The 72,089-nt window shown below is 32.0% G+C and overlaps 7 protein-coding genes and 1 pseudogene across 8 annotated transcripts; 7 read left to right on the top strand and 1 right to left on the bottom strand.

The window, feature by feature from the left end:
• The first annotated feature begins 11,730 nt into the window (after positions 1-11,730).
• Positions 11,731-13,679, top strand: LOC130814192 (CBL-interacting serine/threonine-protein kinase 14-like). Its single transcript, XM_057680261.1, has one exon. The coding sequence runs from the start codon at positions 11,966-11,968 to the stop codon at positions 13,343-13,345; it is 1,380 nt and encodes a 459-aa protein (XP_057536244.1). The 5' UTR covers positions 11,731-11,965; the 3' UTR covers positions 13,346-13,679.
• Positions 13,680-17,653: 3,974 nt separating this feature from the next.
• On the top strand, positions 17,654-21,087 carry LOC130813676 (uncharacterized). Its single transcript, XM_057679516.1, has 4 exons — positions 17,654-18,652; positions 18,712-18,948; positions 19,114-19,554; positions 20,977-21,087. Exons 1-4 carry the CDS (start codon positions 17,654-17,656, stop codon positions 21,085-21,087), a joined length of 1,788 nt encoding a protein of 595 aa, XP_057535499.1.
• A 15,239-nt stretch (positions 21,088-36,326) lies between these two features.
• Positions 36,327-45,989, top strand: LOC130814191 (uncharacterized). Its single transcript, XM_057680260.1, has 4 exons — positions 36,327-36,570; positions 36,701-38,456; positions 38,596-39,644; positions 44,953-45,989. The coding sequence occupies exons 2-4, from the start codon at positions 36,960-36,962 to the stop codon at positions 45,098-45,100; spliced, it is 2,694 nt and encodes an 897-aa protein (XP_057536243.1). The 5' UTR covers positions 36,327-36,570; positions 36,701-36,959; the 3' UTR covers positions 45,101-45,989.
• A 1,235-nt stretch (positions 45,990-47,224) lies between these two features.
• Positions 47,225-52,783, top strand: LOC130814190 (probable glycosyltransferase At3g07620). The gene is made up of 4 exons (XM_057680259.1): positions 47,225-47,609; positions 48,138-48,361; positions 50,318-50,669; positions 51,742-52,783. The coding sequence occupies exons 1-4, from the start codon at positions 47,406-47,408 to the stop codon at positions 52,402-52,404; spliced, it is 1,443 nt and encodes a 480-aa protein (XP_057536242.1). The 5' UTR covers positions 47,225-47,405; the 3' UTR covers positions 52,405-52,783.
• A 713-nt stretch (positions 52,784-53,496) lies between these two features.
• On the top strand, positions 53,497-55,745 carry LOC130813675 (probable glycosyltransferase At3g07620; annotated as a pseudogene).
• A 119-nt stretch (positions 55,746-55,864) lies between these two features.
• On the bottom strand, positions 55,865-58,499 carry LOC130814189 (uncharacterized). 2 transcript variants are annotated; one of them, XM_057680255.1, is made up of 5 exons: positions 58,346-58,499; positions 57,471-57,734; positions 56,703-56,894; positions 56,379-56,438; positions 55,865-56,205 (listed from the first exon to the last, which is right to left on the bottom strand). In XM_057680255.1, exons 2-5 carry the CDS (start codon positions 57,720-57,722, stop codon positions 56,035-56,037), a joined length of 675 nt encoding a protein of 224 aa, XP_057536238.1. In that variant the 5' UTR covers positions 57,723-57,734; positions 58,346-58,499; the 3' UTR covers positions 55,865-56,034. The 2 variants fall into 2 exon arrangements, with proteins under 2 accessions (XP_057536238.1, XP_057536239.1); XM_057680256.1 differs by having other exon boundaries at positions 57,471-57,727; positions 58,346-58,495.
• A 594-nt stretch (positions 58,500-59,093) lies between these two features.
• On the top strand, positions 59,094-60,942 carry LOC130813673 (peroxidase 5-like). Its single transcript, XM_057679515.1, has 2 exons — positions 59,094-59,669; positions 60,136-60,942. The coding sequence occupies exons 1-2, from the start codon at positions 59,433-59,435 to the stop codon at positions 60,940-60,942; spliced, it is 1,044 nt and encodes a 347-aa protein (XP_057535498.1). The 5' UTR covers positions 59,094-59,432.
• Positions 60,943-66,940: 5,998 nt separating this feature from the next.
• Positions 66,941-67,674, top strand: LOC130814188 (uncharacterized). Its single transcript, XM_057680254.1, has one exon. The coding sequence runs from the start codon at positions 67,002-67,004 to the stop codon at positions 67,584-67,586; it is 585 nt and encodes a 194-aa protein (XP_057536237.1). The 5' UTR covers positions 66,941-67,001; the 3' UTR covers positions 67,587-67,674.
• The last annotated feature ends 4,415 nt before the right edge of the window (positions 67,675-72,089 follow it).

Below are 72,089 nucleotides of genomic sequence, written 5' to 3'. Positions count from 1 at the left end.
CAATTGCTACATATTTTGGCAAATTAACTGCTTTATGGGAGGAATTAAACAACTATGAACCATTAATTACCTGTTCTTGTTGTTCTTCTTGCACTGCTGGCCAACAACATGAAAAACGTCAAGAGAATACAAGGCTTCATCAATTTCTCATGAGACTTTATCCAGAATACTTTTCTCAAACCAGGACCAATATTCTATCTACAGATCCTTTGCCCTCTCTTGATAGGGCTTATCAATTGCTCATTCAAGACGAACGAGTTCGTCAAGCAAAATCAACCACCGAAGACAAGCTTCCTGAAGCTGTGGGGTTTGCCGTTCGCGCCTCTACCGGCCGTGGAAGATCTGAAAATTCCGGCATCCACCGTGAAAAGCAGGATAGATCTACTCAATTTTGTACCCATTGCAACAAAAAGGGGCATCTTGAATCGGGATGCTTCGAATTAATTGGCTACCCAGAATGGTGGCCATCTCAATCTAAGAACCAAGCCGGTGGCGCTGGTTGGGGGAAGCCATCTCCAAGCAGCGGCAGAGGACGCGGAGGTTTTGCTAGAGCAAACGCTACCACCAGTAGCCTACCCCATGGTCAGATCTCACCCTCTAGTTTGCCGGCAGCGGGTTCAAGCACTCACCCAGCAGCTGGTCGACTTTTTTTCTCCAGAGCAATGGCGATTTCTTGCTGAATTTATGGGTAACATGAAAATTTCTGATGAAAGGATGACTGGTGAGTTTGATTTCAATTCATGGATTATAGACACTGGCGCCTCACGTCACGTGACTTGTTCCTCTTCCTGGCTTTTCAATGTCCACAACACCAGTGGGTCTTCCAAACGGGAAATCCGTCATTGCCACAAAAGAAGGCTCGGTTCATTTAGCTAATAATTTAATTCTTAAACACGTATTATTTGTTCCGGAATTATGTTGTAATTTAATTTCGGTGTCGCAATTAATCGATGATTTACATTGTACTGTGCAATTTACATCTCACTCTTGTGTTATACAGGACCCGTCGAAGGAGCTGATTGGAACGAGTGTTAGGAGGGATGGACTTTTTTACTTTGTTGGAGACAAATCAGCTTCACAAATTTCTCTCAATGTCGTTTCTTCAACATTGGATTTGTGGCACAAAAGAATGGGTCATCCTTCCGAAAGAGTAGTAAAGCTTCTTCCTCATGTTTCTGATTCTAAGGGTACTTTAAATAAAGCATGTGAAGTCTGTTTTCATGCTAAACATCCTAGGGATAGATTCTATTTAAGTGAAAATAAAGCTTCTCGAATTTTTGAGAAAGTACATTGTGATTTATGGGGACCATATAGACATTCATCATCTTGTGATGCACGATATTTTTTGACTATTGTGGATGATTATTCTCGTGCAATTTGGTTATATTTGATGATTGATAAAACAGAGGTGTTCCGTATGTTTATGTCATTTGTGGCTATGATTAATAGACAATTTTCCCAGACCATTAAAATAGTTCAAAGTGATAACGGTACAGAATTTCAATGCTTACTTGGCTATTTTAATGATAATGGTATAATATTCCAGACATCCTGTGTTGGCACTCCCCAACAAAATGGGCGAGCAGAGAGGAAGCATAAACATATTTTGAACGTAGCCAGAGCGTTACGGTTTCAAGCAAACTTACCAATTTATTTCTGGGGAGAAAGTGTTCTTGCTGCAGCTCATCTAATTAATCGTACACCCACTCCTTTGCTCAAAAATAAATCACCATATGAAATTCTTTTTCATAATCCACCTTCATATCAGCACATCTGGACCTTTGGTTGCCTCTGTTTTGCTCATAATCAAAATACAAAGGGGGATAAATTTGCTAGCAAAAGTCGAAAATGCATTTTTGTGGGATACCCATTTAATCAAAAAGGATGGAGGTTATTTGATTTGGATACAAAACATTTTTTTGTTTCTCGGGATGTAAAATTTTTTGAAGAGGTTTTTCCTTTTTTGGATCCCATTGCTTCAAATATTAATCCTGCAACAATAGTTCCCCAACATAATCCCATACATTGTGATTTTAGATGCATTGAGGATTTTCATACAACTCCTGAAACACCACAATACAATCCACAGCAACTAAGCCCACCAAATCAACCCATTGCTCCAAACCAGACCCATCCAAATACAAATGAACCTCCACCAACTCTAGATAACATAGCCCAACCCACTGCTGTCCACTCAGGGCCTTGTGATCAGCCTAACACACCTAATCCTTCTAGTACGGCACCACAGCCTGTTTTGCAACCTCAAACCAATTCCTCTTCCATAGATTTTGCTACCACCACTCTTAATGACACAAATTTGGGACGTGGGTTTCGTACTAAATTTCCAAACGTGAAGCATAAGGATTTTGTCATACATAATATTTTCACAAATAGTCCATCTCCTCCAAAGACTTCGTCTCCTCGGCATCCTTCAGGTACTCCTTATCCTATAGCACATTACGTAAATTGTAACAGCTATTCTTTGCGTTATCGAAATTTTATTACAGCTATTATTTCGAGAAAAGAACCACGTTCGTTTAAGGAGGCAATGCAAGATGAGGGTTGGAGAAAATCAATGCAAAATGAAATTCGGGATCTTGAAAACAATAGAACTTGGACAATGGAACATCTTCCTCCAGGAAAGAAGCCTCTTGGTAGTCAACGGGTATATCGGATTAAGTACAAATCAGATGGCAGCATAGAAAGGCTCAAATCCAGACTTGTTGTCTTTGGTAATCATCAAAAGGAAGGTATTGACTACAATGAGACATTTGCTCCCGTGGCCAAAATGGTCACTGTTCGCGCATTTCTTGCCATTGCATCTGCTAAAAATTGGGAGCTTCATCAAATGGATGTCCATAATGCCTTCCTGCATGGTGATCTTGATGAGGAAGTTTACATGAAGCTTCCACCCGGGTTTGAGTCATCTCATCCTAATAAGGTATGTCGCCTAAGAAAGTCCTTATACGGTTTAAAACAGGCACCTAGATGTTGGTTTGCAAAACTCGTTTCCGCCTTGAAAGAATATGGATTTCTTCAGTCTTATTCCAATTATTCTCTATTCACCTATACCCGTGGCTTGATTCAAATAAATGTTCTTGTCTATGTGGATGATTTAATTATATCCGGAAATGACTCTGTTGCCTTACGGACCTTTAAAGCATATCTTTCTGATTGTTTTCACATGAAGGATCTTGGTGTTCTGAAATATTTTTTGGGTATAGAAGTTGCTCGCAGTACTACAGGTTTTTTTATTTGCCAAAGGAAATATACTCTTGATATTGTGTCCGAAATAGGATTACTTGGATCTAAACCAGTAGGCTCTCCTATTGAACAAAACCATAAACTTGGTCTCGCAACTGGACCAATATTGTCGGATCCAGAGTCTTATCGTAGGCTGGTCGGTAGATTGATTTACTTGGCAGTAACTAGACCTGATTTGGCTTACTCCGTTCATATTCTATCTCAATTTATGCATGAGCCTAGGACTGAACATTGGGAAGCAGCCTTAAGGGTTGTTCGATATTTGAAAGGTACTCTCGGGCAAGGAATTTTGCTACGATCCGATAGTACTTTAACTTTGCAGGGGTGGTGTGACTCTGACTGGGCAGCTTGTCCTATTTCACGACGATCTTTAACAGGTTGGTTGGTATTTCTGGGCTAGTCTCCTCTTTCTTGGAAAACCAAAAAACAAAACACTGTCTCCCGTAGTTCTGCAGAAGCTGAATATCGGTCAATGGCTGCTATCACTTGTGAATTAAAATGGTTGAAAGGTTTACTTTTAAGTCTGGGGGTACATCATCCCAAAGCTGTGAAGCTGTATTGTGACAGTCAGTCCGCCTTGCATATAGCCAAAAATCCCGTATTCCATGAAAGGACAAAACATATCGAGATCGATTGTCACTTTGTTCGTGATGCAATAACTGCAGGTCTCATTGATCCAGTTTATGTTCCTACTCATACTCAATTGGCCGACATTTTCACAAAAGCTCTTGGAAAGCCTCAATTCGATACTTTGTTATCCAAGTTGGGCATTTATTCTCCTGATGCCCCAACTTGAGGGGGGGTGTTACGATATTTTAGGGCAATATTTGGGAAATATTTTGATTAGCTAATTTTAGTATATTTCTTGATTGATTCTCCTTGATTTAAGGTAATTGATCGATCACAATCTTTGATGTAATCTTCACATATTTTGTAACATAAATTACAGAGATCAATGAATCAAGGGCAACACCGAGACAGCCCTTTCTTCGGTTTCTACAATATTTCATCAAAATTAACACCAAAACCTATACTTTCCAACTTTTAAGGCTAACAACCAAATGGAAACGGCATATTTTGTCAGCAACGACTTGAAAGCTAACCCAATCTCTTTTTCTGGAGGAATTTAATGAAATCACATTATTTTATGCAGGAACATCAAATGTTCTGAGTACCAAATAAGCCTAGTCAGTGAAACTTTTATTTAATTTGATTTAATTTATTGTTTTGATAATACGTATATAATGAATGGATACAAAGTGTGCCACCGTATTGTTCAGTCAATAATAGGGAAATGACGTGTATTTTGTACAGTGGCATTGCCATTTGCCATATGCGTACATAAAAGTAGTTAATCTCGTTATTCACTTTTTTAAGATCACATGAACAAATACTCCTCACTCCACCCATGAAATCGTAACAGATGCAAATAATTTTTATATAAAAATCTTCTCCAAGCCAAAAAAATGTCAATTTTCGCCGATATAAATTATGATAATCCAAAAACTATGTGCAAATCTATAACCTATGGACTATACTTACTTGTTTATTTTAAGATAACGTTTTATAGATGTAATTTCTCTTATTTTAATGTATATGTTGATCAAAAATTTGTAATTAATTGATTTTTGAATTATTTTAAAATGACTCAATTAATATAGCGAATTTCAAGTTTGTATAAAGGTAAGAATAATATATATTTTCATTGTTAATCGAAAATAACTTTTTGTTAATCGAAAATAATTTTTTATTATATTTCACAAGGGTAAAATTGCATAAATATAACTCCCCATAGCACTCCTAAGTGAAAATCATTTAGTGACAATAGATACTATATAAAATATTAAAAATTGTTTACTTAATTAATGGATATGCTTTCATACAAATATTTTTTATAACCTTAAATCATGATATAATCAACAGGATATATTGCAAACAATAAACCAAAATTAAACCTACATCATAAGTTTAACATATATGACATGATATAATCAAGTTTGAGATTATTAATGGTTATTAATTAATATTTATTATTTTATGTTAGAATAAAATTTTCTAATTAACAGCTATTTAGATTGCTATTTTTAATAATTTTATATATGTTGCTTAAGTCTTTTTTGATTGAATACAAAAATCAATGGCCTAAGATTTATAATACAACAATCAACGATCATGAAACAACACCATAATAGTTTGCTTTAAAAGAAATATTATAAAACAACTCCAATATATATATATATATATATATATATATATATATGTATGTATGTATGTATGTATGTATGTATGTATGTATGTATGTATATGTATATGTGTATATATATATATATATATATGTATATATATATATATATGTGTGTATTTATATATATACATATATATATATATATATATATATATATATATATATATATATATATATATGTATATATATATATATATGTATATATATATATATGTATATATATATGTATATATATACATATATATATATATATATATATATATATATATATATATATATATATATATATATATATATATATATGTGTATATATATATATGTGTGTATATATATATATATGTGTATATATATATATATATGTGTGTATATATATATATATATGTGTATATATATATATATATATATGTGTATATATATATATGTGTGTGTGTGTATATATATATATATATATATATATATATATATATATCAGCTAGTATCTTGAGAGATCGTCTCTTTGAGACACATATCTCAAGCCTATTAAAGATTAATGTCTACTTACCTTTAGTTACTGTATTTTTAATGCCTATTTTTAATATCTTAAATGTCTACTTACACATTCTTAATGTCTACTTATAAATTTTTAAAAAATATATAATAGGCTGGCTCAATCAATAATAGTCTCTTAAAATAACTGTCTCTTACAAATATTTGTGTACATATAAATTAAACTAACTGCAATATATATAATTTAAACTATAAAACCTATATAACACCCAAGAAAATCTTAGATAACATGCTAAAAACCCACAAAACGAATTTATAATACTCTTACATCTGCATCTTCCTAACACTCAGCAATAAACTAGACTCTTCATACCATGCTATAAAAGCAAAACCTAACTTTAAACTCCAAAACAAGCTAAAATAAGATGGTGGCAGCTTACGTAATCCTTTAATTTATGAATCATACCATACATAAATGACCACAATAATAGTTCCATTGAGTTTGACATCAAATTAATACTTTAGGGACAAATTTCTTTCATAAAAAAATACAAAAAATTAGAATTATCAATTTAAAGTGTCAACTCAATTAAAAGTTTTATATCTGATGTTTGAATTATCAAAATATGTTACAAGTAACAACTCAATGATTAATTTCTCAAATTCGATGCTAAATATATTCAACTTGAAAATGAGGGCTATATGATTATATTAGATTCGAACATGTGATCTTCTATCAAGTTGGCCTCTGATACGCCTAAAACAACACTAATATTTTTTTGGAAATTAAAAGATTTTATAAAGATCCAAAAACAAGGAAAGCACGAGAGATCATCCCTTACAAAGCCCCAGAAACACCCAAAGAGGCCACAAAAAGGACAAAGCAAAAGCCAAGCAAAAATTACAACAATTGGCCATAGCGAATGGCCCAAACCAATCATTTAAGTAAAAAACGCAACCATAGGACTTGAGGCTCTACTAGCAACTCTAAATAAAATGTATTTCACAAGTTGAGCGCTCGTAGACCTTCTCTTCGTGAATGTGCGAAGGTTACGTTGGGACCAAATCATCAACAATATCTCCACCCAACATAAGCTTCGAAGCCGATCCTTCCAATTCTTCCGCCTGCTATGTTGGCCAAACAGACAATGACCTCTTGGATAGAGTAACCAAAAGGACGAAACAACATATTCCTCACGTCCTGTATAAAAACACAAGTATGGAGAATATGATTCAGGTACTCATTAACCAACCTACAAAAGGAGCATAATTGGTTATCACCTAACTCCAATCTGACCAATCTATCACAAGTAGGAAGCCTCCCAAGGACAATCATCCAAAAACAGAACTTAGCACGAGAAGAAGGCAACGGATCACAAACCAAGGACTTCCAAACAACTGGATCATATTGAGGAGAAGACAATGCTATATTTTGTTATGTAAAAATGTAAATACTCCATAAAATAAAAAATAATAATAAATGCAAAATATCATAAATAGATATTAAAAACAAGGTTTTCAGAAAAATCAAAGGAAAAATAAAAATCTAGACATAGCTTAGTTATCAAGCAGTTTGCAGTGTAAATCTTGTTGACTATCTAATGGTTGTATGGCCATCAATTAACTGAATTGCTTCCATTAATAGTGTAAAACCAATTTCTTATACTGAATTATGAATGCCAAGAGAGAGAAGTTAATGTAGACTGTACTGTACATTATCCATGTGGTACACCACATTAAAGTTGTGGTTCTTAAGGTTTTTGTGATTGTTCATACGTCCCACAGACCACAGTCTTTTAATTTTTACACACTTTTGGAGGTCTTTCATTTAAAATAACAAAATGCTTTTTTTAAAAATATTTTTTTATGTTTTCTAATGATTAAAGATTTTTAAACGGAAATTTGTAAGATTTTGGTTCGTGGAAAAGTATTTTTTTGTTTTTCTCTAAAATTAAAAAGAATTTAAGTTAATTCTACGAATATATTTGAGTGTTCTCTTTTTAGTTTAATAGTCTTAATTCCACCAAACTAAATGAAAAAAAGTTATCTTTTGAAATTTCATTTAGAAATTAATTATCAAAATAACTTGGTTTTATGTTGTTTGAATTGATCAATAAGGAATTCTTGAAAATTAGTTGAAAAATTGATATAAACATATTTATTTGAATCAGATAAAAATAAATTTATTCTATTTTTTTATAATTAAAGTTAAATTACTGTTCATCAATTTAAATTGAAATATTTTTCATTAGAGAATATTTTCATCAAAAGTTATTCAAATCATCCTCTACAATTCTTTTTGGATAACTTTGAACTATACTGAAAGAATACCGCATAGTATATTAGTATTGCTGCATTGGTATATATAGTCCGCGCATACAGGTGTTAATTAAACGACATTCATTCTATACCATGGATTTATGGAACACGTATAGAATGAATACAAACAAAATACCCCCACAAGGATTACTTTGCAAAGAAATTCGGAAGTAATAATCCTACAAATCAAACAAAATATGACCGTTTTCTAGGAAGTTTGTTAAGGAAGCAACTTTCTATGAAATGAAATGAAAATTGGCATCACATAAGACATTCCCTAATGAACTAAAAAAAGTATTTGAGAGTTATTAGTGAATAAAAATAAAGTACATGATATGTACATATTAGTACATATTATTTATATTTTTTTTTGAAAATTAAAAATTTTATAAAGATCCAAAAACAATAAAAGTATTTGACATTAGTCTTTATAAACCCCAGAAACACTTAAAGGGACCACAAAGAGGACAAAAGCAAAAGTCAAGCAAAAATAAATACAACAATTGATCATAAGGATAAGCGAATGGACCAAAACAAACATTTAAGTAAAAAAGCAACTATAAGGTTTGAAGCTCTACTGGCAAATGTAAATATTTAGTATAACCTCTTTCATAGTAGCTATATACTTTTATATATACACTTCTTGTTTGAATATAAATATCTCATTTACTTTTACATATTTTTTTTAAAAAATTAAGTTAGTGAATAAAAATCAGAATCAAAATTGAGTAAACACAAGAAGCTAGTGTGAAGTAGTAAGTTTGAGTTGTATTCAACATTTTGCATATTTCAAAATGTCCTAAAAATAGTAAGTTAGTATCGTTCTTGTAAACGATTGTTATGTCATAGTAACATTGTATCACGAATATGTTAAATATGGAGTTATTATGTATTAATGAAAATATATAAAGAAAAAAAGTATTTGAGAATTAAAACTCATGACGACAAATTATTATTCCTAGTATCTTGCAACTTTTCTAACAACATTATCATTGTATAATTTCATCCTTACCACCGCCACAAAATATTGAAGAACAGTACAAAAGTAATGGTGCTTCCTTGATGTTTCTAATTCAAAGGATAGGAATATCAGATTATGAATTAGCAATAAGCTACATAAAAAGTATCATTTTTTATTTTTATTTTATAGGTCGCTTTAAATTTGCACCCTATAACTTAAAAAGATTTCATATATATGAGTTTTATAATGGAAATTCTATGGTCCGCCATAAAAAAAATAGCTTATCTTATATGAGACCGTCTCACCATAAAACTGGCCTATATAATTTGCCAATTTTTTAATTGATTACTTTAACATCGTAGGTGATTGTTTTAAGATTATAAATAATCACTCTAAGACTTCAAAAAGTAATTATTTTAAGAATGTAAGTGATCACTTTAACATTATAAGTGATTATTTTAAGACATAAAATGTATATTAGACCACCCCAAATAAATAAAGATGGTCTCACCGTGAGACCGTCTCATTTAAGAATTAGTGTAAAAAAACTTCAAATTATTTGTATCATATTCCGGCCCATTGATGTCAATATATATTCTTATCAGCTAGTCTCTTAAGAGACCGTCTCTTTGAGAGACATATCTCAAGTCCAGCCCATTAAAAATTAATGCCTACTTATCGTTTTTTTAATGCCTACTTACATTATCCTTAATGTTTACTTACCGTATCCTTAATGCCTACTTTTAATATCTTAAATGTCTACTTATATCATTCTTAATGCCTACTTACAATATTTTAAAATATATATAATAAGTCGGTCCAATTAGAGATGGTCTCTCAAAAAGAGCGTCTCTCACAAGAATTTGTGTATATATTCTTATTCCATAAACATTTAAATTAAGATGATTAAAACTACTTAACAGGAGTCCATACAGTTTAATATAGAATCCAAATCATGAAAAGAATATAATGCTTTTGACTGTAGGCCAATAATTATTATCTTTTTCTAATTTACTTTTTATATAAATAAACATTGAATTTCTTATTGTCTATTAATTTTTACTCATTCATTATAACAACTAATAATCTTTAAGAAACATACTATAATTTTTCTAAACTAAATTCATCTCTATTGAAATAAACTTATATTTATTAGATTAATCTTAGTTTAACTTAAGTTAATTTTTTTCACCGTTATAATAATTTTAATATTAGTCTCTTCATATCACCAAATACCAATATATAATAATTTACGTTTAGCCAATATGTCAATTTATACTATTCTACTCATTAAATTCTGCTTTGTGAAGGTAAATTCAAGTAAAAAAAAAACGAGGATAGTATATGAGCCGTATTTATTATGGTTTTTTCTTAACTAACAGTAAGTCAAACTGAAAATTTGGTGAACATAAAACTTGAAATGCTTTGATAACCTGAATTGTTTAGGATTGAGTACTATACATTTGTTGAAGAAAAATGAGATTTAAACAAATGTTTTATCCAACTATAGTTAATATGAATATATGATTGCCAAAACACAAATCTTTGTATGAGATGGTCTCATCGTAAGATATGTCTGATACTTGGTCAAATAGCCTAATAATAGAAATTTTTAACTTATGGACATCTTATTTTAAAGTCGTCTCACCGTGAGACGATCTCATATAAGACGGACTTTTGCCAAAATGCTATTAAAGGCTTAAGAAACGGGTAGTTATAACAAATATTTTGTACAACGTTATATGTATAATTATTTAACCTGAATTTATGGATATCTAGTTTAATAGTTAGTACAAAGTTAAATAACTAAATTTATGAATTAAAATGTTTTATTATTTGTGAAATTTACCTTGATACTTGTTTGATTTTGGTTGTAAATGAACTGGATCAGAATAGATTATTGAATTCATATTATGTGAATATGAATTTGTAGCCAAAACATTTTATAGGATATCAAAATAGGATTTCCAATTTACATCCTAAATCTACATAAATTTAAATTTCTTAATTGAAAATTTTATAATGTATTGTTTAGGAATAAATATTTCATTTTAGATTATGGATTTAAATTACGAACTCATAAATGAAGAATTTGAAAATGATAAGATTGGGAACAATAAATTTAAGTCAGTTCTAAGTTTTAAAATAAGATTATCGTTCCCAAACATAGCATATTAGATTTTTCAATTCATTTGATCATAAAATCTTTGTTTAGAGCAATCATAAGTATAAAAATTTTACTTCCAAATAAGTGTTGAAAATGCATGTAATATAACATATCCAAATTAAAAATTTAATTAATTAGAAGTATCTAATTTCAATCATTTCTTCATTTCAATATTTTGTGTGTGTGGTGTGCCACACAAGATCCCACTATTCAAAAATGTTACTCCTATAAATTAACTCTATAAAAATATTTTAAAAAGAAAAATTAATAAGTCACCCATCTTATGGAATATGTCATCCTCCATACTCCTCTTTTCTTAAACTTTTTGTATAAATAGCTTATACTCGTCCTTTAATTTGCTTATCACTTTTCAAACCTCCTAAATATTTCCTCCGTTTTCAATCAAATCAATTTCTCTCAATACACAAAATCCCAGTAAATCTTTCTCCCTCTCAAATTCAAAATTTCCTTCAAAAATCAACTCTGGAATTCCACCCCAAATTTACCTTAATCTCTGGAAATCATGCCAGAGATTCACAATGACACTCTTTCTTCCATTGCCACTTCCCCAACTACCCAACAAAAAACAATCCTATTCGACAAATACGAGCTCGGAAGACTTCTCGGTCGTGGCGGATTTGCGAAAGTCTACCATGGCCGTGATCTCCGCACTGGAAAAAGCGTTGCGGTTAAATCCGTCAGTAAACAAAAAATCTTCATAGGAAATCTCACAACACAAATCAAACAAGAAGTTTCAATCATGAGAAGACTTCGACACCCTCATATAATACGCCTATATGAAGTTCTTGCTACTAAATCTAAGGTTTATTTCATCATGGAATTCGCTAAAGGAGGAGAGCTTTTCGCTAAAGTGTCGAAAGGACGATTTAGTGAAGATCTTAGTCGCCGGTATTTTCATCAATTGATTTCTGCAATTGGGTATTGTCATTCTCGTGGTGTTTATCATCGCGATCTGAAACCTGAAAATCTCTTGTTGGATGAAAATTGGGATTTGAAAATTACTGATTTCGGGCTTAGTGCTGTGAAAGATCAATCAAATTCTGATGAGTTGTTGCATACTTTATGCGGAACCCCTGCTTATGTTGCGCCGGAAATTCTTGCGAAAAAAGGGTATGATGGTGCGAAAGTTGATATTTGGTCTTGTGGGATTATCTTATTCGTTCTTACCGCTGGATATTTGCCGTTTAATGATACGAATTTGATGAATTTGTATAGGAAGATTTACAGGGGAGATTTTCGGTGTCCGAAATTCATGTCACCTGAATTGAAAAAATTGTTATCTCGTCTTCTCGATACAAACCCAGATACTAGAATCTCAATCGATGAAATAATTGATGATCCTTGGTTTAAAATGGGTGATGAAAAGATTGAATTTCAATCGTTTCATTCAGATAATTATGATTACTATCATCATGATGAAAAAGATTCCGAGTTCGATGATGAGGAAGATCAAGGGGATGAAAATTCAGATTCAAATTCGAATTCGGGTTCGGGTTCGGGTTCGAGATTTTTGAATGCATTTGATTTGATATCATTTTCTCCTGGGTTTAATTTATCTGGGTTGTTTATGAAAGGGGAGGAAGAGAAAAAGGAGAATTGTTGGGAGACTTTTGTATCAAAAATGGCGGCGGAGACGGTGGTGGAAAGATTAGAGACGGAGGCGCGTGAGATTGAGGATGTTGTGGTTGAGAGATTGGCGCGTGGGAATGGTGTGAAAATCGAAGGGCAAAATGGGGATTTCGGTGTGGTGGTGGAAGTTCATAGATTAACGGAGGAGTTTGTGGTGGTTCAAGTTAGGAAGAGAGAGAAAGATGTGGGCCCTAGTCATGAGTTTTGGAAACAGAAGTTACGGCCCAAGATTTCTAGTCTTATTTATTTTTGAATCATTCTCATTACCTATCTGATAGACCGGTTTAATATTGAACCCGCGGACCGGATGTGCAGTTTATTTTAATTAAAGAAAACGAACCAATGAGGTCTTTGTTAAGATAAATATTAAGACTGAGGTTCATAATTATTTATTACTATTTAGTTTTTTTCTCTTAATTTGTATATATTGGTTAATTTGTTCACTTTAATTATTGAAAGGGCAGAAATTAAAAAATTAAAATTCAAGAACTAAGTTTAATTCTTGGGTTATAGTGTGACTATCTTTAGCTATATTTTTGTGTTAAAATATGATTATATAAAAAAGAAAATTGCAAAAATTTTGTCATGTTAATTAATGTTCATAATATTTATTACTACTTAAAAAGTTTCGTTACAATTAACTATATTTTTAAACTTTTTTTATATATTACCTCTGCCCTTTAATTAGTTTCTAATAGATGTTCAATTACCATAATAATTAATGTTCATAATTAATCTTATTAGGTATATTTTTTACTATGTTCAGTGTAAAATATAGTTAAATGAGATCTTGTTTAATTCGACTTAATACATATTTTCATAATATTAATTTTTTTAGATTTTTTATTATATTAAATTTAAAATATTAAAAATTATATTTCTACATTAAATAGCGTAAAATACGTACCCAACTATTAAACCATATAGAAAATTTGGAAAAAAAAATTTATGGTAGCAATAGTTAATTGTGCTTATTGTGGCATCATTTACATGTCTTGCTGAAGATCTTAAGTGAAAAATAAGCCTTAATTTAATAATGAAAAAAAAAGTATTGTATATTTAAATCAGTATTCATGATTAGATATGAATAATTAGGTAAATGTAATGGACCATGATTTGGTATCATGAGACTTAAGAGTGCTTCATGCTTTCGTTTCATCATTTCATGCATATCTTGTTTTTCTATTCCTTACTTTTTCTCCAACGTTTAAATTAACTCTGAGCTTGATTACTTTATTTGCGTTACATTTCAAGTCTTTAACTTAATTAATGAACGCCCCAAATAATCAGCATCATGTAAAACTGTTTTCGTCCCTTCACAAATGATGTTGTTAAGTATAACTTTTTTTTAATGACATGATAAATTAAGGAAAGGAGATGAGTTAAGAAGAATTAAATTTAATTTTTCTTGAAAATATATATTATTAATTTGTGGGTTTTCGGTTATTTCGTCCCATTTGAAGTAAAAGCTCAATTAGTATTTTAAGATGGACTTATTTTTTATTAGTAATGAGCTAATATAATAATTGTTATGGGGTCAATAATAACACATTTAGTCAAACCCTAACTACCCCTTTGTCCACTACTATCACTACTCTTAGTCACTTCCTAAAATAACTCCCTATTATTCCCACATCTACAAACATTATGTTCATGATCATCCCATGATCAAGTAACCACATTTAGTGTCCTTATAAGAAATTGCTATAAATATGTCATGAAACTACATAAAATGGCAGAGAATTCTACTCTTCTACATTCAATTTATTTTACCAAAAATACTTCCTTCAATCATTTAATTAGAAAGAAATTTTATATATTCCTACCATTACTCCACAAAAATGACACTACCCTCCTACTTACCATCTATATTCTTGATCAAATATTCCTTCAATTGATCTGAACTCATCCTACAATCCGTTAATCTTGTATTCATTCATTATCATATATTCATTACTTTCTGTCTCCCGATCTGACTTGAGCGTCGGAGGGGTTTTCCGGGAAATCACCCCCCGGACAAGGCTAACGTTGTATTGCAGGATTTGAGGTCTCATCAGCGGAAGGATCATAAACACTTTCAGCATACTGACAGTTATATATCCCCGACCACATCTTTTATCCAGGTATTTAAATGTCTTTTGCAATTTCTCGTTTCATCACCGAAACAATAATTATAATAAGTAATTAAAAATTAAAAAAATTAAAAAATTGGAGAACTATAAAATAAAGCAAAGAAAAAGTCGGTGACTATGTGATACACAAATACAGGCACAAAACAGGAATTAAGAAAAAGAGAGGCTGAGGCGCACAATGGGGTTTTGCGTGACATTGAACCGATCCGATCGAAGCCATTTATATTTCGTTTTGTGTCAAATTTTAACACGGTGTTTCTGTCTATCCAATCTATATATTTAATGGTTGGATTGTCGTTTTATGTATTGTAAGTGGGTAATTTGTATTTTGCCCTAATTTACCCTAATTGTTATTTTACCATTTTTGAGTGATGTTTTAGGGTTGTTTGGTGCTTGTATTGCCTCTAGTATTGTCTAGAGAGGATTTTGATTGTACCCATTAATTTTATTGGTGATTAGTGGAATAGTTTGGTACCACCTACGGTCTTGTGGTTTTTTCCTGCATTGGGTTTTCACATAAAATATCGTGCGTGTTTTACTTTCTGCATTTTTACATTATTGTGCTTAATTGTGGAATTATTATTGTTTGTTTGATTGGATTGATTATTTTTGCTCATCTAACAACACAAAGGGAGAAAGTGTGTGTTATATTGCCACTTTTCTTAACAGTGGGTTCATTATAAATTCGTTGTCTCGTGATAGATTTTCGTTTTTTTGTTGTTATATTCTACTATTTATAAGTTGCTATATGGATTCGAATTGGTTTTATTTAAAAAAGAGCATTGTAGGAAGATAGAAGCAACAAAATGCAAACGTTTTGATTAAATTGAGTGTGGATACTGTGAGGGAAAAAAAATTAAAACAAAATATATAAGAAATGTAGCAAAATTCAATTTAATTTTTTACTATCTCAACTTATTAATTTAAATATTTCATTTTCTTTTCTACTCCTGCCATCTGGTCATCGTCTTTGGTTGTACTCATCCTCATTTTGAACTCCCTTGTGTTTAAATTTTTGATCTTCTTTACTTGGTCCTTAATACCCCATCATAAACTATCTTAAATGATTATCTTTAACCTTCTCCTTAGTATGCGCAACTTCTAATTAATATCTTTCAGATTTCGATCTTTATTTCGAATTTTATCCTTTAGATATATTCTCTCACCTTTTTAAGCTTTTGTATTTCAATTACCGTTAATTTTTTTCAATGAATATTTTTAAAATTTTAATATTCTAATCAATATATATATACAGTGGCGGACCCAGCTAGGGGCAAGGGGGGGCAGTGGCCCCCCCAATCTGAAAAAAAATAAATGAGATTTAAAAAAAAAATTTTAATTTGCGACCAATTAGCGACCACCTAGCAACCAAAATCCCGTCGCTAATCACCTTTAAAAAAAAAATTAAAAAATAAAATGATGTTGCTTCCATTTAAAAAACAACGCAAACCCTAATCGCAGTGTTCGACATTCCACAAAACCTTCTCCAAATCTCCACGACTCCAGTCTCCATCGACCACCGCCAGTCCGCCACAGCCCACAAACGGCCGGCCAAGTTCCGGTGTTCCTCTTCTTCGCTGCAAGTCTACAACTGTCATTCGACATTCGACATTTTTCTTCGCTTCTTCCTCTTCTTCGCTAATCGCTTCGCCAGTCGCCTGTACGCCTACTCGCTTCCTCTTCCAGTCTTCCTCTTCTCTTCAATTGTTTAATTGTGAGTTCCATGCTTCCATTACTTATTTAATTGTTAATTTGTAATTGTAATTGTTAATTTGTTTAATTATTTCATAGCTTCATTAGTTCATTGTTAATTTGTTTAATTGTTGATCTTTGATTCTTGATTCTTGATTCTTTGATTCTTGATTATTGATAGACATGATAGTTTAATTGTTTGTTTAATTGGATAATTTGTTTGGTACTTTGGTGATTGAGATGAGATTCAACAAGATTATGAAACTAGCTTAGACTTGGTAATCAAGTTGCAAAACAGTGAAAAAGGCATCAATTTCAGTAAGCCCTAACTTAATTTGGGGGTTTGAATAATTTGGAGAAATAAGTGAGAGGAGTGAGCAAGGCTGGGTAGCAGGGGTTGGTTGATGCCTTGATGGTGTTTGGTGAGTGATTGTATTGCTGTTAGCAGGTGGCGACAAGGGCGGAGCGGGACGGGGCTGTTGGTGGTGGAAACTGGTGAAAGGCACGGTGTGGGGGTCAACGGGTTCAAATAGCTGGGTTGTCAAGCCAAGGGGTGGGGTTTTGGGTTAGCACAGGATAGCATAAATTAGGGCATTACTATATTTAGTTTAATTGTTTGTTTAATTGAATAATTTGTTTGGTACTTTGGTTCATTGGTTGCAAGTTGACAAGTTGTTACTTGATAGTTTGAATAATTAGATTGAATAATTGAGTCATATTTCTAATTTAATTAGGAAATGTCAAGTAATTCAAGTTCATCTTGTTTGAAAAAGTCAAAAGCAAAGGAAAGACAACCCGATCTTCGTGAATTATTGTTTAAAAGAATGAAATCCCAACAAACATCTAACGAAGGCAATGAATCTTCTCCTTTAAGTTCCCCTCTAAGTCCTCCTTTAAGTTCCCCTCCAAGTGAAGATGTTAATATGGAAGTAGGTGGTTCAAGTAGTTGTGATGAACCATTGGATGATGAATGGGTGTATGATGTTGAACTTCTTCCTCATGACCCGGGATTGAGGAAAAACATAATGGATTATCCCCCTAATGAAAGAAATCCGGTTAGGAGAGCATATATTCTTAAAAAACCTTGCCAACCAAAAACTCATATTCGTTTGAATGCATCCTTAACTTGTTTGAGATTTCTTTTGGGCCAAGGTTTGGCATTCCGAGGACATGATGAAAGTGAGGAGTCATATAGTAGAGGTAACTTTCTTGAGCTTTTGAAGTGGTTGGGGGGGAAGGTTGAGGAAATAGGAAAATATACTTTCCAAAATGCACCCAAAAATTGTCAATTAACATCTCCCAAAATTCAAAAAGACATTATCACTTGTTGTGCAAAAGAGACTACTAAGCGCATAATAGAAGAGGTTGGTGATGGTTACTTTTCTATTTTGGCCGATGAATCAAGTGATGTGTCTCAAAAAGAACAACTAGCTCTTGTTTTGCGGTTTGTTAATAGAGAAAATGGATCGGTAGTGGAACGCTTTTTAGGCATTCTACATGTGGGTGATACTACCGCTTTGTCTCTTAAAAATGCCATTATGTCCTTGCTTATGGAACATTCATTGAGTCCTTCCATGATAAGAGGTCAAGGGTATGATGGGGCAAGTAACATGAGGGGTGAAATCAATGGCCTCAAGACTTTGATTATGAATGATACTCCAAGAGCCTATTACATTCATTGTTTTGCTCATCAACTTCAACTAACTCTAGTTGCGGTTGCTAAAAAGAATTTAATTGTAATTGGCTTTTTGACGTACTTGCAAACTTGTTAAATGTGGTGGGAGCTTCTTGTAAGAGAAGAGACCTTATTCGAAAAAACCAAGCTCAAGTAGTGGCTCAAGCTTTGGAAGTGGGGGAAATTGAAAGTGGATCGGGTTTGAATCAAGAACGTGGTTTGAGTAGGCCGGGAGATACACGTTGGGGATCTCATTACAAGTGTCTAATAAGTATCATCAACTTGTTTCCTTCAATTGTTAAAGTGCTTGAGGAGATTGGAGAAAATGGCTCTCCGGATGATAAGCTCAAAGCTCAAGTTGTTTTAGGATCTTTGGAGTCCTTTGATTTTATTTTTATGGCTCATTTCATGTTGACTATTTTTGGCTACACTAATGATTTATGTGTTGCTTTACAAAGAAAGGAACAAGATATTGTGAATGCCATTAGCCTTGTTAAAAGTACAACGAATGTGTTGCAAAAGATGAGGGATCAAGGATGGGATAGTCTCTTAGACAAAGTCATTTTATTTTGTACTAAACACGAGATTGATGTTCCATCTATGGATGCTCAATATGTACCTCAAGGAAGATCAAGACGTTTTGCTAAACAAGCAACAAATCTACATCATTTTCGCGTTGACATTTTTTTGGAAGTAATTGATTTGCATCTTCAAGAGATTGATAACCGTTTTAATGAGAAGAACATGGAGTTACTTACATGCATGGCTTCCCTGAGTCCTAGAGGTAACTTTTCATCTTTTGATAAAGAGAGGATACTTAAACTTGCTTCTTTATATCCCGAAGAGTTTTCATGTTTTGATTTAACGGCTCTTGATCTTCAACTTGATGTCTTCTTGGATTCTATGCAAAATGATGAAAGATTTCATGATTTGCAAGATATCAATTCTCTTTCCATGATGCTTGTTAAAACAAGGAGACATGAGACTTTTCCTCTTATACATTTGCTAATCAAGTTGATGTTGATTCTTCCTGTTGCTACGGCAAGTGTAGAAAGAGTGTTTTCCGCAATGACGTTTGTCAAAAATAAGTTGAGAAATAGCATGGGTGATCAACTAGTGAATGATTGTTTGGTTACTTACATTGAGAAGGAAGTGTTTCTACAAGTTTCTGATGAAAAGATTATTGATCGCTTTAAAAATATGAAAACTCGAAGGATGAATTTGTAATTTTTATTTGAACGCTTGTATTTTTTTTTTTAATATTTTGGATTGTAAAACTTTTAACATCGGATTTGATATTGTAAATTGTAATTTTCTATTTTTCTTGTATTTTTCTATTTTTCTTTAAAAAAAAATTATTCGGACGACGATCAAATTATTCGAACGACGTGACGTTCGGATTTTGCCCCCCCAAATTGAAATTCCTGGGTCCGCCACTGTATATATATATATATATATATATATATATATATATATATATATATATATATATATATATATATATATATATATATATATATATATATATATATATATATATATATATATATATATATATATATATATATATATATATATATATATAGTATTATTGGTTTAGTGGTTGTCCCATCTTCGTTCCATATAATTTTCCTCTCATTTAACGAAAAACGTTAAGAAATAATTGGTGAATATAATAAGAAAAATGACACGTAGATAGAAGAAACAATATGGATATTGATTAAGAGAAGGTGAATTTTCAATAAGATTAAAAGATAGTTATGAGAACTATTGCCAAAAGAGAAAGTAGTGCAAATCAAAAATTAGATAGTTAAGTGCAAATTATATAAGAAGTTGGGAGTAAATGGTAGTTAAAGTAGTTTGCTAAATTAGTTAGATGAGAATACCCTTCTAAATGTTGATGATCATGTATTAGGATTCTAGGTTTACCTACTTCTAATTTCTTATATGCCTTTAATTTTGTTTAAATAAAGCGAGCTTTGATCAACCATAATCTTTCATTCAATTAATTTGAGTTTACTAACATGAGCTTGTAAAATTTTGATAAAGTCTTATGAAAGTAGTACTCACAAATTAAATCCCCTCTTAAGTTCTTGATGTGCTAATAATTTTCTAATTAGTAATCGAAAGGCTTCTCAACAAAGTAAAAGGCAATAATATATGACAATTCACATCTTAGTACACGTGTTATATCTTGTTATCTTAATACTGTGAAGAAACTAACTCAATCAAAAACATATTATATTAAGAAATAAATTTAACTTAAAATTTAAACTGATAATACGTAATGTTGTAGTTCAATATATTTTATGTATTTTATCATCGAAAATAAATTTAGAAATGGAAAAATGTATGGAATTCGTATAACCTTATATTACCAATTAGTTCTCTATAGCTACCAATCTATATGATATGAAGGCAAAGGTGAAAAAGATTCACGCGATTAGTTGCATTGGCAATCTATACATCACTCATTATGACCTAAATTCTTACTGAATTCACAGCCCCAACCAATGTTTTATTTTTCTTTAGAAACAATAGAGAAATATGGAGAAGCTTTGTGTCATATGCATCATGTGAAATTTGCCATCAAACCATATACATGCCAAGTATTTATAATCTTAAGTAACCTAAACACCTACTGGAGTTAGAGTATATGCGTACATTAGAAAATTTAAATTTTTATATAATTAGAACTTTATCTTTTATAAGTAATGATGTTTGGAGATCGAGTTATATCGGGATATTTTTGGGTAAATAATATTTTGGAAATTCTCTTGTATATATTTAATTGTGATAATTTAGGAAGTTGGTATCCTAATTTATCTTATTACCTAGATTAGCATATTCTAGGATCTTCCATGTACAATACATATACTGTGCAATTGCCAATCAATGCAGGGGTGAGTTTTGCATGCTTAATTGAACTCTTCATGGTATCGGAGCCTCTAACCTAAAAAAAAAAAAAAAAAAAAAAAAAAAATTTTTAAACAATTCGTGTAGTGCTGTACAATTATTCCCACTCTTCTTCATCCAAAACAATTATTCTAACCTAAAAACAATTATGGTGGGCGACTCTTCTTCATCCAAAATTCAATCTTCTTCTCCGTTCTACCTCGGACCACAGGATCGGCCGGGGGATTTTATCACAAATATTCGCCTAAAGCTTCATAATTTCAATGAATGGTCTCATGCCATTCGTATTGCTTTGCGTTCTCGCAGAAAATTTGGTTTTTTGGACGGGTCTATTACCACCTTCGAACCACCATGTACGAAAGATGATTGGATGACGGTCCACTGTATGCTGGTTTCGTGGCTCATGAACACCATTGATTCTGAGGTAAAATCAATGCTCTCTAATTATGAAGATGCTAAAAAGTTGTGGGATGATTTAAATGAGCGTTTTTGTATTGTTAATGGACCTCGCATTCACCAACTTAAATCTGCAATAAATCGTTGTGAACAATCTAAAACTATGCCTGTTGCGGTTTATTTTGGAAAATTGTCTGTTTTGTGGGATGAATTAGATAAACATGAGCCATTGATTAGTTGTGCTTGTAATAATTGTACTTGTGATGTTGGGAAACAACATGCTGCTAGGCGAGATGCAGATCGTTTCCAACAATTTTTGCTTGGTTTATATTCGGAGTATTATGCTTCTCTTCGATCTAATTTGTTATCCCAAGATCCCCTACCTACCCTCAATCGGGCGTTTCAAGCTACTGTCCAAGAGGAGAGGGTCCGTGGGATTGCTCAAGGGAACGAAGAAGAAGCATCGCCATACCCTTCTACTGCTGTTGGTTTTGCTGTTCATGCTATATCTTCTGGTAAAGGTCGTGGCACAAGCGTATATGATAAAGGTCGTGCTGCATCTTCTACTGCTGTTCCAGTGTGTGATAAGTGTCATAAGCGTGGTCATATTACCTCTCACTGTTGGAGTGATAAAACTTGTGAACATTGCAAGAAGAGGGGTCATATTCAGAGTGCGTGTTATGAGTTAAAAGGCTTCCCGGAGGGGTATACTCCACGAGAAAGAGCTGGGGTCTCGCCTTCTACTAGAAGCAACAAGGGTTCAACTGCTCCTCGTGCAAATGCTACTACATCAACTGCTTCTGTCCAGGGTCCAACTGTTTCCAATAATTCAAGTGCTCAATTGTTTACAGCCGAACAGTGGAAGGCGATCACAGGATTATTTGGTAATTCTACATTTCCCGACAATCGTTTGAATGGTAAGTTTGATACTACCTCTTGGATTATTGACACTGGAGCTACTCATCATGTCACCGGTGAAAAATCTTGGTTATTTAATACAAAATTGATAAGCTGTCCAGTTGGCTTGCCCAATGGTGAAACCGTACATGCCACATTACAGGGTTCAGTGCGCTTGTCTGGTTTCATCACTCTTTCTAATGTTCTATATGTGCCTACTTTAAGTTGCAATTTACTTTCTGTTTCTCAACTTAATGATAATTTACAAACTATTGTCCAATTTAATTCTTATATGTGTGCAATACAGGACCCCATGAAGAAGCTGATTGGAATGGGAATTAGGAGAGATGGACTTTTCTATTTTAGCAACACGGCAGGGGTACCTTCAGTCTCTGCAATTGAAGCCTCTTCAAATCTGGAATTATGGCATAAGCGTATGGGGCATCCCTCCGAGAGAGTAGTTAAGTTGCTTCCTCATGTTAGTAGTCATAAAAGTCGTTTGAATAAAGGATGTGAAGTGTGTTATCGTGCTAAGCATCATAGAGACAAGTTTCCTTTAAGTGCAAACAATAGTTCTAGAATTTTTGAGAAAATTCATTGTGATTTGTGGGGTCCTTACAGACATGTTTCGTCTTGCAAGGCTCGTTATTTTTTGACCATTGTTGATGATTATTCCAGGGCTGTTTGGATTTATTTATTATTTGATAAAACGGAAGTGTTTCGTACCTTTATGACTTTTGTGGCTATGGTTGATAGACAGTTTTCCCAAACAATTAAAATTGTTCAAAGTGATAACGGCACTGAATTTAATTGTTTGTTTGATTATTTTCATGCCACGGGTATATTATTTCGATCTTCATGTGTGGGAACTCCACAACAAAATGGGAGGGTTGAGCGAAAACATAAACATATTCTGAGTGTTGCAAGAGCTTTGAGGTTTCAAGCAAATTTGCCTATTTATTTTTGGGGAGAATGTGTTTTAACTGCAGCTCATCTTATTAACCGCACTCCTACACCTCTCTTGCAAAATAAAACCCCGTTTGAAATACTTTTCAATAAACCTCCCATGTTTGATGCAATTCGTATTTTTGGTTGTCTATGCTTTGCTCACAATCAAAAAACCCTTGGTGACAAATTTGCAAGCAAAAGTCGTAAGTGTGTGTTTGTAGGGTATCCTTTTGGTCAAAAAGGGTGGCGCTTGTTCGACCTTGATGCTCAAGTCTTCTTTGTGTCTAGAGATGTAAAGTTTTTAGAGGATATTTTTCCTTTTCAAAATCCGAAAGATGTTAATATTAATCCTAATACTTGTTTCTCTGATAAGGATGTTCATATGGATTTTTCGGATATTAGTATTAATGATGTGGTGTGTGAAGAGGAGAGTGATGTATGCATAGAGGAAGTGATAGAAAATACAGAAAACGGAGGTACGGAGCACCAACAAGACCTAGTAAATGCTGACACCCCGTTGCCAGCAGCCCACCCAGCCTCTGATCAAGCCGCTGGAAATCCAATGCCTACTGGTCCAACGAGTAGTGACAGCTCGTCAATGCAGCCACCCCACGCTTCCAATTCTCATGATCATCTTGATGACGTTCCTTTAGGTCGAGGCTTGCGTGAAAAAATCCCGAATGTGAAACATCGAGATTATGTTGCTCATAATGTGTTTGCTAAAAGTCCATCTTCCTCCACTTCCTTTTCCGATTACTCTTCAGGTACTCCGTATCCTATTGCTCACTATATTAATTGTGATAATTTTTCTGTAAATTATTTAAAGTTTATTGCAGCAATTGTTAAGGGTGATGATCCTAAGTCTTTTAAGGAGGCTATGAAATCTGAATGTTGGAAAAAGTCAATGCAAGATGAGATTCAAGCTCTTGAGGATAATGGGACATGGACTTTAGAACGTCTTCCGCCTGGAAAGCGCGCTCTTGGTAGTCAGTGGGTGTATAGGACAAAATACTTGTCCAACGGTGATGTGGAAAGATTGAAGTCTCGATTGGTAGTGCTCGGTAATCATCAACAGGAGGGTATTGATTACAATGAGACTTTTGCTCCAGTAGCCAAGATGACTACAATTCGTACTTTTCTTGCAGTCGCAGCTTCTAAAAATTGGGAACTTCATCAACTTAATGTGCATAATGCTTTCTTACATGGTGATCTTGATGAAGAGGTTTACATGAAGCTTCCTCCTGGTTTTCAGAGTTCAGATCCGTCTTTGGTATGCAGACTACGGAAATCATTATATGGTCTCAAACAAGCGCCTCGATGTTGGTTTGCAAAGCTTGTTGTGGCGTTAAAAGAGTATGGTTTTCTTCAATCTTACTCCGATTATTCATTATTTACATTTACTAAGGCATCAATTCAAATAAATGTCCTAGTTTATGTTGACAATCTTGTTATTTCTGGGAATAATTCTGCTGCCCTTCAAGCTTTCAAAGCTTATCTTAGTGATTGTTTCAAAATGAAGGACTTGGGTCCTCTAAAATATTTTTTGGGCATTGAGGTTGCACGAAGTTCTGCAGGATTGTTTTTGTGTCAACGAAAATACACTATGGATGTTATTTCTGAAACGGGCTTATTGGGAGCAAAACCAAGTGGGTTTCCAATTGAACAGAATCATAAACTTGGCTTGGCCAAGGGTGAGTTCCTTGCCGATCCGGAGTCATATCGTCGCCTTGTTGGGAGACTTATATATCTTGCAGTCACGAGACCTGACTTGGCTTATTCAGTTCATATATTATCTCAGTTCATGCAAGCCCCTCGTGTTGAGCATTGGGAAGCCGCTCTTCGTGTTGTTAGATATTTGAAAGGTACTGCAGGACGAGGAATTTTGTTGAGTGCAGATTATGATTTAACTCTGGAAGGTTGGTGTGACTCTGATTGGGCAGCTTGTCCTATCACTCGTCGTTCTCTAACAGGTTGGCTTGTTTTCCTTGGTAAATCACCAATCTCTTGGAAAACCAAGAAACAACATACAGTGTCTCGGTCTTCTGCAGAGGCCGAATATAGAGCAATGGCTTCAGCAACTTGTGAACTGAAATGGCTAAAAGCTTTGTTGTTGAGTTTGGGTGTGCAACATCCAAAGGCTGTTCGGTTATTTTGTGATAGCTAATCCGCGTTACATATTGCCCGGAATCCAGTATTTCATGAAAGAACAAAACATATTGAGATAGATTGTCACTTTGTTCGTGATGCAATTAATGATGGTCTAATTTCTCCCTCGTATGTTTCCACTACATCTCAATTGGCAGATGTGTTCACAAAGGCGCTAGGAAAAACTCAGTTTGACAAAATTCTTTTCAAGTTGGGCATTCTTGAACCACATGCTCCAACTTGAGGGGGGGTATCGGGATATTTTTGGGTAAATAATATTTTGGAAATTCTCTTGTATATATTTAATTGTGATAATTTAGGAAGTTGGTATCCTAATTTATCTTATTACCTAGATTAGCATATTCTAGGATCTTCCATGTACAATACATATACTGTGCAATTGCCAATCAATGCAGGGGCGAGTTTTGCATGCTTAATTGAACTCTTCATGTTATCTGTCTCTTTTGTTAACGAATCATAAATAAATGTATTTAATTGGAGTAAGCCAGTAACGGTAAAATATTTTAGTGTAATTTTTTTGAAAAATGTACAAAATTTCTTTAGAGTTTTTCTCAATAATACTTAATAATTAATATTTTATATTTAATTAATAATATTTGTATTTCATGAATATTGAATATGATAATACATCAATATCATTTAAAAAAAACTAAATAGAATATGAGTAAGTAAAATAAAAATAAATTAATAAAATAATAAATATATTTTTAAAGGTTATTTTGTACATATTATAACAGGCAACAACCAATATAAAATTTTTACTAAATTTTTTTTACGTCAAGCAAGTACAACTAAATATTTACCAAAAAAAGGCCAAAATGATTTGAACATTAAATTATCAACCATTAATTAATAGAAAAATAACATCTCCACATTTTTCATAAACATACGTGTCGGACTTATATATATATATATATATATATATATATATATATATATATATATATATATATATATATATATATATATATATATATATATATATATATATATATATATATATATATAATTGTGTAGAATTTTTGCATTAATTAGTACTCACATTGAATATGTAATTTGTGTGCTATTATACTTTCGATAACGTAACTAAGTTATCAAATATTCCCATCTCTACCATATTCCATTTATTAAATTAGGGACGTAATAATGATATAAGAAACCTAAAAATAGTTTCAAAGAAATTGATCTCCACATTTTTCGTAAACACATATCTACGTTTAATTTCCATTTCCATCAAAAATAATACAAAAAGGAAACATGATTAAGACTAATCGTCAATTACGAAGCTATAAACACAATTTTTATACCATCACTGTCACACTCATCATCACTAGCTATTTATTTGATGTACTCTTGTTTCTATGTTATATTCCTAATGGAAGAAAGATCATGGAAGAAGAACTGTTTTAATATTCTTTTTTTTTTATTTAATAATTCTATGAAAATTGTACAACCACTAATGTTACTTTCAAGGAAAGTAAGAGCAATAGGGTTTTGGTCCCACCCACCAACTAATGTCTTCATCCAACTATTCATATAATAGAACTATAGAAGTAATAATAATATTAATGTATAATTATCTTATAATTATTGTAAACAACTCGATTCAGCATTTAGTGATTTACTAGACAAATATATAAAATTTAAAGCGTAAAATGACAATTTTCTATAATTGTTGATTTTGTGCCAAACTTTGCTTTTTCTTTATGTTCCCACAAGATGCGCCATAATAAGTTTAATCATTTACTTAATCATGATCATCTTTCTACAATCTCATGTTAATCACACAATTATTAGTTTACAGTACTATCTTGACAACACACATTACAACAATTGTGAATAATTAGTGCCTTAAATTTGTATTATTCTAATTATTCCAATATTTTGTTGATGGTCCAAGTATTTTTATACTCATATATATAGCACATGATATGTTGTGTATAATCTACAACAAATTAGTATTCAATTACGCGTACTGTATGTGTACTGATATAAGAACAAGATGACTTATTTGATAGGTTTGGTAATCCTATGACAATTGAGTAGGTTCTATATTATAAAATACAAACACCCTACATAAATTGGCATGATAAATATCGGTAACATATTTCTAAAATTAAATTCCATGCACTTATAAATAGCCCTCATGCGGGCATATATATGTATTTCTAAAATGTTATTTGCAGCGATGTTGTATTATGTTTAAATGAAAGAAAAAAATATAGAAAAGAAAATAAAAAAATTGTATTAAATTTTTTTTAATGTGGATATAGTAACTTATAAAGTTGAGGTTTCCTAAACTATCTAGTTGTTAGAGTATAAAATATATCATAGAGCCTTAATAATCAACTTAAATTTTTGGTGAAATTGATTTCTTAACATGATATCAGAAGCCAACCCGGTAAGAGGTTACGGGTTTAAATCTCAACCATCAATCACTCATTTAAAGTTTAATATTCAACGTCAGGTATGAGGAGAGTTTATGTTGTATCCAAACTTCTATCCCAATAGGCTTTCGTGTGAGGGAACATATAAGAGTATGTGTGAGGGAGCGTATAAGAGTATATAACATATCATGTGATCTAAGCGTATAACAGTTTACGATTTTCACCAACTCAGCTATTTGATCGAAAGTTCAATACACTAAACCAAATTAAAAACTTGTTTTTTTAGAATGTAAATGGCTGATCAATGAATTGATGATAAGTAATCACAATGGAAACATAATTCAAGCAATCATGTCACAAGCAAAAGAACATATCATGATGCATGATCAACATGTGAACATATCATTGATTTATCAAACGTACCCAAGTCAGCTTGGTAGATAGTAGATACAAGTATATATTGTCTTTTAGGGTATGGGCAAAGTGCATGCATGTGAACACATGGGCCATGCATGCAATCCACTTTATGGCATGGTTCTATAAATTTGGATTTAAAGAAAAATACCAAGAAAGTAAGGCTAACAACTCAAAAAAATTCTCAAAAACTTTAAGGCATATTCCTAAGAATCCTATATTTTTTTTGTTAGAATATAAAACTAATTGTAAATCTTTAATTATTAGTTTAAATTTTAAATAAGATGATTGGTTGACATTGAATTGAAACAAATTAAAAGCTACGAGTTTGATACACTATCATTTTATTTTGAAAGTTTTTCACCTCTTTAATTAACGTCTTCCAATTTTAGTTGAGTCCTAAACTACTTAGTATTTTATGTACAAGAACATATAAATCAAACAATAAGCAATTAAATCAAGATTTACGAAGTTCATTCAATGTGGGTTATGTGTTTATAAGGGTAGAGGGTAATTTCAAATTATAAAATAATTACATGATTTTGAAAAATTGATGACGTGTGTGTGTGTGTATATATATATATATATATATATGTATGTATATATATATATATGTATGTATATATATATATATGTATGTATATATATATATATGTATGTATATATATATATATGTATGTATATATATATATATATATATGTATATATATATATATATATATATATATATATATATATATATATATATATATATATATATATATATATATGAGAAAGCCCCAACAAATAGTATGCTATAACAAACCCCACAATAACATAGTATTATTGCCTAAGTTGCACTAAAACGGACATGGACATGGACACGGACACGGACACGACACGGGTACGGGAAAACGCCAACTTAAAAATGGTGGACACGGCGACACGAAAATGGTAATATAATAAATATATCAAATTAAAGATAATTTTACAATCTTTCATTTGATATATGTAAATAAACACTTTAAAAACATAAAGCTTACATAAAATGCAAATAAGTACCAAATAAACATGAGTATTTAAAAATAGTCATACAAACCAAATCAAAGAAAATCAAAAATTTCGATTTTTAGGGATTAGGGTTCGACTATGTTCGAACAATTAAACTTCGAATCGAGGCTTTGTCTCTTCGAGGCTCGAGCAACCCACAGCAGGCAGCAGGCAACAGCACCGACAACGTCTGTGATGGAGCAGGCGAGAAGCAGCCGGCGCCCGGCGGTGGCGTGGTGCGGCCGTGCGGGAGGGCGGCAGCGACTGGAGGAAGAATTTTTAGGTTTAAAGTGAGAGAGAGTGCGAGTCTGCGGGAGGGAGTAATTGAGTAACCAAGCCCCTGTTTTCGAATTTTAAAAAAAAAAAAACAAGTGGGGCACGTGTCCGTCGCGTGTCCGTGCCGTGTCTACGTGTCCGGAAAAATATTAAAATGTTGGACACTTCATTTGACGTGTCGGACACGGATTTTCGCGTGTTCGTGTCCGACACGCGACACGCAGGTCCAGGAGCGTGTCCGTGCTTCCTAGATTATTGCATGTGTTGGACATATGCTCAAACAAAGAGATCTTCCAAAACCTTGCCAATAATTCATGTTTGTCCGGGTAATTTAGGTGTTTGTTTAAGCACATATCTAATGATCGTTGGAACATCTTCTCTTCTTGCTCAAACATTTATTTTAAGCTGAACCATTATATTTATGCTTGTTCCAACAAATCAATTGGTCGCTCGAATAAATTTACAATAAGCCTCTAAACATCTCACTAACAGCTTATATCAATTGTCAAATCAAACCACGACTAAGGATAACTATACGACAACTTACATTAGAAAAATGTTAAAAAAAAATATATGCTTTCTTCAAAAATATTTAAATGGAAAGTTTTTTGAAAGAGCATTTAATTTATAAGGAAAAATACAACATATATAATACTGACTACGTCAAAAATGATATACTAGCTAGACGTAAGTTTCCTTTGTATCGATCTTGATTGTTGATCCTTGATATTAAATATTTGGCCCTATTTGTCACAACTTCCAATTTAATAGCCTTAAATTATTACTTCTTTCTATTATACATACTTCTCAACCTTCTATCAATTTATTGTTCAACCATCAAGATGGGATACATTCTATCCAATCATTGATTGTAAATTTGCCAGAAATCAACATAATTAAAATTTTAAATTTGAAGTTAAAATTTTTAATATTTCCCACTGTTTAACGCTAAATATTTCACATGAGTTACAATAAGATAATTTGATAAATTAAGTTTAATTTGTTAGAGTATATAACATATTCTGGGATTTCAACCATCAGCTTAATTAAGCTTTTGGTCGAGTTGGTTTCTTGACATTGTATCAGAAGCCAGTGTGAAAAGAGGTCACAGGTTCGAATCTCAACCACCCCTCATTCTAAGTAATTATCCAACGCCAGGTATGAGGAGGGCTTATATCGCATCCACACTTCTAGCCCAAAAAGCTTTATGTGAGAAGGCATGTTAGAGTATAAAACATATCATGGGACCTCAACCTTCAGCTTAAACTCTTAATTGAGTTAGTTCCTTGACACAATCTCTTAATCATTTATCATGTTGACTTTTGAAACCACGTTAAAAAATCAACTCAACGAAAAACTTAATTTTTTTATGCCCTCAATGTATGACACACGCATGATTGATAATGAATTTTAAACTTGTTGGTTCAAATATTACCAAATAAGAATATGAATTTATCATTAGTTTTAAGGTTCGCATAAAATCATCATCATCATACCCAGTGTATCTCACTCATAGAAAATTATGATCAGGGTCTGAAGAAGTAAGGAAGGTAGGCAACCCATACTCCTGAAGGAGGATGCTGCCAAAGAGTCCATCGACTCTAATGAATGCTTAAAAGATAGGTTCTTGCATGAAAAATGCTGGGTGAAGTCAGAATCGCAAGCCCACAGTCTTGACCCTTAGGCATAAAATATAAAATAATGATAAAACATATAACTAACAAGGCTAGGTAAAAAAAACGAGTAAAAGCATGATAAGACAAAGGCCAAGAACAAGAACACCAATAAACGAGAGTGTCAGTAGTCTAAGACATGAATAAGACGTCTCCAACTACCTCTATGCCTAGTTAGGTCCTTCGAAAGATTTAAGTCATGGAAGTCATTTTTTATTTTTTCCCACGTTGTCCTAGGTCATCCTCAGCTTCTCTTACCATCCACTATGATACTTTCGATCCTCCACACTGGGGCGTCTAAAGTTTTCCTCTGCACATGAACAAACCATCTCAATCTATTTTCACGCATCTTTGAAGAAATAGGCGCAACTTCTAATTTCTCTCTAAACTCTTGGTTCTTAATTCTATCCATTATTGTGTGACCACATATCCTCCTCAGCATCCGCATTTCTGTGACTTTCATCTTATGTTCAAAAGTCTTTTTTACGGCTCAACATTTTGTCCCATGCAACAAAGCAGAATTGCAACTCTGTAGAATTTGCCTTTTAATCTACTTGGGTACTTCACCCCGGTGGCTGCTCGCCATTTGAGCACCCAGTTGTATTCAATGGGTAACATCTCTATCGATCTCCCCATTACTTTAAACGTAATACATAGAGTACAAGATTTGCAGAAAATGATACTATAAAATTAATTTAGAGTGCTAACTATGTATAAATGATGTTTTAATATTAAATTATATGGACAAATTGCAAATTACAATGAACGTAATATATAGAGTACAAAATTAATCTTAAAAGCTTTAATATCACCTAATTAATTTTAAGGTCCAACCCAGAAAGGTTTTTTTTTTTCCTAAAATAATAAATGATGAATATTCCAAAAAAAGAAAAGAATATGCTGTATAAATATTTTCTCCACCCTCCCCAGATTCTTCACATATACTCATATAAACTTCTTCAATAACTTTATGTTGTATTTATTATTAATTAAATTAAATTAAATTAAATTAAATTAAATTAGGTTTCTTTCAGTCTTTGAAGCATGACGTTGCCTAGTCTTGTCTTAAATGAGGCTCCACTATTAATATACCCTATAGTGGATGGTGACAATATAAAAGGAGTAATATAAACAAATTTTTCCCAAATGATTGAATGCCAAAAATTACAAGTTTAAATTATAGGAGTACATTTATTTTACCCTAATTCTGTACTTCATTTTTATTTGTGTTTCTTCATTTATTATTTTTATTTTTGTTTGGAAGCATTTATTTTTTAATTCTCGGTAAAGATAATTTTCTAAATGCAAGGATATTGAGAATAGAACATCTATAAGAAAAAAGGAAAAACTATTAATTATTAGATCGGGTTAATTTTTTTTATTAGTCTTAATTTTTAAACATGATTACTTTATTACTTGTAAGTAATGTATTGGGGTAATATTATCCTAAAGAGATTCCTTGACTTTATGATACCACTAATTTAAGGTAGAGAAAAATATTTTGATGTTGACTTAATTTATTGTGATTAGTGAAAGGTTCAACATTTACATAAGGGATCAATGTCACTTCATTAAAAGAAGCCCTCTTTGTTTCCAAAGAAAATTTGAAAAAAATGAGATTATTTATCTACTTAATTTCAAATATAAGATTGAGGAAAACTTATGTCCCAAAATAAGCTTCCGTACATCCAATTCTAGCTTCGGGTAGAGTCGCTGTTAGTAACAGCGAAAGTGAAAAAAAAATTAAAAGCCCAAAGTCGCTGTTAGTAACAGCGACCTAAAAAAAATAAAAAATTAAAAGCCCAAAGACTAAAAAAAAAAAATTTTTTTTTTTTTAAATTTAAGTCGCTGTTAGTAGTAATAAAAAAAAAGTATGAGTTTCTTTTTTTTCTATCCGAATCTGACACTTAGACTTGTGGCCATGGCCAATTATGGTTGTTGAATCTTTGTAACAATTACATACACCGATACCTCTACCAATCTTCCCTTCCCATGACTGTACTCTGTTGATTGCTTCTAGCTCTGATAGCCACCATCCTCTCTAGCGCTCATCGCACTGCCTTGCCCTACATTTTCTTTATCCTTCCCGTTTTCTTTTTTTATCCTGTCAACCTGATTGAGGCCTTTTGGAGGGTTTTAAAGTACATTTTTTAGGAGTAGCAATGTCAATTTCCTTCTCTTTAGGTATTAAAGGTCTAAATTAAGGAGCTTCTATGGTTCATAACTCCTACAATCTTTATTGGCTTTGAATTCCCTTATTTTATACTTACAAGTGCTCTGCTTATACATCATACTGATCAGTGTTGACAATTATCTCTTAAAGTGTCTTGTCTCTTGCTATCATTGTATTTCAGATCCAAAATACTACTCATAGTCAGGTTAAATCCAAAATTTAATGTTAAGGTTATTACTAACAGTGACTTAAATTAAAAAAAAAAATTTTTTTTTTTTTTAGTAACAGCGACTTTGGGCTTTTAAATTTTTTTTTTTTTTTAGTAACAGCGACTTTGGGCTTTTAATTTTTTTTTTTCACTTTCGCTGTTAATAACAGCGACTCTACCCGAAACTAGGATTGAATGTACGAAAACTTATTTTGGGACATAAATTTTCCCCAATCTTATATTTGGAATTAAGTAGATAAATAATCTCATTTTTTTCAATCTTTCGTTCCCAAATTAGTATAGCAAGATATGGACCCAATGATGAAAACTAGCCCATTAAAACCAAGTAAATGAGTCCGATAAAAAGGAACTGGACTTCTTCTTCCAAAGTAGTAAGGACACCTCATAAACTTGTCCCAAGGTAAGATCTTTGTTAACATATCAAACTCATAACAAATCAATTTTTATTCATGTCCACTTAATTAAAGCTAATACATTTCATGATAAATGAATATGTTTATTTGTTTCATTTTTCATGCCCCCCATTTTTGTGGTAAGACTCATGCATCATGCTCGTTATTTTCGATTAGCATGTGTAAATCGGTCCATAGCACAGGATCTCATTATTAGGGAGTTCCAAAAATCCATTGTTATACTTATTTTATATATTGTTTCAATTATCACAAACATATGTATACTATTTTACACGAGTGTAACGAAGTAACAAAAAGCCAAATATTATTAGTTTAATAAATTTAAAGATCTTATCATATACTAATAATTTGATACTTTCTTTTCTTAAATTGTAAGAGTTTATACGATAAAATTGGAAGGGTCCCAAAAATTACGAGACGACCCTAATCATGCTTATATCCGTTGGTAGGAGATATTTAGGCAATGCATGTTATAAAATTTGATTAAAAACTCAATTAATATTAAATTATATGATATTAATTATAAAGAAATAATAGTCAAGTTGGTTCAACATATATATAAGAATGGATTCAAACTCAATAAACTCCAGATTTATTATTTGTCTGAAACTTTGGATACTATAAAGTTTTTAAGTTTCATGGGTAAGTAATTGAATTCTTTATTAAAGATGAATTTAGAGGAGTGCACTTTAGACAATTTCATCTTATGAAGGATGGAGCTAATTATTGTAGTTGTGATGGAGTTTATATGTTAGAATATGAATTAATTTATTTGATACACAAGTACTTAAAGACACTTCTATGTTGAAAAGTGATCCTATAAGCCTGTATTTGCCAATTGATATGGAGTAGATTGAAGCTTCTTTTACATAGGAGCCTCTATAATCTTAAGAAGGAGAGAACATCTCAACCTTTAGATTATTGCATCATACATTCATACTATAAAAGATTATCGTACATGTGTTTCATCACTTCGTTGCCAAATTTAAATTGTTGATATTCTCAATCTAATTAAAGCAGAGGTTTCTTTTTTTTTTTTCCTATAGAAAACACTAATTATTCTTTAGCTTTCAAGGTTAAAAGATTAAAACTTGTTATCTTTTTTTTGATAATTGTTATAATTTTAACTTCATAAGAATTTATATAAACATTGATGTTACCGTATACGCCTATTTATCTCAAAGAATGAAGCGCTCAAATATGTGAGATGAATCACAGCTAGCAGACCATGGTGATTTTGGTTTAAAAGTTTTTAATTATCTGGTTCCTATTCAATCTTATTCATAAGATCTCTGTATAAGCTATTGATTGAGTAGCAATATCCCTCGTATTTATAGAGAATCAAAGTAAATGGCATGATTTATAACAAGCTTGCCTTGAAAGAGCTTGACTACCTAGAACATGCAAGTCTAAGAAATAATCGCAAATGTGATATTGCATGATAGTTATAACATTAAATGTAAAATTGCTTTATTACTTAAATAATATGATCCATCTTCCCTTATCATTGCTCTTAGGATACCAAATACCTACACGAGCTGATAATTGATCATTAATGAAGTTCTCTAAAAAACAATTCCTCTCTTTATTATGTTATGGACCATTTTTGTGTTATCTTACATCTAAATTTATATTATTTTACGTTTTTATATTCTTTTAAATTTTAAATAAAAGCAATTGAAATAAATGTATTTTTACGGTGGTAGTTTAAAGGCTCACAAACTCCACACACACACGAGAGCTTGCTTACTATAATTGATTTCCTAATATTCCCTTTAATAGGAGTAATAACTTAATTTATTCATATTTTTTATTTTTTATTAATTAAAAAATAAAGAAAAAAAAAAACACTTCCTTCACCACCCGTCTTATCTTTTTGGTTTATACTTTGTCTCTCACCCCCATTTTCGCGAAAAACGCAGACGGAAGAAGAAAAACGAACAAAATATAAAACTCGAGCAATCGCCGCAGCTCTTCGGAGTCGACTCACCTTCAACTCGCTTGCTGCCATTGTTTTACCATTTCTCCCATGTTAATCAATCCAATAACGTTTATATCTGCTGTGAGTTTCTCTCTCCTTTTTTTCTTTCCATTGTATTTGTATTTAACCTTTTTTATTTGGAATTAATTTGTTTTTGTATTTTAATGCTTGGAATTGAATATATTTTTTCTTGCGTTTTTATGAATACCAGCTCGATTGAGAAAGAAACGAAAAGAAACCCTAATATATTGCGATTAATAGATTCAAATTGGGGGCAAAAAAGTTTGGGAATGGAATTGGGTATGATTGAGTTTTGAATTGATTATATGATATTTTATTGAGTTGTGATTGGTTTAAAAGTTGGATATTGTGAAATTTGTGGTGGAATTGGAATTTACTTTTGAGGAATTGGGAAATTAGGGTTTTCAAATACGGGGAAGAAATTGATAGAAATAGGTTAAGGGGGGATAATGTGTATGTTCTGTGTGATTCAGAAGTGGTCGCGAAGGGTTGCTACTATGCTGCCTTGGTTAGTCATTCCGCTTATTGGGTTATGGGCTTTATCTCAGCTGTTACCGCCTGCATTTAGGTTTGAGATCACGTCACCGAGGTTGGCTTGTGTGTTTGTGTTGTTGGTTACTTTGTTCTGGTATGAGGTATTGATGCCGCAATTGTCTGCTTGGCGAGTGCGAAGAAATGCTCGGTTGAGGGAGAGAAAGAGGAATGAGGCGTTGGAATTGCAGAAGTTGAAGAAAACTGCCACTAGGAAGTGTAGGAATTGTTTGACACCTTACAGAGATCAAAATCCTGGTGGGGGGAAGTTTATGTGCTCTTATTGTGGACATATATCAAAGAGACCTGTTTTAGATTTGCCTGTTCCTCCTGGGATTTCAAATTCTGGAATTATTAAGGATTTGTTTGGAAAGGGAGGGAAGATTTTGAATGGGAAGCCGTGGTCAGACAATGTGTCCCTTTGCAATCAAGAATGGATGGAGAATGGGAGTTGGGTTGTTAATAGGTCATTTCCTGTTAGGTCTTCTTTTCCTCCACGGAGGAATAATGCTGGATTTTTTGGAAGAAATGAACCTTGCTTGGCTGAGAAGTCTTATTCTGGTGGTTATTTTTTCACTTGCAAACTGTTGACATCATTTTTGCTGAGTATAAGGTGGCTTATGAGAAAACTCTTTAGAATTAGTTCGTCGGAGGATTCTTTATCAGATTCTGATCATATGGGAATGATGTCTAAGAAGGAAAATGGCAGTGCAGGTCCTGAGAGCAGAGGGGAGAAGGCTCGGCGAAAAGCTGAAGAGAAGCGGCAAGCGAGATTAGAGAAAGAACTGTTGGAGGAGGAAGAAAGAAAGCAAAGGGAGGAGGTAGCGAGATTGGTTGAGGAGCGCAGGAGGTTGCGGGATGAAAAGATAGAGGCTGAGAATCGTGCAAAAGGAACCTCTTCATTGAGGGAGAAAGACAATAAGAGGGAAGCTGAGAAAAGGAGGCAAGAGAGGCGAAAGGAAAAAGACAAAGGATCTAGTAAGAGCAACTCTGATGTTGACGAGTTGGACAAGAAAGCCGGGAAGGAAAATGACTGGAAACGGGAGAGCGATAGAAAGAATGAGACTGATCGACGTGAGTCACCAAAGTCTGGAGTAGACTCTGTGAAGGGCCAGACCAGTGAAACAGGTTATAATGCAAAGAGTAGTTTTACAAACAGTTTTAGTCGAGGGAATGTTGGTTCTAGATATTTAGACCGTATGAGAGGCACTTTTTTGTCTTCTTCTAAGGCATTTACTGGCAGTGGTTTTTTTGGCAAAGCTGCCCCATCTGCTGGTTCTGCTTCAAAAGAAATCAAGTCTAATAGTTCGGTTGAACCTTCTCTAGTTTCAAACAGCAAGCGTGATATTCTCCCATCAGAGCGTCATCCTGGGAGAACTGTTATACATGCTGATGATAAGAGCAATCCTCACCCTGTAAGACATCTGTCTTTCTGAGCTCTGACAAGTTTTGTTCTTTGTTCTGTCTCTTGGGTGGGAAGGGATACTGTTCCATTAATAATGTTATCCTTACATAATTTAATCATGTTGACTGAATTAAGCTTCTTGGCACCAGGTCTCTTCAGATGCGCAGCGTAAGACACAACCAAAGTCGTGGCAACAATTATTTACACAAACTCCTTCACATCCTAATGTAACTAGTAGACCAAGTGCAAAATCCCAACCAGAAGGTCAAAGTACTCAACATCTGGGCTCAATATCTTCTGCGTCGTTTTACGATAACCCAATTAATTTGCCTTCTCCCTTTATGCTGCCTTCCTTTTCAAGTGGGCTTCTGACTAATAACTCTAGCCTACCAGGGGCAAAAGACCCCTTTTTTTCTGGTGGTTTGAACAAACCTCATGATTTATTACCTGAAGAGCCAGAGTTGTTTGAGGACCCGTGTTATGAACCTGATCCTGTTTCACTTCTTGGTCCAGTTTCAGAATCACTTGATAATTTTCAGCTGGACCGAGGCAATAGCTTTGTAAAGGATGATTTTGAAAAATCTAGTCCTTTAATTAATGTTTCAAGTCCTTTGGAAATCACCAGACCTTCTCCAATTGAATCTCCCTTGTCAAGACTCAGAGTTGGTGATGAAAAGCCGATTAACCCTAGCCATTTCTCTAGTAGTCCTAGGGCCCTCGATACGAACAACTTTCCAGCTCCTGAGCTGAATGATGTAAATGATAAAGGAACATGGCATATGTGGAATTCTTCACCTCTTGGTCCTGATGGTTTGAGTTTAGTGGGAAATTCTGCCAGCTGGATTACATCACTAGAGCGAAGCAGACTGAAAAATGATGATATGATGCATCAATCTCCACAGAAGACTATGGCTTCTTTGTTTACAAAAGAAGGATATAGTGCTTCTGGAACACATTCTCCTCAGCATCTATTCATGGGGAATGCTCAAAGTTGTAATCCCTTTGGTGTCTCTGTTCCAAGTCCTAATGATCAAGATCAATGGATGCACAAGGCCTTTTTTCCACCTCTGTGTAGCAGTGAGAGTCATCGTCCAATTAGTCCCCCGGAAGAAACTTTAGAGAAGCCAATTATATTTGGGAGTCCTAACAGGGTTGCAGCCGATGCTCTTGATCCATCCACAGCTAAATGTTGGTCCAAGTGAGTTACCAAACTTTATGCATCTATCATTCTATTTCTTCATTTACACTTTGGAATTCATTGGCTGGAATTTATGACTCGTGTGTAGCAGTTTTCTGTGAATGTTTTGCTTACGTACTAGAGCCGCATGCCTATGTGTTAATTGTTTTTCTTTGTGCTCTCTTGTTCCTGGATTACCTATATTATAGATGCAGGCAGAGACATGTCACTTAAATGCCATTCCCCCTTCTCTTTCAATAGGTGTTTTGTAATATCTTTTCTCATTGTGATGAGAACGAGGGACTGTATATATTTCAATGTTGCCACTCACCGTGATATATGTGGCTTGCTGCATGAGTATTCAATTACATTTAGATAAACTTGAAACCCTGTAAACTGTAGACGTTAAAAATCTAGAGGATTATTGTTTATTGTTTGCTGATTAATGTTTTCTAGTGATGTTATACATCTATATTACTTGTTGGAAGCATGGAGTACTTTTAAAATTAATAAACATTGGCTGTGATCCTTTGACTTTGCATGCTGGTCTATATAGCCGCCATAGTTTCAAGTTTTGTGGATGTTGGTGAGAATATTTAGTTTTTATGATCTTGAAGCCTCATACTTTATACAAATCCACGAATATTAGAAAGCCTTGTTGGCACCTACTTTATTTTCGGAAAGCTTAGTTCTTTCTTTTCATTTGCGACTCCAATTATAGTTTGACGTTCATGGGTGATTCATGTGAGAAATACAACATTAGTTTCCCCTCTCTCTTCTCTCTCTCTCTCTCTCCTCCTTTTTTCGTCACGCCTCAAAATTAACGAATTTAAAATATGGCGTCTTTGTTGATTGCAACCTTTGTTACCTTGGGCTCCTAAAATTTTAGGGTGGTCACATTTTTAATTTGAAATTTGCACACTGTTAATAACATAAGAAGAGTGTTTTTGGCACTTTGATTTTTAGACCCTTACTCCTAGATCGTTGGTTATTCAAACGACAAGTTAAACATCTGTAATCACGTTGAGCCCCCATAAACTTTTGCTATATTTAGATGTCATTGAACTTAGATTTTTTTTATTGTCCACTTCATACTTATTTTTTTTCAAAATTGTATTTATTGTGTTTTCACCTTTTTATTTTCTAGTTTCATTTATGTGTTCCATTTCCTTCATTTGCCCACAAAAATAAACAAAGATACCATAGAAATTGTAGGAAGTAGGATTATAGGCTTAACTGCTCAATTCATTCACAAGTCTGTTGGTCTTGGCTCTTCTGACCCTGCTCTGCTCAATCATTTATGTGTCTCATTTGTATGTTCCATTTTCTTCGTATGTCATATGTGGCTGCTGTTGATACATGATCTGTCTAGTGATGGCTTAGAAGGTAGTTAGAAAGAGGATATGCTTTTATGGGGATGGGGAGCAGGGGAGCTTGGGAAATAGAAGAGGTTGTAGTGGCAGTTTTTTTTGGCTTACTGGAGGTGGTGGGAGTATTCTGGCACATAGGGCATTGTGGTTTAGTGCATCAGCAAGCTTTTTTTGAAATTAAAATTAATTCACAGGTTAAAGAGTCATACGACATCTACCTCAAAATTAACCAAACTCAAGTGCATTATAATTGATATCAAATTATAACAATTAATAAAACCACAATTGTTGTAGATGACAGTTGTCGTCTTTGTATATCCTGTTCACATTGTTTTTTGATGCAACTTTCATCGAGGAGGTCTTTTGATGACACAATTTATTGTAGATGCGAGATTGACATTTTCCTTGACACCGAAAAAGTCTTCATAAACAATCAACTTTTACGATAATATTAAGATTAGGACCCTACACTCACATGTAGAGGTATAAAAATTGAATAAAGAGAAAAATAACCCAATAAGTGGGTATAAAAACTCTCCAATAGAAAGAGGATGAAGTTTTATTCCAAACATAAAAATACCGATAGAATGAAGGAATTAAGGGGCTGACCATCAACCATTTTGGTTTAAGATAGCCCCAATATTGACAAAGAAAATTAGTTTTTGAAAGAGGAGGGAGAGAGGAGAAAGAAAAAGAAAATGAGCAGTACTTTTATTCTTGGGTTTGTGCAGCATTAAGTTTTAGATGTCAGTGTTGTAATATTATCTCCTTTACTCTCAACTGTAGTTTCTTGTTTCATGCCTAGTTTGATTATGAGTGTTTGGTGACCTCAAAGCGAACCTCAATATTGGGCTTGCCATAACAAGTGATGAGATATATTGAAATTTTAGGACTTTTAAAGTTTGCAAAAATAAGATGGTTGTAAATTATTTTGTTACATTGTGTTCAAAAATATAATCTTTAACTGTGTTAAATTTCATTTGAAAAGTACAATAAAATATTAGATACCCTATTATTCACTCAAAACGATTTCTATGAGCATTTGTAGATGCAAAATCGCTAACAATAGCGTCTACATCAACAAGATGTACAGAATTTGCTCTATGTAGGGGCTAACCCTATTGCTCTTTTGCCCTACCCCAGATACCATTGTTCATTCTTTTTCCTTATTTCCTTTTACCTTGTAAACTGCCATGAATTCTCTCCTCCTCCCTCGTATCAGTCTGACTTGGTAGTTTGACTTTATGTAGCCCCTTCTAGTCTCTACCTTGATTATGACAAATATCATTGTGACATATTAATGCATAGCAGTGCCTAGGAAAGCTCCTTTTACCTGTGTTCATTGGGAATCTGGACCTGTTTATTACAGCTGTTTATTTGTTGTTCTTCCTCCTAAGGCGGTTTCACTGAAAGAAATGATCCTACGAATACGTATTAAACAAGCATATAACTTTTGCCTTAAGCCTTTTATATATGCAGAATGAATTAATTTTTGGTTTATTGTTCTATTATCAATATTCGTGATATGTACTGTTGTGAATTGATGTATTTCTTGCTCATTTTCCTATAATAATGTCAATTGCTTATTGTTGAGACTTGAGACCTCTTTATCGGTTGTTTTTTTCTTTGGGAAGATGATATGCATAGTATTCTGCCTACTGCCTTAAATACTTCCTTGTAAGCAGTATACTTCATACTATTTTGTATGAGTGTAAGATAACCTTGTAAGCAGTATACTTCATACTGTAGTGTATGGGTGTAAAATACGGTTTTTTTTACACCTTTACGATGTGGATAATACCGGTTTGGTAAATTTGAAAACCTTTATGGCACGGACGATACAGTTTGGCTAAAAGTTCTTAAAGTGCTAAAAAGAATACATCCTTAGTGTGAGATACTATAACTTAAACTATTTGTATTTATATCATATATATCGAAGGGACTTTATTAATTTAGTGATTCTGTGGGAGGGGAGGAGAAGCCCTCTTCTCCTGAAAAAATAAAAGGTGCGGAGTTTCGTGGTATAATTGAAATTAGATTGTGTATAGCCATCCTTATGTGCTATCTACTTTTTCATATGCAAGATAAGTTTTTGCAAGTATTTGGTGGCTAATTCAGTGGTACCTTTTTTGGTACAAACTCACTATGAATTTGCCTTTTGTATTAAGTGGCGTAAAGTTGCTTGTAATTTCTAGTTATAAAACTTCTAATTGCAACTCCCATTCTCCCAAGCCGATTAGCAAATTAGTAACACTGGTTAAGTCTTTAGGCAAGTCTTTTGCCACAGCATCTTGCTGGCCATTTTAAAGTTTTCTTTTACTGTTTAAATTAATTTAGTATTGGTAGTTGCTTCCATTTCCCCAAAACATTTCTCTTTGAGTCTTAGTATTGACAGAGATAGATATATGTAAATCTTTATGGAAATCCCCTTTGATTTACTAGTGCCATAGAGAAAAAAAAAAGATCTTTTATTTTTTCCTCTAAAAACCCTCTTATAATCTTTGCTAACACTTAGAATTTAACTTTGTACTTTCTGTTATGGCAAGAGCTTTAAAATTCAGGTTCCAAGTTTTCATTTTATTGACTGAATTGGTTTTGAGAGCATTCTAACCGTTTTTGAATACATTCTTACTCATCCTAAATGACCAACTCCAGCTTTCTTTATCGATAAAAATGTGACATTTTTGGAGAACTCTTATATTGGAAATAATTTACAGGGCTATTTATGTTGGCTTAAAGTACTCTTACAACAATATCCTAGTTTCCTGCTGCTGCTAAGTGGCTCACTCGTCACATTAAGATGGGGTTTGGAGTATTGGATGTTCACAACCTTATCCATGTAAATCGTAATGCAATCTTACCCGTCACAGTGTTTGTCTCAATACAATACTCCATTTTCCAATGCTATTAAGCGGCTCATGCTAGAGGGGGTTTGGAAAATCGTGGTTAGTCAGATATATAATAAACAGAGAATATTTCCTGGTGACCCTTGGTTGCAAACAGCATGTGTAGCTTATGTAAAAATGCACATGATTTAACGAGCCTTTTAATTTTAGTCCAAATCCGAAACCAAAGGGTTCTGGATCTTTGCTTTATTGAAAACCAAAGTCAACCTGATTTTAGGGCTGCCAAATTTATGTATCTTAGAAGTCTGAAATTCTTAGTTAATACTAATATGGAAACTCATCAAGAGGACTGTTGTTAACTTTTAAGTAGGTATCTTAGCAGTAGTAATTAATGTAACCTTTGAATTTTTTCTGCAATAGGTTTATTAGGTCCTCTGAGAGGTGTTGCATTCCATCATTCTATGGCTCTACAATAATATCTTTCTATTTTGCTTTCACTTTTGGATAATGTCTTTGTTTCTTTTTTCTTTCTCTTTTTTGATTATCAAGGTAGCCTTACAACAGCTCTTTATAAAGCATTTCCCAATAGTTTAGTTTGCTAGGATCCAGGGTGAATTGATAGTAGCATATTGACATCAGACTCAATAGAGAAGAGATTGTGAATGTTGAAGTCTCGGATGCCGTAATGGTTGCATAACCATGGTTGCCGTGCCCTTCTGTCGCGATAAATTCTAAAACCTTTGTGGTCACGATGCGGTAATGTGGTTGCTGTTTGGGATGGAGAGCTAGGAGCCTAGAATTAGGTTTAGTGATAAACTTAACTAGACATCAGTTATTTTGAGGATTTAGTTCTTTGTAATTCATTTCTCTGTGGAGTATTTGTGAGTTTTGTTAACTGTCATCATACTTAAATTCAATAAGTTAGTTTGAGTAATTGCATCCCTGTTTTTGAAGGGGTAAGCTATTGGAAAACTTGCAGAATATGGGTTGAATGTCAATGGATTAACATTGATATCTGATATACTTTATGTGTATTGTTTAGTATTTTTAATTTCACTCTTGCTTCACATTTCTTGCTTTCTGAAGATTTTCTGCCCTTTGTTCTTCTGACAGTACGGAATGGTCTGTTCCTGGCTCAGACAGTAATGAATGGTCTCTTCCGTGCACTGGAGAAGGTGTTAGAAACCCATCGGTTGTAAGACCTCCTATCGGTGGCTTATATTCACACCCAGATGTACAGTCACTTTGGTCTTTTGAATGAAACTGGAAAAATTTTATAAAAGAACAGAACTTATGAGGATGCTCCTTAATATACATGTCGTTAACGAGGTATCAACCTCTTTTGAGGCAAATCAGATATGTTTACTTATATTAGCAATGGGTTAGGAATATAAACAGGCATGCATGCTTATAGTGCATCCAAAAAAAAAAAAGAAAAAAAAGTAATCAGTAATCACTGATTTTTGATCCCTTTCCATGTTCCATGTTTATACTCTCTAGTATCTACGTCTCTTTATCATCCTCGAGCCGGAGGACTCCTTTGGCCGTGCTCTCCTTTATGGGTATGAGTTGCCGTCGTCTTTCCCTCTTCAGATCTTGTCCTTAGTTTTCTATGAGCGGGAGACACTAGGTTGGATGATGATGATGATAATTACCATTATTCTCCGATCCTTGATTTTAGTTTGAGCTATGGTTGAGACCCAAGAGGTGTTTGTACATAAGAAAAGGGCTTTCGAAACGCGTAGAATTTGTTATTTTGTTATTGTGGGAGCTGACTTAGTAGCGTAAATTTATGTGATTTTATAGATCTAATAATCTTTAATTTGATTCAAAATGATCGACTTGACTTACTTTTTTAGCCATGGAGTAACAAAATTAATGTATTTAGCATATTCAATGTGTGGTTAACAACAAAAATCGATCAACAAAAAATCATGAAATTTTCTTTTACTATTCAAAACACAATTTCAATTTGAAACAACCAATAAAATTTAACTCAAAACATCAATAGGGCTGTTGGATAATCTAGTTTTGTCTCATTTAATGTATTACTTTTGTCAAATAGACAAAAGTCATGTGTTCGAATTTTAATTTTCAACCACTTTCTTTTTCTCATCTTAATTTCGTAACCAATTTTTTTTCTGTTAATAGGGATGTTCGCCGTAGGTTATCATAAATTACCTTTAAAAAATATTCTTTTTTACATATATTTATTATAACAATTAGTTTTAGCCGAGAATATGCATATTAGACACCATATACTTGTCAAATTGTTAATAACTAACACTTATATATATTTATCTATTTATCTTATTCTTGATTTTTGTGCCTTTTTCCTTCTTTTTTGTTTTGTTATTGGTAAAACATGTAGCTACCGACACTTTAGAATTTGTACTGAACAAATCCGACACTTTAGTACTTGTACTGAGTAAACTTCTGATTTATAACCCTAATCGGTAAAGAATTACAAATGATTGAATCAGCCAGAAATTGGCTAACTCAACTAAAATAATCAAGATGTAGCATTCACAACCTTTCTAAGAGACCCAGGTCTAAGACAAGCTTGATTAAATTAATTTCAAAATTAAATACTTTTCAAATTAATATACAAATAATGAAGGCATCACCCACTCAATGTACAAAAATACTACATTTGGCTTTGAAGAAAAAGTTTGTTCAAGTCACGCTTAACTCTTGGGTCAACGGTCAATCTCATTCTTAGTTTAAATTGAAAAAACAATCCATTTTAAATACCCAAACCTAATTTAGATGCAAAGTAACACCTACGCTCAAACGCTCAATGAAGGCCATATTCACATTTAAGCAGCAGATGCGTTATACCGAACCAAATTAATCAATAAGTCAAACTAAGTACTCTTATAATGGACCATGCAAAATAAACATTTTTACTTAATTAAAAATTTTTTTCACATCAAACGAAATATTTAAATTATAGCAAATAAAAATAATAAATTTAGGTAAAAAAGGAAAGTTGTTTATGTTGAGAGACTTTTTAGTTAAAATCCCTAAGGTCACTTCATGATTTTATTAGATATCCATTGAATTTAATTGAGTTTGAATCAATATTTGAGTTACATGTGTTGATCTCACTTCTCAGTTGTGGGTTAATTATAATAAAATTGAGTTTATGTAAGATTAAAATATAAAGTAGTCGGTTATAAATTTGACCATAACAACATTAGATCAAGCTCAAGCTTATAACAAATCGTTGCTCTTTTTAGGTCAATCTTCGATTCTCGCTCAACATTCGCCTCTTTTTTCCCTTATCCTACCATATAATCAAAACAAATATTAAACTATTCTCATAGAAATTTTCTTAAAAAAAGTTTGACTAATGGGCATCATAAACCATGTGGCACAAGCACCATTATCCAATACTCCCATCACGTTTAATGACTCCCAATAAACCCATAAATAGGGGGAAAAAGACCATTTGAAATGGATTCTTACCAACTTCCAGAAATAATCCTCCCCATAAAAACAAAAATAACAATTACTAAAGAGAATAAGAATTGAGGAAGAAGAGAAATGATAGGGGAATATAAATGACTTCCTTTTACAAGAAACATTCACATATATTTATTTCTATATTTTCTATTTTGGCATTATTTGCTTTCTTTGTTCTATCAAAAAAAGACTCGAATGGTTTCCTTAATCTCTTCTCTTTTCCATCAAGTGGAAATATTGTCAATGATCCATTGCTTCATTCTATTGCAGTTATTCACAATTCTTCAACCCTATCAAAATCGGTAAGTTCTTCATCTTCATTTTATTTATTTATTTATTTTTTGCTTGAATTGATTAATGAGAATATAATCTTCTGTGATTGTATTAAAGATATATAGTAGTACTATAATTTTTTAAAGTCTAATGTTACATAGATCGAATAAAAAAAAAAATTAATGAAGAATATGAAGGATGAAGATGATGATTTGTAAATGCTAATTATATCTTGAATATGAACTTGTTAACCAAAAATAGCAATGTTTCTTAACAATCTTATATATAAATCTTTTTGAAGGGATCACGTATCTTTTGCTTTCTAGTTAGAATAACAATGCTAAAATTGTAATCCTAAAAGATCAGATAGTATCGACTATATGAACCAATATATCATTTTAATTGTCGTCCACATATATGTTTTCCTTCTGAATATCTCGGCTTTAGTCATCTTCCACTGTTCTCATTATCTTTTCAAGTCTCCATACTTGTTGGTTTTCATGTTTTTTCTTCCCCCAACTTAAGAATATATGTGTATGTATTTTAAATTTAATTAGGAGGAGAAAAGGCAAAGAGCAATGAAGAAATTAAGTGATGCAATTAATGAAGTGTTATTGGGAAGAAAGAAAGATGAAAAGATTGAACATTTGGAGTTAAAACTTGATAGAGCAAGAGCTTTAATTAAAGAAGCAATTAACCAAAGGAGTAACATTTCTATTGAAGATGGTGCTCAATATGTACCTCATGGAAACATTTACAACAATGCTTTTGCCTTTCATCGGTACTATACTTCTTGCTATATCACTTTTTGCAACTTTTTAACACACAATTTTTACAATTTAATATTGTTAGACTATATAATATATACATGTTAACAAATTAAGTAAAAATTTAAACTGATTGTTGAGACCACATAATATGTAATATACTTTAACTGATACATATATTATATGTTAGAGTGTATAAGATATATTTTTTTTATTATGTTAGTATATGTTAAAGTATATATACTAAGGGGCTTCAACTATTATTTTAAATTTTTAGTTGAATTGATTTCTTGACGTTGTATTAAAAGCAAAACATTCGTAACAGATTAAAATCTCATCTATTTCTTATTTTAAAATAAAATATATGACATAATGTATATATAAAGACAACATGTGCACCATCTTCCCAGAGTATATTAAATATTAGTGCAAACTCAATATAATCTATAAATATTAGTAGCTAGCATTATCAATTTATCATAGTACTAATAATATTACATACTTTCTCAATCTTTTTCGGTTTATAACGTTAGAATCTAAATTTTTGATTACATGTAACATGACACTTTTCGTTTTCCTTAAGTAATTTTATATTAAAAAGTGAGTTTTCCAAATTAAAAGTAATTGACTAATATTACTATTATTATCTTTGTAAGTTGAAGAGGATCGCATATTATGAGAGTCGTAGTATTTAATCAAATTTGAATGGTTTTGAACTTCTATATTTAATAATAATAATAATAATAATAATAATAATAATAATAATAATAATAATAATAATAAATTAAAGATAGATAATATATATACATCTCTTACAACTGTACAAAGTATTAAATAAATTTATTAATAATTATTATTTTATATTTCAAGCATAGTATACACATACAATGCTATATTTCTAATCATCATTATATTTTACTCTTCTGATCATGTATAAATTTATAAATTTATATACTTCTAAAACAAATTTGTTTTTTCACAGTTTCAAAGCATAATATAAACTCGAATACTTTTCTTGAAAAATTATAAAACTATATATTAAAATTATATACATAAAAACAAATGGAACAAAATTGTACATAAACCATATTTTACTTTTCTGATAACCAATAAATATTTAAATATATATTTTCTATTTAATTATAAATTACGTACTTCTAGAATCTAGAAAACAGTGGAGTAATTGTTTGAGAGGTTGGATCTAAAAATGGACCCCATAATAAATATAATTAAGTGGAGAGCTGACAAATCTTTGAATTCAGCAGACACAAAATCTCAACCCCACTCCACCCTACGTAATATGAATGCATAATGCATTGAAGCTTGGAATATGAATACATTAATAAATCTCTTAACGTGCATCTGTCCGTTTTTCTGTACATAATTTATGTTGCATCTTCACTACTTACTGCATATCTGAATTCCAAACCGACTACTGATTAATAATGTGAATTGAACGTACTTGACTTTGATCATATAATATAAGACTTTATTAAAGAAATATTTTATTTATTCTATTGATTATTTTTAGATAATTTAACCTTTAAATATTTTTTTATAATAGCTTTTTTTGCCACAATTTAATCGGCTATTGTAGGTACCCACTAACCGGTACACTCACTTTTTCTTACTCTCCTTATGCTTCTTAGTTGCTCTAGCACTATTCATTTTAAATTTAGAGGTAGGTACTTACAGTATTCTATTAAAATATGGCAAGAAGTAATCAATATTGCAAATAGATAATAAGTAGAATTATTCAGGATATTCTTTTCTTTTATTAAATATCCACATAATATTAAAGCTTTTTTTTTTTATTTTACTGGTCTTATGTTTTGGTATTATTTTTTGCAAGCATTTTTTTAAAAAGGCCGTATAATTATATTGGTTGTTTAAAAAATCATTTTATGATCATTGGAGTTTTTAAAATAATTTAATTAATAATTAATGATAATGATTTCTATATTTTGTAGGAGCTACTTATTAATGGAAAAAATATTCAAGATATATATTTACGAAGAAGGGGAAGTACCCTTATTTCATAATGGTCCATGCAAAAACATATACTCTTTGGAAGGTATCTTCGTGAAGTCAATAGAGAACCAAAATAACAAGTTTAGAACAAGAGATCCAGAAGAAGCTCATGTATATTTTCTACCATTCAGTGTGGCAATGATAATTGAACATCTATTTGATCCAATTTTACGTGATAAAGCTGTTTTAGAGCGCACCATTGTTGATTATGTCAAAGTTATTTCTCTTAAGTATCATTACTGGAATAGAAGCCTTGGAGCTGATCATTTCATGCTTTCTTGCCATGATTGGGTAATCTTATTTATTCTTTTCATCTTTTGCATTTAATTTCGTTATTGATTTTCCATATTTGTTAATTATTATTATATTTATTTATATATATATATATATATATATATATATATATATATATATATATATATATATATATATATATATATATATTGAGAGTTGAGCTAAATTATCTGAAAATTTAAGGATATGATTGGAAAATTTATTTTATGGAATATATGAATATCTGTTTTGGAAATTTGGTTATTGGATACCAACTTGGATATCATCGGATTTATGAATTTTTGAATACCTGATATTATTTATTGAAAGCTAACGTGATAGAAAGATAGCGAGTTCAGAATCTCAACTATCGCTATATATTCCTTATCTCAATTGAAAATCTAAAATATATAGCATCATGTATAATTTGGACATGTGCTGCATATACACCTTGTTAAAGTGCCTATTAATATCTACATGTGAATTGTCTCTCATGGGAAAAAGAGAAAAGAATTTACCACTTTATAAACTTGAAAAATAGCTTCTTCTACTACTAGTTGGTTTTAGTTGTAAATCACCTTTGTGTATGTATGTGGGTTATCTCTTCTTCTTTTTATTTATTGCGTTGTTCAAATTTATTCATTTTCTAAATCCTAACACACCTCTAACACAAAGGGTTGTCATGCAATGAGGTTCACGTGTTACAATAGAGTATAACACATATTGGGGTTTTATTTATTAAGTTTAAGCTAGCTTTTGGTTAAATTGATTGATTGCTTGACATAATTTGTTTGTTCTTTCCAAAATTAATTAGTTCGATCTCACTTTTAACACCAATTTTCTATTGAGGCTCTATTTTAAAAAGAATAACCACTTCCTTAACAAGTGAATGTACTTATGCTTATTATAATTCACAAATTGTCGTGAAAGGCAGTTTTTCCGAAAGACGCATTAGATATATAAGCTAAACAGTTTAATTAATAGAAATCAATGAGAAAATGAGAATGTGCACTTCTTGTTTTGAGGTCATCTCTTTAAGGAATAGTCTAAAGTAGCTAATTATAATTTGATCATGGTGGCGCACTTGCAGGGTCCAAGAGCAACATGGTACCATCCATTATTATACTTCCACTCAATTCGAGCATTATGCAACGCAAACAAATCAGAAAATTACAACCCAAGAAAAGATGTATCAATCCCAGAAATCAACTTAAAAACCGGCGAATTAAAAACCCCAATCAAAGGATTACACCCATCACAACGTACCATTCTGGGATTCTTCGCAGGACGAATGCACGGTCGTATACGACCTGCACTTCTTAATTACTGGAAAGAAAAAGATTTAGATTTACATGTTTACGAACAACTTCCTGAACAAATATCCTATGATGATATGATGAAGAAAAGCAAGTACTGTCTATGCCCGAGTGGTTTCGAAGTTGCAAGCCCTAGAATTGTTGAAGCAATGTATGCTGGTTGTGTACCTGTTTTGATATCCCAAAATTATGTTCTTCCTTTTAGTGATGTTCTTAATTGGAGTTCATTTTCTGTACAAGTATTAGTAAGTGATATTCCGAATCTTAAGAAAATATTGATGGGAATTCCTTATCAAAAGTATTTGGAAATGCAAAAGGGAGTGGAACAAGTGCAACAACATTTTGTAATCAATGATCCTCCTAAGAGATTTGATGTTTTTCATATGATTATTCATTCTATTTGGCTTAGAAGGTTGAATGTACACATTTATAGTTGATTAGAATAAGTATTAGTTTGGACGGAATATACAAAGTTTTTTCACATTAATTTGTTTTGATTTTTGTAGTCTATATGATGTGATATTATTATGGCCCATATGTAGAGATCATTGATGTTTGTAAGTGGTAAAAATCAAACATGTATTACAAAGATGGAATTTTAGAAAAATCTTCAATCAGTAGGTCTACTCATGGTTTTTCATATCCGACTTATTTAATAAGTTATATTTCAATCATCATCATCATGATCAATGTATCCCGTTCTGTACTCACGATTGAAGTTATTATTAGGCCTAAAGAGGGTTGGATGACGCTAGATAATACCCTTATTAAAAGTGATAAGGAAATTGTTCTTGTATATATTATTGAAACTAAAGAGAAAGTTTATTTGCAATGGATGTCTTTTTTTTTTTTTTTTTTTTTTGTAAATCCTTGCACTACTTGACAAGTCTTAGATCTCTCCACATTATCGATCAGTTGAATCATTTTTTATTTAAATATCCATTTATTAACATTTATGTTTAATTTATATCTTCTGATAATGAGATAAGATCCCAAATATCATTTTCATTTTACAGTTACGGCAACTGAGACCCTCGAATTTAGAGTACTAGTGACGAAATATTACTGTGATATTCTAAATTATTAGCAACGCAATTTTTTATACTTGCAATTAATTAGTTGTTCTTGAACTAAGTTTTCAGACAATATTTTCTCCACTAAGCAAAAAGAATATTATAATCTTGTTTTCTGTGACCCAATGTTAAAGCTCCTAATTTCACGCAACGTTTTAAATCAATTAGCATTTAAGTATTATAATTATAATATAATACTAATTTAATAATAGTTATATTTAACGTAGGCATAGGATAAGTAATTTTTTAACACTAGGCTATTTAATTGTGATCAGTTCATAGAACACAAGTATCAAGTAGCAACAATTTATAACTTGTAACTGGCTCCATATATAGATCATATCACAATTTATCTTGAACTCTTTTTTTGTTGTTATTGTTTATAAGGTGAAAGATTTGGATTAGGTTAGACATCTTAAATGTAGGGGAGAAGGCCGGTTACCACTTTAAATATAAATGATTCGATCATCTTTTATCAGTTATCACTCTGATTATATATTATATTACTCAATACAGTTGGTGTCTCAATGATGATATGTTTACGTATTGTAATGTATGTATTGACCTTTTTGGCAATCATTGGTCATTCATTTCAAATTCTTCAAGGGTTTGCAATGGCCTACAAGTCATAGTAGCATCAGTTATCATGGAGTAACTTCATCAACATCATTTGCATTGGTTCACTCTTTAGCAGTCATCCATAATTCTTCTACTCTAGGAAAATTAGTGACTCTTCTTTTTTTAATTAAATGTTTTAAAACAAATGTCAATAATATAGCCAAGATAGTTGGCTTGAAACAAATTCTTTATTTGGTTTTTGATACTCCTAATTGAATAATTCTTTTTCTTACTTCATTTTCAATACTTTTTTCATTGTTGGGTATTAATTTATTGTTCAATATTTTATGTGACATAAAAACTTAGGAAGAAAAAAGGCAAAGAACAATGAATAGACTACATGATGCGATTGATCAAGTGTTGATAGGAAGAGTCAAAGATGAAAAGATGGAGAAATTGGAAGTAGAACTTTCAAGAGCTAGGGCTTTAATCAAACAAGCTTATCAAAATAAATTGAAAAATTATTCCAACCACATTTTTGTTGAAGATGCCCATGATCATGTGCTTCATGGTACCATATACAAAAATGTTTTTTGCGTATTCCTATTTTATTCGGTGCATTAATTCATTGATATGGAATCACTGGTATCGATATAATTTTAGTTCATTTATTTGTAGGAGTTACTTACTAATGGAAAAAATGTTCAAGATTTACATATATGAAGAAGGGAAACCACCTTTATTTCATAATGGTCCAAGCAAAAGCATATACTCCTCTGAAGGAATCTTCATAAACTTACTAGAAAAGAACAATGAGTTTAGAACAAAAAATCCTAGTGAAGCTCATGCTTTGTTTCTTCCCTTTAGTGTGGCTAATGATAGTTCGACATCTTTTTGATCCAATTATTCGAGATAAGGCTGTTTTAGAACGCACTATTCTTGATTATGTGAGCTTAATATCACACAAGTATCCTTATTGGAATACAAGCCTTGGAGCCAATTACTTCATGCTTTCTTGCCATGATTGGGTATGCTTGTATTATTATCAAATTTAGTATCATTTTGATTTTCGTGAATAATTACTAATGTATGTTTAAAGTTTCGAGATATGTTATATACTACTATGTGTCAAGGAACCAACTCAACCTAAAGTTTAAGCTGATGGTTGATGGTTAAGGTCCTAAGATATGTTAATATACTCTAACACCCCGGACCCCCTCACACGAGAAGCCTTTGGGCTAGAAGTGTGGATGTGGCACATGTCCTAATCATACTTGGCGCTAAATATTCCCTCTTTGAATGAGGGGTACGGTGATTGAGATTTAAACCTATGATATCTTGTCACTCTAACTCTGATACCATATATGTCAAGAAACCAACTCAACAAAAAGTTTAAGCTGATAGCTCAGGCCCCATAATATGTTATATATTTTATCACTATAATATGTAATATAGTCTAATTAACATATATCATTAACTTGCAGGGTCCAAGAGCAAGATGGTACCATCCACTATTATACTTCCATTCAATTAGAGCATTATGCAATGCAAACACATCAGAGAATTTCAATCCAAGAAAAGATGTATCAATTCCTGAAATCAACTTAAAATCATGGGAATTCACTCGACTAATTCATGGATTACCTCCTTCTAAACTTACAGTTCTCGCGTTTTTCGCAGGCAGAATGCATGGTCGAATCAGATCTGCACTTCTTGATTACTGGAAAGGTAAAAATTCAGATTTACAGGTTTATAAAGTTCTTCCAGGGGGAATATCATACGACGAAATGATGAAGAAAAGCAAGTACTGTCTTTGTCCTAGTGGTTTCGAAGTTGCAATCCCTCGAATCGTGGAAGCTATCTATGCTGAATGCGTGCCTGTTTTGATCTCACAAAACTATGTTCTTCCCTTTAGTGATGTTGTTGATTGGACCTCATTTTCTGTCCAAGTTTCAGTACAAGAAATTCCTAAACTTAAGGAAATATTGATGGAAATACCTTATGAAAAGTACTTGAAAATGCATGAAGGAGTCAAGCAAGTACAATATCATTTTGTAATGAATGATCCTCCTAAGAGATTTGATGTTTTTCATATGATTATTCACTCTATTTGGCTTAGACGGTTGAATGTAAGGGTTCATAGCTAATACATCATCCTATCCCAGAGAGGAACGCTTTGTACACCAGACTGCCCCTTTGAACGGCTTTTATGATCTTGTTTTTGGACTTTGGTTAGTACAAAAATGAGCATAAGAACAACTGAATATTAAAAAGTTGATTAATGATTACAGATGAATATATCTGCATAATAATGAACGTATTACAGGTTATTTTAATTTCTTTGGGGAATATATATACATATTTGCATCTTTATTTGAATTAAGAACACAATTCAGAAAAATATAGGAAATGATACATAATAGTTTACACTGATGTTTATGATGAAGTAACCATTTTGATAGTTCCGGCCTCCTCAACTGACTGTTGCTGTGTGCCAATGTCGTGCTTACGACAGGCATGGAACGTGGTGCAGAGGTCGATGTTTTCAATAAAATTCGTTGCGTCAGTGAGAATGATAGGTCCGAACTCGAAAACAAAATTTTTACACTGTCAAACATAAGCAAAAACAAGTGTCACTACCCTGAATTTCTATTTGGGGGTGGTAAACTTATGAAATCTAATTCATGAAACGTAATTTACTCATACTACCTTTAATTAAAATAGGGGTGAAGAGTAAAAGACATACATGTCCATCCTCAATCGAAAGTTTCGTAATTTACCTGTTTAGTATATATGCCCACAGTATCACAAGCCTTCAATAGCACCCGAATGACCGCAAGCTGTCACAAATATCAGGAATTGTAAGACTTTCTAACATAAATAGATAAGCATGCTACCAAAGGCACATTAATTAGCTTTGTTACTAGACTTGGGAACTCATGTTCGACACAAGTACGAGTCCAAGTGTCCGGCTTGGGCTAAATTTTGGAAAAACTGTAACTTTTGGTTCAAAATAAAGTGTCTAAGTGTGTACCCATGTCACTGTGTCGAGGATCCGATACAGATTATTGAGGTAAAATGAAGTGTCTAAGTGAAGTACAGACCTCAGTGTCAGGATCTTTCAACTTATCAATAGCTTCATCCACAGCTTTATGGCAAATATCGCATGGGAATGTCTCATGAGTGAATACTAAAGCATTTCTACACAATCCAATTCTCTTGCAAAATCCTTGAGGTTGAACGGATGAAACTTCTAAGAAGAACAATGGAGCATAGTAATTCACCAACATTGTACACTGTCAACAAAGGGAAAACCATGTTTTTTAGCAAGAAAGACTTTGTAGTTTAATAATACACTGCATAGAATGACCTTCTATAATAGAAAGCAGCCCCCAATATTTTCAACAAACATTTCACGGATTTCTATCATGGAACCAACTCAACCAAAAGCTGATGATTATAGTCCTTAGATATGCTATATAGTATTCTATGATCTATCACACCCCTTCATATGAGAAGTCAGAAGCGGCTCCAACCCTGTCCATTACCCATATACTCTAAAGTGGCTTCTACCTAAGCGAAGTTTGAGAGGTGAGAAGTTTGCAACCTTACCCTTGTTAATGATAAGAAAGAGCTGGTTTCTCATAGACTATTGGTAGCAAACAACATCATCTAAAACTTTACATAATTAAAAAGTGCACATGATTCATGAGCCATTTTAATAAATTCCATTAAATCAGAAAAACTTCTAATGCTTACCCCCATCGAAACAAGGGACATTTTGTCGACTATTTTAATCCATATATGTATTTTCATCTAACAACCTTCTGACGACCAAAAACCAAACACATTTGGATTCAAGTAGTAAATACCTGGTCTGCCAGTGCCAACCCATGTAGATCAAAGCAGGCCTTGTGAAGGGAATCCATAATCTCAGTCTGGGTCTTGTTCTGGCTGAGGTAAACAAGAGCCATAGCGGTATACTCTTCACACATAGCACAGACATCAATAAAACCACCACCTTTGTTTGAACCTGAAACTTCTATGTGCATATCCTTTGTAGCATCACCCACCAAATTACCAGCACAAACTAAAAGCAAAACAAGCCCAACTCTCGCATCCATGATACCTGAAAGCTAACATAGCATAAATCATCAAACAAATTATCATCAAAAGCTTGGTGATTTAGTAGTTGAAGGGTTTCATTTCAGAAAGATCTAATTCTGACCACCTACGAAAAAAAATAATTTTCCATATCCCTCCTATCGGAATTCTCCAACGTCATCCATTAATAAAAAAATTAATTAGGTTAGAGTTGAGCGTCTAAAGATGTCCGATTAGACATAACCTTCCTAAGTCCCAGATATCAAACATGCTCTAAATAATTAGTTAGTTTTAGACCCAAAATTTCAAAAAGGAATGAGAAACAAACATGCTCTAAAGAGGGTTTAAAAAGAGGTTTACTTAATGATTTTGGATTGAATCAATTCAAAGCTTTTAATGTTGCAATAACTTAAAATTGATCTAATTAAAGTTTATCAATTCAAGGAAAATAACAAATTTTATTATTAAATTTATTAAGTCAACCAAAAAATATTACTTATGTACTCTAAATAGTAAATACTACCACAATCCACAATCAATTAGCAATAGTTGCAATAAGTTGGAAAAAGCTTTAAATACAAAAATTAGTATTAAAAACATAAACAAAAAATAAGAGTAAAGAGTAACTAAAAAGAATTTGTACCTCAAAGGGGAATGTGATTTAGCATTTTAGCTAGTTAATCAAATCATATATTTAATCGAATCGGGAGGGAATGAAGACACTTTAAAGAGAGAGCCAAAACTAAGGAATTTCCTTCTTCCTCGTAGGAGTGGTGGATATTAGTTATTTACAAGGAGGATTTTAGCCATGCAAAGCCTTTTTTTTTTTAATAAAAAAAAGTCATTTAATTAATGATTCTATCTGATTAGAAATTGTCTCTTAGTGAGACGACCTTAAATAAAGAATTTATATTTTTATTATTTATAATAATTAAACTATTTAACTCATATATAGGAGACACTACGTAAGAAGACTGTCATTTCATACAATAATTTATAATAATTAGCTAATCTTATTACAAATTTTATCTATGTAAGGTAATCTCGCCTCATACATCACTTTTAGTTTTATAAAACTAAAATTAACCGGAAATCAATTTTGTTAAGTTGATTAGAATATTGTTGAGGAAGTAATTGATACAAGTGGTGGTCCCATCTTCATAACAACAAAAAAATTCCAGAAGTATTGCTTACGATAAAGTTTTTAAGACGTAATTTCTTATGAAAATAATATGACATGGATGTGAGTATCTATGCAAATTGCAATGGTAGGAAACCTCATTTTAAACATCCACTAATTTATAGTTTTATTTGGAGCCTATTTTATTTCCTCGAATACTATTCCATTTAATTTAGTTATATTTAGCTACTATCTTAAAATTATTCAAAAAATGTCACTTTTTAGTATTAGTTATTCTCGAGTTGGATCCTTATATATGTATATTAGTATATAATATTTGGGTTGAATAAAAAGATTTATCAACGTTAAGAAAAAAAATGGCAAAATTTAACAATCCTTTTAATATCAAATATATAGACACCAATTAAAAGTAGTTATTCTTGGCTCCTATACAACTTTTATGGAATGCCAATCATTTAAATTCAAGAATTTATATAAATGCTTATAAAATGTGCAAAACTCAAAATGCACACAAATTTATAATAAATAAATAAAAGAGAGGGTGAGATTTGCATGAAAAAATTATAAAAAAGGAGGCTGCATACCAAAGATGAAACCACCTTTGGTATTCCTCCTTACCCTCTTAGGCATTGTTACTTCATCTTTGGGGGAGAATGTGGTAGTCAATACTACTTCTGTAAGTGACAAACTTCAAGTAGGTTTCTACAAATTAAGTTGCCCAAATGCAGAAAAAATAGTTGAAGATGTCATAAACAAGAGTTCAAAACAAAATCAGGGTATCATTCCCGGTATCATCCGTCTTCATTTTCATGATTGTTATGTTACGGTAAGTTCTACTATCTCTGCGTAATCTGGTTCAGATTAGTTGCTACACTTCGACTTCTATAGCTTTTCATAACTCTAATGGCCCGTTTGGTTAACAGTACTTATTAGTGATAATGAGAATGATTTGTAATAGTAAGATTTCATAGTTTATATTATGTTCTCTTGGTAATGAAAATTTAATTATAAAAAAGCTCTTTGTCACAAAATTCGATTACCACCTAATGGCTAATATCACATGTTCAAATGGTAATATTTTAGAATGACTTTTATGAAATAAATGAGATTGTTGAGGGAAAATAAGCATGACCATTAAAATTGTGAAACGATATTTTTGTAAAAATTACAGTAACTTTCCATTATCATTCCCACCATTTAGTACTGATCAGCAAACATGCCGTAATATTAACATGATCATCAATTCATTATTGGACAAGTTTAGAATGACATGCTAATGAATAAATAAACAGGGTTGTGATGCTTCAATTCTATTAACCCCAGAAAGATATAACAGTCTCAACGCAGAAATGGCTCACCCAGCAAACAGCATATCTTTAAGAGGAATGGACGCTTTAGAAGCTGCAAAGGCGGACATTGAAAAACAATGTCCTGGGATTGTCTCATGTGCAGATATTCTTGCATTTGCCGCTAGGGATGTGGTCGTCTTGGCAGGAAACCCAAGATATGAAGTACCTGCAGGACGACGTGACTCCTTCTCCACTGATGGCTCCTTTGCAAACGATCTTCCTAAGGGAAACCACTCAGTTGATCATTTGATAAAGACATTTGCAGAGCGAGGGCTAACAACAGAAGATTTGATCGTGCTCGAGGGATCCCACTCGATTGGCCAAACCAGATGTCTAAACACGATAGCTGACAATAGTTCCATGGTTGGGGATGAAATGCTTGGTGCAAAGACGTTGGTCGATAGACCATTTCAACAGATGGTGAAACAGAAATTCTGTCCTGAATCTCAGGAAGAATTATTTTGGAATATGACATCACCTTTAGTTCCTGCAAACCCTAATACCTCTAATTGGGGAATCTCATACTATGATGACATTATGAAAGGCAAGAGTTTGATTCCCAGCGATATTGCTTTAGCAGTTGATCCTAGTACCAAAGAGCTGGTGGCACATTTTGCTTCTGACAGTGCAGACTGGCAGAAAAAGTTTAATGAAGCTATGATTAAATTGGGCAAGATTAATATTCTTACTGATAAACAAGGCGAAATTAGAAAGACTTGTCGATGGGTTAATGCAGTTAATACCGCTTGATCGGGAGTTTGAAATCTCGGACACAGTTAATACCGCTTGATCGGGAGTTTGAAATCTCGGACACCCATGTCTTCTGTGTAAGTGAATGTTTAGTGTGCACTGTAACGAACAAAGGGACTAATCTTAGGGCCATTTTGCTCTCTTTCTTTTCTGTGACATTAACAGTTGTTTAAAGCTTCTAAATGATCATTTTCTTACAAATTTGTAAAGTAGATGATTTAGGAATGAATTACTTAGGACTGTTGGAAACAAAAGTTGAAATTGACAGCATTTATATAGCAATTCAGTTTTGACAACCAATACGAGTCCAAGATTATGCTATCTAAACACGTCAATGAGCACATAGTAAACACGAGACATTTATGTAAACATTTCATTACCACTACCACCGTAAAAACTGCTTACTAAATAACTAAATATAAGCAACAAGAGTCGGAAACTTTCTAGGAAGATACACTTTACACGATTTTGCTAATCAAACATTTGAATTCAATAGCATGTAAAATCTCTTCATAAACGTTTCCCAAACGAATTCTTATTATTATTATGTTTATTTATTATTACATTTATTTATTTATTTATTTTATCTCAATGCATTTTCTTGCGAGACCCAACTAAGAGACCCACCTTCACGGCCTCACACATTTTAATAAAATAATCGTTTTGATTCGAACCTCTTTATTTGAGAACTCGTAACTATATTTTTAATATATATATATATATATATATATATATATATATATATATATATATATATATATATATAAGTTAACATTTAAATCCGTATGTAAAAGAAATTTATTAAAACTAATTCGGAAATAATTTAATATAATTGTAAAATCTTTAAAAGCTATTAAAATATTAAATAATTACGTCATTAAAATCTCGGGGTGTTACAGTTATCGTATCAAGATATCATTTGTTACATTCTCCAAAGCTATTAAGAACTATAGTCAAAACAACACGACAATTAACTTTAGCAACCATCGACGATAAGTTGACATTATGCTCTTGGCTTACTAATATCATGTATCTATAACTTCAATAACAACCTAATAAGGGTATTTGTAATTCACAACAATCAAACCTTAACAATTAGTAGCTATTATTCTCAATTTAATCAATCAAAATCACTTTCATAGTCAACTAACATCATCACCATTACTAATATATTCACAGTAATAACCAATCGACTAAATCTTAAAACAACTTTTAAAGTTATTTAATCAATCATCACCAAAATATAGTATAAAACACACATTATTAGTAATTTCATCTCTAAATCCAAGCCCTAATCGTTTCATGTTCAAAGCTAACATATTTAATTACTACCCATACTAAGATTCGAAGAAACTAATACAAAATCGACACACAACCAATAATTTTAAAATCACACTTCAAACCCTAAGTAATAAACATGTTTAATTCATCAATCAAATTCTTACCCACTAAAAAGATTCAATGAAATTAACACAAAACCAACATCAAACTCAATACACTTAATAAAACTCCAATCAAAACTAGAAAAATTAATTAGAGAATAAAAGAGAGAAGGCTTACAATGGAGGAACTAGAAAAGGGTAAGATTGTAGGTGGTTGTTGTGGTGGTGGAGGACCAAGGTGGGGAGTTGGTGGCACTAGGGGCCGCCGGCTGCTGTGAGAACAACATGCAGCCCTGCTCGTAGCTGGGAACAGGCGACACAGCCCACTGCTGCTCGCGATTGTTCGTGGGGAAGAAGAGGGCCTGCCTTGCTTGGTGGCTACTCACGGTGAAGGAGAAGGAAAGCAGGTGGCTTGCCGGTGGTGTGGTGTGCTGGCAGCTGCTATTTTCTTTTGTGGGCCTTGAGGGAGAGGAAGTTTAGAGAGGGAAAGAGGAGGAGGGATGGCGGCGTGAATCTTGTGAGTGAGGGAAGGAGTACTCACAACCCTAACACATCCTTTTATATTATTTATCTATTTATTTATTTATCTAGATTCATCTTCTTGCAAGGCCCAATTAAGAACTCACCTCCGTATGCTCACACATTTCAATAAAATAATTATTTTGATTCGAACTTCTTTATTTAGAAATTGTAATTGTATTTTTAATATAAATATATGTTAATATTTAAATTCGTATATGGAAGGAGTTTATTAAAACTACTTCTAAATTAATTTAACATAATTATAAAATCCCCAAAAGTTATTAAAATATAAATTAATGACGTCTAAAAATCTCGGGTTGTTACAGACTACCCCCCTTAAAAGGAGTTTCGTCCCCGAAACTAGAGTAACAAGAGTACAATTTTTGAAAATTTGTATTTCTAATAACTCAAGAAGATGATTTAACAATTTTAAGCTCCATAATTGATGCAAGGATCGTGACTTTATTGACACTATTAACAAAAGGATACTCAATCTATTAGAATATTCATACATATCTCATTTCGATTTTTGAGTATTTATAATCGCCTAAATTGGCTCAAACAACTAATCAAAAGAATGTAAATATCACACCAATTGATTCAAACAATCAATCAAAAGCATGCAAATTTGTAATAGGTTGTTATCATAGACACGAAAATGCGTGAAAGCGCAGGAGGAAATGTGTGTAAACGCGCGAAATTCTATCGCATTCTACCCCCCTTAAAACTTAGTTACGACCCCGTAACTCACTAACCTCGAAACATATATAAGGATAGTGTGGTTAGACCATGGAACTCTAATTATTTAATATCTTTGATCTCAGTACTACACACCCTAGTATCTAGGTCTCAATATGTTCTCTGAGTAAGACAACTCTCCTCAATGTATACAAAAGTAACAGATCTAGCAGATGTGGCTTTTAAAAAGTGTATCACTTGAACTCGTAACAACACGAAAAGTCCTGTTATCTAATGTAATTCTTCAAAAAACCTTTCCACTTCTACGTGACCACCTAAGGTCGTACTTTTTGAATCTATAAATATTTTTGGAATGATCCACTATTTTATATTTTCTTCAACATTTTAATTTTACAACAGCATACATGCATTTTAATTTGAAAAAAATGTTCAGAATAATTTCATCTATTATCTATTTGCTATGAATAATTCTCACTATTAATTATTTTTAAATAATCCAACATTTGTATATTACTTGCTGACAATACCACTTTTCACATTTTAACCGGCTATTATAAGTATATACCTCCAAAGAGGAGTATGGTAATGTATGCACTTTGTACTATATTTTTATGCTCCTTTCCCTCGCATTTTATGGCATTTTGATGTGTGATTTCGCATTTTCCATGTGGTTTTACGCTTGGTTGGAGTTTTTGTGTCTTTGATTATTTCAGGTCATTCTACTCCACTCTCGTATTGGAAGCGGATCACTTCTTAGCATTAGGATGCGTGCTTCGAGATTTAGCAGAGTTCGAGACCGCACTATGGCACTTTTGTGAGCTCACGGGTCCATTCGGCTATGCTTTTAGTCCCGTTGAGTCTCGTTTATACTTTTGCTGCGTTCTCATGAAGAAAAGTAAGCACAAGATGATGGGCCCAAGCGGGTATTTTCATAACCCGGGCGATTTCAAGCAAGAAGTAGCAATGTAAGCCTCCAAGCCTAGGACCCAGTCGGGTATACTCTAAACCCGGTCGGGTTTGTCTAAAACCACTTGCATAAATGTTCAACACACGGACCTGGTCGGGTCTTGCTTAAACCCGGTCGGGTCCTGCAAATTCTGCTCTCTAGAAACCCTCAACACACGGACCTGGTCCGGTCTTTCAGAAACCCGGTCCGGTCTTCCAGAAACCCGGTCCGGTCCTGCTTTAATAACCGTTTTTCCGCGCAGTCTTCTTATTTAATCACTAGGGAATGTAATAGAACGGGAGTTAACATTTTTTCTCTTTTTTTAGATACAATTCACTTTGGGAGAAAGAAACTTTGTAACTTTCAATTACTTTCGTTCGTCATTTGGTATTCGATTTCAAGTATTATTTCTTTATCCTTTCCTTGTTAACACTTTTAATCATGTTTTCTTTAATTAATTCTTGTTTTGTTATATTAAATATGTGTGAGTAGTTTCTTAATCTAGGGTTAGATGGAACCCTAGCCATGATTTTGATGATGAGTTATTGAATCTCAATCCCTTTTTGTTATGCATAATCCTTGTTCATGCTTGGTTTCTTATGCTAGTTAACTCATGTTTTTCAATAGAAATTTTGGAAATTGTGGTTAACAATTCATTCATCGCTAACAAAAGTTAGAGTTGAGTGAATTGCCTTTTTGATCAAGGACTTGATAATCTTCATGAAAATAGATAGATTTGATTGTTGGATCTTATAGAATACTATGCTCAATGTCATTACTATACTTGATTCCATGAAAATAGGTTTGATAGTATGGTAGTGAAGCTAATAGTCTTGAAAGGAGTTATTAGTATCTTTAATGGTGTTTTAATCCTATTGAACTTGGTTATGATTGTTGTAGGGGTAGTAGGATCTCATTGTCATCATATCATGCTAGTGGGAAAATTTATCCCTAGATGTTTTGGTATCATTGATTTACCTTGCTAATTTAATTGTTTGTATTCTAGTCATTTAGTTAGTTTAGACATATATTCTCCAAATTTGTGTGTTACTTAGGATCAATTGGTAGCCGGAAAATAATCATTTACTACATTGTTCCATGTGGATTCGACCCTAACTGCTGCTATACTAGTTGCATATTAGGAATTGTTTGGTAGTACATAAACGACCTATCATATGGTAAGACTAACAAAAAATCATAAGGGGGAAGAAAAAGTTAGTGTAACGGCTAGTAGATACCTACAATAGACAGTTAAAATGTAGAAAGGGGTGTTACCAACAAATTATATACAAAAGTTGTATTATTTACAAATAATCAATAATAACAGCAAATAGACAATAAATAAAATTATTCTCGACAATTTTTTCATTTAATTTCCGAACCATAGCAAGATCGAAGTATATCAAATCTATGCTGCCTTCGTCTAGAAAACTTCTCTGAAAATTAGTTAAATTATCAGAGACAAAATTCTCTATTTTCTAGGAAGGTCAATTTTATTCATTCAAGATTAGTAATGAATAAATGCATGCCCATCTCAGCATAGATCTTCAATCCTTAAAAAATAGTAGTACTTCTATATCTATATTATCAAATGACAAGTTATAATAATTTTAATGGTTTTTTTGGTTTTTGTATGAGGTAGATGTCTATTTGGGTGTTTGAGTTGCTTTCAATTATATAATCTTAGGTTAATTTTCATTCTTGCATAAATTTAAAATATTTAATTTGACAATCTGATTTTAATTTTTATATACATGACACTTTGGGTTGGAATGACACATACTTAATTTTGATTAATTGGAACAAGTTTGGACAATTCTAGATGCTAATTGAATTGGTTATTTTGTCTGACTAGCTATAGTTGGTATGTAACAATGTCTATTTTTTTAGCTTTTTAGCTTAAGTTTTAATAGAAATATTTAATAAACTTATTATTGATTATTCACTATTTATCAGGAAAAGGGTCAACAAATCATTACCAATTAAATGCTACCTCAATATTTTTATAAGAATGTTTAGAATATTCCTTTCAATAATGAATTTTGGAAAAAAAAAATTTCTAGAATTTATTTTCATTTTCACTTTTTGAAGAGATAATATTATTCTAAATTGGTTATTGTTTAATAATTTGAGCTCAAACATAAAAATAACTCTTGATAAACAACATAGGTTAACCTCGCTCGTGATTGAAGGTTTTTTCATCCATCCTTATAATAAGAGATTAATTTTGACTATATCTATTTATAAGAAGATCAATTCACCCTCTTTCTCTCCCGTTGCTAGTTGGATTTTAATTAATATTACCCTATATAAATAAATGAATAGTAAAAAAAAAAAAAATACTCTAGTAGTATTGTATGGTCCCATTTGATTTAACTTGTGTATGCGCCCCCCCCCCCCCCCCCCTCTATATAAATGCACCTCACATTTAAGCCAACAAGAACCTAACAAATTAACACCAACACATTATCATCTCAAAAGAAATATCCCACACACATTCACCCCACAAAATGCTTCCCATCAAAGAAGAAAACAAGTTTTTCTCAAGACATCTAACAAAAGAAAGTTCAATTTCAAACCCATCTTTTAGAGTGTATTATGGAGGAAATTCAATAGCAGTTCCATTTGTATGGGAAGCTAAACCAGGAACTCCTAAACATACAAAACACAATTTCTCACAGGAAGAACAAAACAAACAATATTTCCCTCCTCTTACTCCTCCTCCTTCATATTACCTTAAACAACCTCAAAATTTACCTAATAAGAAATCTTTTGGTAAGAATTTTTTGGGTTTGTTCCCTAATAAGAGTATGCATAGAAGGCAGACCTCTTCAGCATCTACATTGTCTTGCCCCTCATCGTCGATGTTGTTAGATTCGATGATCAGGGGCACTGAAAGGAGCTCGAGTCTAAGATCGAGTCTGGGTCTGAGTCTGAGCCGAGGTCGGAGAAGGACTAAATCTAATTCAGGATCATTGTTTGAATTCATGGTGAATAGTCAAGAAGATGATGATGTTAGAAGTCCTAGATCAGTTTTGTGTTTTGGATTTGCTGGTAGTCGGAGAATTCGTAGTTGTTCTATTGCTGATCATTAAAGGTGTGAAAGTGATTTCATAACAACATGCAATAAATCATACACTAAAAAATAACCATGTTTAATTAAACATGGGTTTTTTCCTTTTATTTTTGTTCTTTTTAATACATATGTTAGTTTTTTAAAAAAAGTTATGTGTAAATACAAATCTAGATTACTGGTATTTGTATGTGTACCGAACCAATTTGATTGTCGATTGTTAAGTATTAAATGTTACACATCAATATTAATAGAGTATTAATCAAATGACTTAGACCATATCTAGGCATGCTCGGGCCAAGATTCTCCCACAATGTTATGAACAAGAAATTAATTTTAGTTGCAATTTCAATTTTTTGTTTTATTCTATACTTATATATGTGATTAGTATGTTAGGCCTTTAATAAATTACATGTCACATTTTCAGAACAAGGAACATTAATTTAATATGTATATTGACTCATCTAGTCATCTGATCTAGTTGAAATATTTTGATGTTTCCTAATTACTTTAGTATTTAGTATTTATGTTGATTTGAAAGACGTATTTCTTGGAAGGTAGAAAAAAAGTGTTTTTTTTTCTAAATATAAAAAAAAAAGCATAAGTGACAATAATTTCACTAAAAATAATAGTTTGATAATGGAGTTTTATCTCAATTGTAATGTAAGTAACACTTTTCAAATGAGATTTTAAATTTAATTTTCATGTGGTCTTCTCCATTACTAAACCTACCCTGTGATCAACAGAAAAAGAGTAAACATTTCAATTGAGTTTAGATCAATTTAGCACAATTAAATTCGTACTGAAGTGACTATGGAAATATTTCAAAATAAAAACCAAGTTGTTTATAATTGCAATCGAATTAAAATTATATTGTTTTAGCTATTATAATTTGTAACAAATTAAATCGCAAAATATAGATTTTAATTTGTGTTAAAAATAAGAATGGACAAAGATTTAAACTTTTAACCTTTGGCTAAAAGGAGGAGATTTTTTACCACAAAACCAACAATTAATATAAATTTTTTACCAACCCTAACTATGTTTCTCCATACTTGTTTTTAAATTTTAAGAAAACAAAATTTAAATTTATAATAATTTAAATTTAATCTTTAGTCAATGAATTAAGTATACTAAGTTCTCTAAAGTTTGTAAGAATAATTTATTAATTTATTTTTTATGTTAATACATATCAAATTAGTAGGTCTTGAATCTTGATCAAAGTATCTAGACTACAGTACAATGATGGACATTGGACAACCGGTTAGTTTCATTAGTCGTCAATTGTCAACGTCAAAATATTATAAATAAAAAAAAAAGATAATGTTTATAATTAATTTAATGTAATTATTTAAAAATATTAGTAATCATGTTTTTCCTTGCAACGGTTGGTTGTTAGAATGTCCCTAACATTAACAAGATGAAGCTTATTTACTAATTTTATTTGTTAAGCATGATATAAAGTTTTGTTATAGTCTGCTTAGTTGCATTATCATTAAAATTTGTCAACCCACGATCAATGCATTGTCAACTTAGCTATTTTAGGCATCGGTATAATTTTTGAAAGCAAATCCTGTCTTTTACTCTTTCATGTCCACCCCGTGAAAACTTTTAAATGTGCGTGCGATTTTTCGAAAGCAATTCCGATATATTTCTCTTTCAAGTCCATTTAGAAATGTTTTAAACAGAGCAGAAGCCAGGATTTAAAATTAGGATGACAAATAGTTAATATTTAATTAAATTATTTACTATATAAAAACTAGTTAAATTATAAAAATATTAATATCATATAAAGTGAAACGAACTTGAATCATAGCAAAAATTATATATAACAAATGAAATTGAAGTTTTTTTGCAAGTATCACTTTTAAAAAACCCAAATGTTTTTTTTACTCTATTGCTCCCCTAATAAGTCTCCAAAAAACATACTATTAAAATCAAGATAGCAAAAATATAAACACACACTAAAAAGGATAAATGTAAAATAATGAAAGATAAAGAGTAATAACATTATAGTATAAATTTATTAGTTATTAAAATAGAATACTTTAAATTATGATTTGATGTCTTGACCTTATGTTATAAATATATTACTCAAACCATTAAGCTATAGTAATTTTTATTATACTTTTATTCACTTTAAAATATACATAAAACAAAAGTTAAATAGACAGGATTACATTTTCGGCAAAAAAAAACGTGCCTCCCCGGCTCCCAGTATAGCTTCTCCCCTGGTTTTAGGCATGCGTGCAAATTTTTAGAAACAAATTTGGCTTGTTACTCTTTCAACTCTCCCCAAAAAAGTTTTTAATCCAAACCTACTTACTTCTTTTATGTGCTTTATGGGTTATCATTTCCTTTATATAAGGGGAAATATTTGACCTTTGAAACTTTGATAGTTGTACTTGTATATTTACTAGTTATTATTTAGAATGATAAATTACATAGAAGAAGAATGTTTTTTTTTATATTAAGCTAAGGGAATATACTAGAAAGAATAACCAACTGAGTAGGAGCAATAAATAACAAATAATAGGGTAATAACAAACTACTGATGACGTGGATAACAAATCTCATTCTAAAAGGAATAAGCTAGGCTATTGTGTGTGAGGGTGTACAATATGTATATTAATATATAAAATAACTAATTTTATAAAATATAAAATTATATAAAAAATGATTCAATCTAATAGTAATCGCATGATAACTGGGTATCAAGTGTATTTGTATATTGTAAGTAGACATTAAGGAAATCGTAAGTAAGCTAGTAGGCTAAGTTTCTCGATTGTATTAAGAATATTGTAAGTAGGCATTTTAAGTATGTTTTCGATCAACATTAAGTATATTATAAGTAGACATTAAGAATATAATAAGTAAACATTAAAATTTAATAGGTTGAATTTAAGAGATATCTCTCAAAAAGACGGTCTCTAGGAAGATCCAACAATTTATATAATCCAAACCAACGGCCTAATTCAAATTCATACTTGAAGTTTTCATGAATAATGTAGCACTCTAGATGTATTGTGCCTTGTGCTATACGCTAAATGCCTACTACCTCTATAGACTACTATAATTCTTTCTTGCTCTTTCCCAAAGATTCACTTCTATTTTTTGCTTTAGTTGCTTTTTTATTTTCATTCCCATATTTTTTTATCTTCTTTTCATAAATTATAGAAGTACTTTCTCTACCACTTTTTTTTTTTTTTTTTTTTTTTTTTTTTTTTTTTTTTACCATATTACTGTTTTTTTAATAGACTATATATGTATGAACCTTTTGTAGATTAGGGGTTTTAATGCACAAGTTTTTCTCACGTTAATGAAAGGGTGAATAGGAATTTTCTTGTTGTCTCTTAATTTTTTAGTAGGGGGAGTAGACTATGTACATAATTCTTTAGTTGCAAATTAAAGTCATCAATATATATGAAGTATAAATATATATTGAATCTCAGAGATATGGCTTTTTTTGTTAATAAACGATTTTCAAATGTTTTTTTAGTAAAAAAGGTCATAAAGATTTAATTTGATAAATATTAGGATTACTGCATGAATTTTTAAAAAAAAATTAATTACCACATAAAATATTAATATCTTAATATTACAATGTGAAATTTCACTAATTAAATAATATTAAGAGTGGAATTGACTATTTTACTAATCACTTCATATGTACGCCTTCATTTTTTACTTGTTTGCTATGGTAGGAAGCACATCACTAATTAATTGGAATAAATAAATATTAGAGTAGCTCAAAGTTAAAATTTAGCTTATTATTGTGTTAACTTTGGGATAATATATTTTGTGTCACATAACAAGCTCATTTCAACCGACAATACACCCAAAATTATGGATACTTTCTAGCATCAAAGTCAAAGGAACATTCAAATATTACTAAAGTACAATTGGAAAGCTATTTCAATTGTTATCTTAAATGTCCAATGTTTCTGGTAGACTACAAGGTTTAAAATACTTACTATATTAAATTTAATTCATTATTTATCTTTTAAGTCTCCCTTATATATTAAGACTAAGATGTAAGAAGAAATATAGTCAATTAATTGAATCTTAATTAAATTGTTTAGTCACTATTAAATTTTTATAATTTTTAGTTAAGTGTAATTTAAGATATAAATAATCAAAGTTACCCATAAGATTACGTAAAAATTGTTCCACAGATGAAGTATAAAATTAACAATAATATACTAGGAGTATAAGGTTTTAAGTTTTAATCACTGACTTAAATATAAGATTAAGTTGGATCTTTGATGCAAACAAGTCGAGCTCAATTATATGGAGTATTTAATTAATAACTTGTAGTTAGGACTGCACACGATTCGGTCCGGTCTGCTTTGAGAGTAAAATCAAACCACACTAAAAATACCAAATACCACACCAGACCAGTTAAGACACCATATCGGATCAAACCGTTCTACAATAGTCTGATTTGGTCTGGTCTAGATTTTTTTGCTTTTTAGAGCATTTTTTTAAATAAAAATCTACGATAATGTATTCATTAAGATAATGT

Source organism: Amaranthus tricolor, chromosome 5, assembly GCF_026212465.1.
Source record: "Amaranthus tricolor cultivar Red isolate AtriRed21 chromosome 5, ASM2621246v1, whole genome shotgun sequence".
Classification (NCBI taxonomy): domain Eukaryota; kingdom Viridiplantae; phylum Streptophyta; class Magnoliopsida; order Caryophyllales; family Amaranthaceae; genus Amaranthus; species Amaranthus tricolor.
Note: the sequence above shows the minus strand (reverse complement) of the source record. Positions and strands in the feature narration are given on the sequence as shown.

Bases quoted from the DNA above. Each gene is read 5' to 3' on its own strand.
- LOC130813676 (XM_057679516.1), top strand. From the start codon at position 17,654: ATGTCAAGTAATTCAAGTTCATCTTGTTTGAAAAAGTCAAAAGCAAAG. The intron at 18,653-18,711 runs GTAATTGGCTTT...GCTTCTTGTAAG, and splicing joins TTGCTAAAAAGAATTTAATT to AGAAGAGACCTTATTCGAAA. The intron at 19,555-20,976 runs GTTAAAACAAGG...ATTACCAATTAG, and splicing joins ATTCTCTTTCCATGATGCTT to TTCTCTATAGCTACCAATCT.
- LOC130814192 (XM_057680261.1), top strand. From the start codon at position 11,966: ATGCCAGAGATTCACAATGACACTCTTTCTTCCATTGCCACTTCCCCA.
- LOC130814191 (XM_057680260.1), top strand. From the start codon at position 36,960: ATGTGTATGTTCTGTGTGATTCAGAAGTGGTCGCGAAGGGTTGCTACT. The intron at 38,457-38,595 runs GTAAGACATCTG...TCTTGGCACCAG, and splicing joins ATAAGAGCAATCCTCACCCT to GTCTCTTCAGATGCGCAGCG. The intron at 39,645-44,952 runs GTGAGTTACCAA...TTCTTCTGACAG, and splicing joins ACAGCTAAATGTTGGTCCAA to TACGGAATGGTCTGTTCCTG.
- LOC130814188 (XM_057680254.1), top strand. From the start codon at position 67,002: ATGCTTCCCATCAAAGAAGAAAACAAGTTTTTCTCAAGACATCTAACA.
- LOC130814190 (XM_057680259.1), top strand. From the start codon at position 47,406: ATGACTTCCTTTTACAAGAAACATTCACATATATTTATTTCTATATTT. The intron at 48,362-50,317 runs GTACTATACTTC...TATATTTTGTAG, and splicing joins AATGCTTTTGCCTTTCATCG to GAGCTACTTATTAATGGAAA. The intron at 50,670-51,741 runs GTAATCTTATTT...GCGCACTTGCAG, and splicing joins TGCTTTCTTGCCATGATTGG to GGTCCAAGAGCAACATGGTA.
- LOC130813673 (XM_057679515.1), top strand. From the start codon at position 59,433: ATGAAACCACCTTTGGTATTCCTCCTTACCCTCTTAGGCATTGTTACT. The intron at 59,670-60,135 runs GTAAGTTCTACT...ATAAATAAACAG, and splicing joins TTCATGATTGTTATGTTACG to GGTTGTGATGCTTCAATTCT.
- LOC130814189 (XM_057680255.1), bottom strand. From the start codon at position 57,722: ATGGATGCGAGAGTTGGGCTTGTTTTGCTTTTAGTTTGTGCTGGTAAT. The intron at 56,895-57,470 runs GTATTTACTACT...CTTTGTTGACAG, and splicing joins GGTTGGCACTGGCAGACCAG to TGTACAATGTTGGTGAATTA. The intron at 56,206-56,378 runs GTAAATTACGAA...TATGTTTGACAG, and splicing joins TGGGCATATATACTAAACAG to TGTAAAAATTTTGTTTTCGA.